This window comes from Lolium rigidum, chromosome 3 (assembly GCF_022539505.1).
Source record: "Lolium rigidum isolate FL_2022 chromosome 3, APGP_CSIRO_Lrig_0.1, whole genome shotgun sequence".
Lineage (NCBI taxonomy): Eukaryota > Viridiplantae > Streptophyta > Magnoliopsida > Poales > Poaceae > Lolium > Lolium rigidum.
Genome location: NC_061510.1, coordinates 101,412,452 through 101,477,154, shown reverse-complemented (window position 1 = coordinate 101,477,154; position 64,703 = coordinate 101,412,452). Strand labels below are relative to the sequence as shown.

General features: G+C 45.7%; 5 protein-coding genes across 5 annotated transcripts; 4 read left to right on the top strand and 1 right to left on the bottom strand.

Annotated features, from left to right (window-relative positions):
- Positions 1 to 13,697: 13,697 nt before the first annotated feature.
- On the top strand, positions 13,698 to 17,206 carry LOC124702052 (sulfoquinovosyl transferase SQD2-like). Its single transcript, XM_047234150.1, has 11 exons — positions 13,698 to 13,840; positions 14,065 to 14,131; positions 14,232 to 14,302; positions 14,599 to 14,716; positions 14,793 to 14,866; positions 14,957 to 15,012; positions 15,120 to 15,203; positions 15,286 to 15,373; positions 15,458 to 15,535; positions 15,859 to 15,915; positions 16,564 to 17,206. Exons 1-11 carry the CDS (start codon positions 13,713 to 13,715, stop codon positions 17,000 to 17,002), a joined length of 1,260 nt encoding a protein of 419 aa, XP_047090106.1. The 5' UTR covers positions 13,698 to 13,712; the 3' UTR covers positions 17,003 to 17,206.
- A 253-nt stretch (positions 17,207 to 17,459) lies between these two features.
- Positions 17,460 to 24,672, top strand: LOC124695265. Its single transcript, XM_047228129.1, has 6 exons — positions 17,460 to 17,502; positions 17,568 to 17,590; positions 18,163 to 18,288; positions 18,389 to 19,291; positions 19,401 to 19,483; positions 24,291 to 24,672. Exons 1-6 carry the CDS (start codon positions 17,460 to 17,462, stop codon positions 24,670 to 24,672), a joined length of 1,560 nt encoding a protein of 519 aa, XP_047084085.1.
- Positions 24,673 to 24,743: 71 nt separating this feature from the next.
- On the bottom strand, positions 24,744 to 30,204 carry LOC124702051 (josephin-like protein). Its single transcript, XM_047234149.1, has 2 exons — positions 29,821 to 30,204; positions 24,744 to 25,653 (listed from the first exon to the last, which is right to left on the bottom strand). Exons 1-2 carry the CDS (start codon positions 29,971 to 29,973, stop codon positions 25,198 to 25,200), a joined length of 609 nt encoding a protein of 202 aa, XP_047090105.1. The 5' UTR covers positions 29,974 to 30,204; the 3' UTR covers positions 24,744 to 25,197.
- A 7,517-nt stretch (positions 30,205 to 37,721) lies between these two features.
- Positions 37,722 to 41,642, top strand: LOC124702050 (peroxisomal nicotinamide adenine dinucleotide carrier-like). Its single transcript, XM_047234148.1, has 11 exons — positions 37,722 to 37,960; positions 38,053 to 38,130; positions 38,237 to 38,311; positions 38,395 to 38,525; positions 38,672 to 38,726; positions 38,830 to 38,940; positions 40,053 to 40,121; positions 40,207 to 40,314; positions 40,780 to 40,848; positions 40,933 to 40,987; positions 41,140 to 41,642. Exons 1-11 carry the CDS (start codon positions 37,880 to 37,882, stop codon positions 41,340 to 41,342), a joined length of 1,035 nt encoding a protein of 344 aa, XP_047090104.1. The 5' UTR covers positions 37,722 to 37,879; the 3' UTR covers positions 41,343 to 41,642.
- A 541-nt stretch (positions 41,643 to 42,183) lies between these two features.
- On the top strand, positions 42,184 to 44,748 carry LOC124702049 (50S ribosomal protein L4, chloroplastic-like). The gene is made up of 2 exons (XM_047234147.1): positions 42,184 to 43,151; positions 44,492 to 44,748. Exons 1-2 carry the CDS (start codon positions 42,239 to 42,241, stop codon positions 44,509 to 44,511), a joined length of 933 nt encoding a protein of 310 aa, XP_047090103.1. The 5' UTR covers positions 42,184 to 42,238; the 3' UTR covers positions 44,512 to 44,748.
- Positions 44,749 to 64,703: the final 19,955 nt, after the last annotated feature.

The window sequence follows — 64,703 nt, the reverse complement described above, 5'->3', positions numbered from 1 at the left end:
TGTAGATGGTGACATTATTAAACTAAAATTGTTCCCTTTCTCATCAAGAGGAAGTAGCTAAAGATTGGTTGCTATTCTCTCGCCTAAGAATAGTATTGATTCATGGATCTAATGCAAGGATGCTTTGTTGTAGATATTATCCTCTCGCTAAAATTATATCTTTTGAGGAGTAGCATAATGAATTTTTAAACAATTAGGATACTGAACACATGTTGCTCAAGCTTGGGAATGCATGAACATCTCTGGTTAAAATTGCCCAACCCATGGATCGACGCCACTTGGATGATCATCCAAACCTTTCTGCGGATGACTGAATTTTTCGCGGAATTTATTGGATTCAGGCCGCCGGAGGTACCTCTATGTCCATCACTTCTTGGTGAAGCAACAAAAGCTTCTGGATAATATGATGATTAACTACTCTCGAATGGCACACGAAGAGCTCCACAAGGTAAGAAGGTAATTCGCCATGAAACCTCTTCCTTGAGTGATAAGATTGATGCTATTATGTCTATGTCAGAATGATAGGACTAATGTTGATCCTAATAATGTCCACAGCTTCATTGGTTGCCCACGAAGAACATGTTGATGTAAACTTCATTAAAAATACACTCTCAACAACAATGCTTACTGCAACACCCTATAAGTAACGACCATACATCCTTATAATAATGGTAATGCTATAGCAATTCTTATGGGAATTCTTACAACAATAATAGGAATACACCTCCCTGACTCTGAAGCTATGCTTAAAGAATTTAATAGTACACAAACTGCTTTTAACAAATCTACAGAGAAAAGCTCGGTAAAATTGATATTCTGCTTCTAAGGTTGATAGTCTTGCCTCGATGTTGATCTTTTGAAATCGAAAGTTACGCCTAACAGGGATATTGAGATAAAATTGTTACTACAGCAAATGCCATCCAAGTTAGAATTAATGAGAATATAAGATCAATACTGAATCATTGGCAAGCAGGGTGGAGATAGAAGAAAAATGAAAAACTAGCTAAAGAGAAAATGTAGCTAAAGTCTGACTACTACCACCACTAGTAATGCTAATGATACACATGTTGCTGCACCTCTACTATAATGGTAAAATAATTGGTGTTAGCAATGTTTCCACCCTAGTGCAAAGCGAGAAAACTGCTCCGAAACTCTAAAACCGTTGAAACTCATTCGTGATAAAACCTCAATGAAATTTTTCTCCAACATTGGGGATGATGATCCATTGCTTTAGATTATAATGGTTTGAATTTTGATGATTGCCACATCTCTGAAGTTAGTAAAGTTCTTGCAAAAACTTGCTAAGAGTCCTAATGCTAGCGCTATAATTTGGCTTTCACTAACATATTACAAATGCTCTCATAAAAGCCAGAGAAGAGAAACTAGAACGCGAAGCTTCTATTCCTAGAAAGCTTAGAGGATGGTTGGGAGCCCATCATTAAGATGAAGGTCAAAGATTTTGATTGTAATGCTTTATGTGATCTTGGTGCAAGTATTTTGCTATGCCTAAGAAAATCTATAATATGCTTGACTTGCCACCATTGAAAATTGTTATTTGGATGTTAATCTTACTGATCATGCTACAAAGAAACCTTTGGGGAAAGTTGATAATGTTCGTATTACTGTTAACAATAACCTTGTCCTCGTTGATTTTGTTGTCTTGGATATTGAATGCAATGCATCTTGTCCCATTATATTGGGAAGACCTTTTCTTCGAACCGTTGGTGCTATCATTGATATGAAGGAAGGTAATATTAAATATCAATTTCTCTCAAGAAAGGTATGGAACACTTCCTCAGAAAGAGAATGAAGTTACCTTTTGATTCTATTATTAGAACAAATTATGATGTTGATGCTTCGTCCTCTTGATGTTACTTGATTACACTTTCTGCGCCTAGCTGAAAGGCGTTAAAGAAAAGCGCTCTATGGGAGACAACCCATGTTTTTACTACATAGTATTTTTGTTTTATATTTGGTGTCTTGGAAGTTGTTTACTACTGTAGCAACCTCTCCTTATCTTAGTTTTATGTTTTGTTGTGCCAAGTAAAGTCTTTGATAGTAAAGTACAGTACTAGATTTGGATTACTGCGCAGTAACAGATTTCTTTGCTGTCACGAATCTGGGTCTATTCTCTGTAGGCAACTCAGAAAATTATGCCAATTTACGTGAATGGATCCTCAGATATGTGTACGCAACTTTCTATTCAATTTGAGCATTTTCATTTGAGCAAGTCTGGTGGCCTAATAAAATCCATCTTTACGGACTGTTCTGTTTTGACAGATTCTGCCTTTATTTCGCATTGCCTCTTTTGCTATGTTGGATGAATTTCTTTGATCCATTAATGTCCAGTAGCTTTATGCAATGTCCAGAAGTGTTAAGAATGATTGTGTCACCTCTGAACATGTTAATTTTTATTGTGCACTAACCCTCTAATGAGTTGTTTCGAGTTTGGTGTGGAGGAAGTTTTCAAGGATCAAGAGAGGAGTATGATGCAATATGATCAAGGAGAGTGAAAGTTCTAAGCTTGGGGATGCCCTTGGTTCACCCCTGCATATATCTAAGAAGACTCAAGTGTCTAAGCTTGGGGATGCCCAAGGCATCCCCTTCTTCATCGACAACATTATCAGGTTCCTCCCCTGAAACTATATTTTTATTCCGTCACATCTTATGTACTTTGCTTGGAGCGTCGGTTTGTTTTTTGTTTTTTTGTTTTGTTTGAATAAAATGGATCCTAGCATTCACTTTATGGAGAGAGACACGCTCCGCTGTCAGCATATGGACAAATATGTCCTTAGGCTTCTACTCATAGTATTCATGGCGAAGTTTCTTCTTCAAGTTAAATTGTTATATGGTTGGAATTGGAAAATGCTACATGTAGTAACTGCTAAAATGTCTTGGATAATTTGATACTTGGCAATTGTTGTGCTCATGTTTAAGCTCTTGCATCATATACTTGCACCCATTAATGAAGAAACACCTAGAGCTTGCTAAATTTGGTTTGCATATTTGGTCTCTCTAAAGTCAGATAATTTCTAGTATTGAGGTTTTTGAACAACAAGGAAGACTGTGTAGAGTCTTATAATGTTTACAATATGACTCTTATGTGAGTTTTGGTCGTACCGTTCATCTCGGCTGTTTCAAATAACCTTAGCCTAAGCCTTTGTATCGAGGGAATACCATGCATCCAAAATCCTTGAGCCAACCACTATGCCATATTGCGCCACCATACCATCAACATGGTATTTCTCCGCATTCCAAGCAAATTGCTTGGAGTGCTACCTTTAAAATTCCATCCCTACCTTGCAATATAGCTCATGGCACAAATAGCTTAAAAACTATTGTGTATTGAATATGTACTTATGCACTTCATCTCTTACTGCTGCTTGTTGTCGACAACCATGCTTTGGGACGCTCATCAACTACTCTTTGTTGGATATCATGTGAGTTGCATGCATGTCCCGCCATCTAACCTAAGGGAGCACCATATGGTTAGAGGAGGGCTTGGTTGTAGAAGCCATGCTTCATGGTGGAATCGTTGGAAGTTCCCAGTCAACATGTACAATCTCATTGACACACACATGCTTATGCATTAAAGAGGAGTCCATTATCTGTTGTCCATGTTGTCCCGTATGGATGTCTTAAGTTGAGAATAATCAAAAGCGAGAAATCCAAAATGCGAGCTTTCTCCTTAGACCTTTGTACAAGGCGGCATGGAGGTACCCCATTGTGACACTTGGTTAAAACATGTGTATTGCAATGATCCGGTAGTCCAAGCTAATTAGGACAAGGTGCGGGCACTATTAGTATACTATGCATGAGGCTTGCAACTTGTAAGATATAATTTTCATAACTCATATGCTTTATTACTACCGTTGACAAAATTGTTTCATTTTTTCAAAATAAAAGCTCTAGCACAAATATAGCAATCGATGCTTTCCTCTTTGAAGGACCATTCTTTTTTACTTTTATGTTGAGTCAGTTCACCTATCTCTCTCCACCTCAAGAAGCAAACACTTGTGTGAACTGTGTATTGATTCCTACATACTTGCATATTGCACTTGTTATATTACTCTATGTTGACAATTATCCATGAGATATACATGTTACAAGTTGAAAGCAACCGCTGAAACTTAATCTTCCTTTGTGTTGCTTCAATACCTTTACTTTGATTTATTGCTTTATGAGTTAACTCTTATGCAAGACTTATTGATGCTTGTCTTGAAGTACTATTCATGAAAAGTCTTTGCTTTATGATTCACTTGTTTACTCATGTCATTACCATTGTTTTGATCGCTGCATTCATTACATATGTTTACAAATAGTATGATCAAGGTTATGATGGCATGTCACTTCGAAATTATCTTTGTTATCATTTTACCTGCTCGGGACGAGCAGTAACTAAGCTTGGGGATGCTGATACGTCTCCGACGTATCGATAATTTCTTATGTTCCATGCCACATTATTGATGATATCTACATGTTTTATGCACACTTTATGTCATATTCGTGCATTTTCTGGAACTAACCTATTAACAAGATGCCGAAGAGCCAGTTGTTGTCTTCTGCTGTTTTTGGTTTCAGAAATCCTAGTAACGAAATATTCTCGGAATTGGACGAAATCAACGCCCAGGGTCCTATTTTGCCACGAAGCTTCCAGAAGACCGAAGAGGAGTCGAAGTGGGGCCACGAGGCGCCGCCACACTAGGGTGGCGCGGCCCATGCCTGGCCGCGCCGACTGTGGTGTGGGGCCCTCGTGTGGCCTCCGCGTTGCCCTTCCGCCTACTTAAAGCCTCCGTCGCGAAACCCCGAGCACGAGAGCCACGATACGGAAAACCTTACGGAGACGCCACCGCTAATCCCATCTCGGGGATTCGGAGACTCCTCGGCACTCCTGCCGGAGAGGGGATTCATCTCCGGAGGACTCTTCACCGCCATGGTCGCCTCCGAAGTGATGAGTGAGTAGTTCACCCTGGACTATGGGTCCATAGCAGATGCTAGATGGTTGTCTTCTCCTCATTGTGCTTCATTGTTGGATCTTGTGAGCTGCCTAACATGATCAAGATCATCTATCTGTAATACTATATGTTGTGTTTGTCGGGATCCGATGGATAGAGAATACTATGTTATGTTAATTATCAAGTTATTATCTATGTGTTGTTTATGATCTTGCATGCTCTCCGTTATTAGTAGAGGCTCGGCCAAGTTTTTGCTCTTAACTCCAAGAGGGAGTATTTATGCTCGATAGTGGGTTCATGCCTCCATTGATATCCGGGACAGTGATGAGAAAGTTCTAAGGTTGTGGATGTGCTGTTTCCACTAGGGATAAAACATTGATGCTATGTCTAAGGATGTAGTTGTTGATTACATTACGCACCATACTTAATGCAATTGTCTGTTGTTTTACAACTTAATACTGGAAGGGGTTCGGATGATAACCTGAAGGTGGACTTTTAGGCATAGATGCAGTGGATGGCGGTCTATGTACTTTGTCGTAATGCCCAATTAAATCTCACTATATTTATCATGACATGTATGTGCATTGTTATGCCCTCTCTATTTGTCAATTGCCCGACTGTAATTTGTTCACCCAACATGCTTTTATCTTATGGGAGAGACACCTCTAGTGAATCTGTGGACCCGGTCCATTCTTTTATACTCGAAATACAAATCTGCTGCAATACTTGTTCTTTACTCGTTTTCGCAAACAATCATCTTCCACACAATACGGTTAATCCTTTGTTACAGCAAGCCGGTGAGATTGACAACCTCACTGTTTCGTTGGGGCAAAGTACTTTGGTTGTGTTGTGCAGGTTCCACGTTGGCGCCGGAATCTCTGGTGTTGCGCCGCACTACATCCCGCCGCCATCAACCTTCAACGTGCTTCTTGGCTCCTCCTGGTTCGATAAACCTTGGTTTCTTTATGAGGGAAAACTTGCTGCTGTGCGCATCATACCTTCCTCTTGGGGTTCCCAACGAACGTGTGAGTTACACGCCATCACCCCCCCCCCTCTCCCCTCTCACACCTCTACAATACCTTGAGAGTCCTTGAGACCTCACCGGCTCCTCTCCCTCTCCTCTCCGGTGGCTCTGCCGGCCGGAGGCGTTGGGGGAGAGGAGGCCGGCCTTCTGTATATAGTAGTTTAGGTTTTCATCGTGTTGGTATGGCAGTTTGCCGGTCTGGCGTCATGCCGTGTGCTGGCGTGTAGTTGACGTGGGAGTTAGAAATCTTTGTGGTGTAGCTTTTCTTCAGGTCCCCGGCAACGGCGCCAGAAAAAGAGCTTGATACGCGTACATCACGCGTCCGTTGGGAACCCCAAGAGGAAGGTGTGATGCGTACGGCGGCAAGTTTTCCCTCAGAAAGAAACCAAGGTTTATCGAACCAGGAGGAGCCAAGAAGCACGTTGAAGGTTGATGGCGGCGGGATGTAGTGCGGCGCAACACCAGGGATTCCGGCGCCAACGTGGAACCCGCACAACACAACCAAAGTACTTTGCCCCAACGAAACAGTGAGGTTGTCAATCTCACCGACTTGCTGTAACAAAGGATTAGATGTATAGTGTGGATGATGATTGTTTGCGGAAAATAGTAGAACAAGTATTGCAATGAGATTGTATTCGATGTAAAAGAATGGACCGGGTCCACGATTCACTAGAGGTGTCTCTCCCATAAGATAAATAGCATGTTGGGTGAACAAATTACGATCGGGCAATTGACAAATAAAGAGAGCATAACAATGCACATACATGATATGATGAATATTGTGAGATTTAATTGGGCATTACGACAAAGTACATCGACCGCTATCCAAGCATGCATCTATGCCTAAAAAGTCCACCTTCGAGGTTATCATCCGAACCCCTTCCAATATTAAGTTGCAAAACAACGGACAATTGCATTAAGTATGGTGCGTAATGTAATCAATAACTACATCCTCGGACATAGCATCAATGTTTTATCCCTAGTGGCAACAAGACATCCACAACCTTAGAACTTTCCGTCACTCGTCCCGCATTTAATGGAGGCATGAACCCACTATCGAGCATAAATACTCCCTCTTGGAGTTAAGAGTAAAAACTTGGCCGAGCCTCTACTAATAACGGAGAGCATGCAAGATCATAAACAACACATAGGTAATAGATTGATAATCAACATAACATAGTATTCTCTATCCATCGGATCCCGACAAACACAACATATAGAATTACGGATAGATGATCTTGATCATGTTAGGCAACTCACAAGATCCGACAATGAAGCACATGAGGAGAAGACAACCATCTAGCTACTGCTATGGACCCATAGTCCAGGGGTGAACTACTCACTCATCACTCCGGAGGCGACCATGGCGGTGAAGAGTCCTCCGGGAGATGATTCCCCTCTCCGGCAGGGTGCCGGAGGTGATCTCCGTAAACCCCCGAGATGGGATTGGCGGCGGCGGCGTCTCGCAAGGTTTTCCGTATCGTGGCTCTCGGTACCGGGGGTTTCGCGACGAAGGCTTTAAGTAGGCGGAAGGGCAACGCGGGGGGCCACACGAGGGCCCCACACACCGGGGCCGCGCGCCAGGGCCCGTGCCGCGCCGCCCTGTTGTGTCGGCGCCTCGTGGCCCCACTTCCTTCCCCTCGGTCTTCCGGAAGCTTCGTGCAAAAATAGGACCCCGGGCGTTGATTTCGTCCAATTCCGAGAATATTTCCTTTGTAGGATTTCTGAAACCAAAAACAGCAGAAAACAAGAACTCGGCTCTTCGGCATCTCGTTAATAGGTTAGTGCCGGAAAATGCATAAATACGACATATAATGTGTATAAAACATGTAGATATCATCAATAATGTGGCATGGAACATAAGAAATTATCGATACGTCGGAGACGTATCACCGTGTATCGGGAGGATCTGGTGGTCGGAGCTAGCGAGCAGCTCGGGCCGGCCAGTGGCGGAGTTTCTCCTCTCTGTGCTGCTCCGGTGGTCGGAGGAAATAGTAGCGGAGGAGATCTCTTCTACGCCTCCATCCAATAAACTCGGTGGAGCTCGACTTCAATCCAATTTTGCCGGATCTGGCCGCCATGGTGGAGGCCAGAGCTCGGCGATGGCTAGATCTCGAGCTCCGGGGATCGTTGAGGCTTCTTCAGGCGAAGGAACTAAGCATCGGCTTCATGGCGCCGCTGCTCCAACTGGCCAAAGGGGCCCCTTCGCACCGCGGAGCTTCTGGCTCCTGCGGCTCTTCTTCCTCTAGGCCAGTGAGCCACGGAGGATCTTCATCAACCTCACCGCGGCGTTCATCGGCGACCTTGCCCCAAGTGGTGTAGTCCCCGGCGGCATGGTCGACGACAGCGGCATCGAGGTTAAGCACCGTCGGTGGAGGAGGACCAGATCGCGTTCTGCTTTTCTCTTCGAGGTCCTCTTAGCAAAAAACAAGGACTATGTTGTAATTTTAGTTTTTCTTCTGTTCCTTGATGTAACTCTATCCCACCGCTATAAATGAAGCTTCTAGAGCCTCCGGGCCCTACCCCTGTTCAAAAAAAAAATTGGTGGGATGAAGGTAGCATCTACTCCACGAAAGCGGCCAAGTAATCGAGATTTCCTCTTGCATGCACGCTCTACGGTAATAGCATGTCGCATCGAATATAATTAACACTCTAGAATGGGAGACGCGGCTAAGCAATCGTGGAAGCTTTGCAAAGCTCTGCCGTAAGTCATAACAGCATCTTCAGATCTTCTGGTATACATTTGCTTCCACGAAATCATGCCGGGTTGGGACCTGGGGGGCGTCCTGATGTTGACAGAGGAGACACGAAGGGCAGGGCAATGGTGACAGCGCCACGTGATCCGCTGTGCTGGGCCAGATAAGATGAGATTAAACACGGTAATTCCCGTGTTGGCCATCTTCACGTGTTGCTGCGAATAGTTCGTTCGCAGGCGCGACGGGTTCTGCTCGTGCACGCGGCAGATGTGAATGGTGCCTTCCTTTTTCTTCTTCTCGACGATGACAGTGATCTCATTTTTGCTCAAATCCGACACAAGGATCACATTCGAATCACATCGCTCTCACCCGGTCACCGCTAGGAATAATTGCTTGCCGTGACCCGCGGCCATCTGCAAGCTGAGATTGCATCGGATATTTTTGTTTTCTTAATGACGAGACTGGTCCTCTCGTGCTCTGGTAGTAATCAAACCAACGTGGCGGTAGATAGATCTAAGGGTGTGTTCGGTTCCAGAACGCGAAGGAATGGAATGGAATGGTTCCGTCCCGAGGTCACGGGACGGTTCCGACCCTGTGTTCGGTTCAGAAAGGAACGAGGAACGGAATGGTTTCATATTGTGTTCGGTTGGAGGAACTGGGACGGAACGGAATAGCCATAATCATGGCCTAAACATGATTTTTTATCCAAATCAAAATTAACACAGCCCTAAACATAATTTTTTGTGCAAACCAAAATTATCAAATAGCAAAGCCCCCGCCGCTCGCGTGTGCTCTGCCGCCGCCGCGTGCGCTGGCCGCCGTCGGGCGTGCCTCGCCGCCGCTCACTTGTGCCGCTCCGCCGGATGAGCTGGCTGCCGCCAGCGTGCCTCGCCGCAGCGTGTGCTGGCCGCCGAGCCTCATCGCTGCCGCGTGCGTGCCTTGCCGGCGCCGGGGTTCCTCGCCGCCGCGCGCATGCTTGCTGCCGCCGCGTGTGCGCTGGTCGCCACCGGGCGTGCCTCGCCGCCACGCGCATGTGCCGCTCCGCTGGGTGAGCTGGCCACCGACGGGCTTGCCTCGCCGCAACGCGTGCTGGCCGCCGAGTCTCATCGCTGTCGCGCGCGTGCCTGGCCGCCGTCGGGCGTTCCTCGCTGCCGCGCGCATGCTGGCCGCCGCCGCACGTGCGCTGGCCGCCGTCGGGCTTGCCTCGCCGCCGCGTGCGTGAGCTGGCCGCCGATGTGAATGCTTGGCCGCCGCGCGCTGAGAGAGTTCTTTTTTTTATTTGTTAGGTGATGAACTGATGATTAACGCCTCGTTCCTCCAGATTCTGCCGAATAGGTGGAATGGGTTCGTTCCGCATCTTTGCGGTATATTCCATTCCGAGGAACGACTTGGTTCCATTCCTTCTACCCAACCGAACACAAGAATGGGTGCTAGGTGCGGAACCGTTCCATTCCATTCCACCTGATTCCGGAACCGAACACACCCAGAGAATGTGCCAGCTATACCTTACACGAACTCCGTAGAATGTTACTCCCCGCTTCAAAATAGATGTATACCATTGCTTAAATGGATGTATCTACACACTGAAACATGTCTTACACATCTATTTCTGAGCAATTATTTTTTACTATAGGGAATAACAAGTTTTTACTCCATCTGATTTATATTACTTGACACAACTATAGGTGTATCTAGATATATTTTAATTATAGATAAATTCATTTTAGTGACAAATAATATGGATCAGAAGGAGTATTTTATTTTGCGAGACAGCCGAGAAATAGTTAATTTGATGCTAACTGTGAAATAACTATATATTTGCAAGTCAATTGAGAAAAAAAGTCATCCTTGAAAACATTACTTAGAAGGTGAGCATATCACTTCTCTGTGAATATGATCATGCAAATACGGAAATACCTGATTTGCACGCTGGAACAAAACTACAAATCACTAACATTTATATTTTTGATCTTCTACTATTGCGAGGTATAGGATTAGACTCTAACGTAAAAGAGATCTTAGTCAGGTAGGCTCCAAAACTGTATATATTAGATCTGTCACATTGAAATGGTCTAGCGATGATGTAACAGAAAACTTATATATATAATAGTTCTGATCATCATCATAACAAGATAACAGTATAAAATAGTAATATTACGGGGAGAGAAAAGTTCAAGGTTTTATTTTACTCAGTTTATTTTGGGAAAAAGTGAAAATTAGAGAATAAATTGGGAAAATACTTTAGAATTTATTTTTGTAAATCTTCAAAAGAAATATTTGCAAATAAATAGAAACTAAATGTAGAAAAATCATTATTATGGAGAAGTTATTGAAGAAAAATGAATTCAAAGATATTTGTGTAGAACCAAAACATTTACAATCTTACTAAATTTCATAGTTTTAAGGAATCCACTTATTTTATGCATTTATAAATTCTTTAAAATATTTAGTATGCTTAATTACTAGAAATATTTACTTGTATCATAATTTTTAAAATTTCCACTTCCCCTGTTTTTTTTTTCAAATCCAACACTTCCTTGTTGCCACATGTACAAAGCACCACTTTGTCATAATCTATAGCATTTTTATTCGAGCAAATAACCAAATCTAGATCGTTTTCACATATGAAAGACCAAAATTTCTGGTATTAAAGTAGAAAGACAAAACTTGGACTTTGTAACTCATGGGGGATAAAAAAAGAATACTTCTTGATTTGTAAACTACCGAATACAATGGGAGCATCATTCCCACCGGTCTAACGTACTCCCTCCTCCTAAAATATAAGGCCGCAACATATTTTGATGTAGAATTTTGACTAGCAATTTAAACAATGAAACATAAGTTATGTGTTACCAAAAGTATATCATTGGATTCATTGTTGAAAGATGTTTAACGGGTGTCATATAATACATATTTTATTAATTAAATTATTGGCTCGAAATATGAAGTGGGCTCACGTATAAAACGGTGGGAGTAACACATGACGTAAAGTCTCTAGAGGACGGGCATTGAGTTTACTGAGTAGTTTAATTGCCTCCATTGCACTCCAAGAAAATGTCGCTCCGACAAAGTCTCAAAGATCCCACAAGTGGCAGTTCTCCATTGGGGTACATTTCCGCTAGGCGCTAGTAGGTACTACGGAGTACATCGGTACATGCGACACGATGAGAATAGAAAAACACAACATACGCTCGGCCGCTCGCTGACAAATTCCGCGCATGTGTGATGCACTGATGCGAGCATCGGCATCGGAGCCAGACAGACCGTTTGGCAGCGTGGGGCACAGCTAGGCTGGACAATCCTATTCGTACCTGGCGGCAACCCTGGCAACTGCCGTCAGCAGCTGAGCACATCAATCATTCCCCATTTGCCTTCTGCTGCTGCCTGCCAGGGCAAGATTCCACGGGCGGGAGGAGGGCAGAAGGCCGAGCTAAATAAAACCAGACACACCCATCCAGCGCGGCCAAAGGATACATTTTCGGCTTTTGTGCTTGTAGTTTCTGCCAGGTGGTTCAACAATTTATTTATAATTTGTTTTATTTTTAGAGCTTTTTTACTACTATTGATGATTATTAATAAAACGGTTGATTTGTGCAAAAATAGGTCTAGAACAGTTGATTTTTCCAAAAATAGGTCTATTTTATATCGCGAACTCGTAAAGATTTGGCAAAATTTATCTTAAACTTTAACAACATCTCGGATCTCACCATCTCATGTCCAAGGGATGAAATTTGGTGGCTAAGGCCATCTCCACCCCCCCCCCCCCATAAAACGGATCGGATCGCATTTCGTACGGCAACCCACATTTTGTCCGCGTCTTAGCAAATAGGTGTTTTAAAAAAAATTGAGATTCCCAGCCAGAAAAAATAGCAAATAATTTGCCGGAAATTATAGGAACTGAAGTTGCAATACAAGAAGTTCAAATGCGACAAGCCAACACACCAGAGTTTCAAAAGCATGATACACAAATCACATATCCCAAGCTAAAATAATAATTTCTCTTCCTTCTCGAGTCATGCCCGGTGAATAGGGTCCACGTCGACGGTCAAGCGTGTTACCATGATTTTGGCCTGATCGATAAGCAAGGCGATCTCCAACTCCCTTTCCTTGTTATCCACCTCCTTGGCGGCCGCACGGGCATTGATCTCTTAATTCTCGAGCTTCTTGGTTTGTATATCGTAGTAGTTCTTGATGGCCTCTTCCTTTTCCCGCCGCTTCCTCTCGCTCGACACCTTTTGTCAGCAAGAAGAGTCTTGATCGCCTCCAACACCGCTAGCGAGAGGCATCTAGCTTGGCCTCCGCCTTGGAGCTGGTCTGCCCCCCTCGGCCTCTTCAGCGATGCACTTGGGGCCTCGCCGTCAACATCGATGATATTGGATTCCCGGGCGCGTTGGCACTTGGGGCAATCCTCCGAGTTCTCATCTGATTCTCAGCTGGTTTGACCATCACCAACGGACGGAACGCAACTGCACGAATCAAAACCCGGGGTCACTGTCGCACCCCGCGGCAGGGGAAAGCATATGCCTCGTGTGCCTCGGCAATTATTCTCTCCCCCTCTCCGGAACCAATCCTGATTAGCGCACACCGGAGGCCAACCAGCCAAGCCGGCCACACCACGCCGCGGCGCAGGGCAGGGGGAGAACCCGGATTCGATTCCTTCCCCCGTCTCCGCTCGCCCGTTGTACTTCTTCACCCACCACACCACCCGATTTTTATTTCCTTCCTCCGCGGCCACTGCCCAAGCCTAGTCCACCTCCACGCCGTCGCCGTCGCCCTCCCCCCACTGCCGCGCGCGCCCCGTCGTCGCTTCGGCGTCGCGCCTCCTCGCTGGTAGTAGTGGCGGTCGCGCCGGCGGCACGCGTCCCCGTGCTTCCAGGCGCCGCCTTCCCCCTGCGTGCGCTCCAAGCCGGCGCGGGCGGGAAGGATAGGCGGCACGGCACGGCTGCGGGCAGTACACGCCACGGGCAGCCGGCGCTGTATAATTCGCGCGGCCGCGGCGGGATCGGTGCAGGTGCTGCCGCGGGCCAGCAGAGCGGGATGGGGGAGGCTCCGGACACGGCGGCGGCGCCGCTGCTCGTGCGGGTGGACGACGGCGCCGACGCCGACGCCGACTGGAGCTCCAGGCCGCATCGCATTGCGCTCTTCGTCGAGCCTTCGCCCTTCGCGTCAGTCCCCTCTCCCTCCTCTCCCCTATCCTCCGCTGTTCTACCAAGTGCTGTTAGCGCAGGCGGCGATGATCGGATCATGCCAGATTAGATCAGATCGAGCTGCTCTGCAACCTGCACGCACAATTCGGGGTCAATGATTTGTTGAATTTGCTCTGTCTTTGATCCACCGAGACCGCCAGAGTCAATGACTGACTTTTCCTTGCTGCCTCTCTCTGTCGCAGCTACATCTCCGGGTACAAGAACCGGTTCCAGAACTTCATCAAGCATCTGCGGGAGATGGGCGACGAGGTACCCGATCCTTCTTAACAACTTGCATTGTTGGCGTGTACGCCCCTGTTTCCAAGATGGTTGCCGTACCTCGGAATTGACGCCTGCTATTTCGGTTCAGGTCTTGGTCGTCACCACCCACAAAGGAGCTCCCGAGGAGTTCCATGGAGCGAAGGTCGTTGGGTCGTGGAGGTAAATCCAACGCAATCTATCTTGAACTTCTACTTTATCGATCGGTCAAACCGAGAAATGACAAGCAAATCCAGGAACTACTACTTCGCTAAAATAAGCATTCCAATGCTTAGGAAAAAAAAAAGCAATGCAGGGAGAGTGTTGTGTCGCCAACTGCAATTGCTATTTTTGGAGCATAGGCTAGAGACACATTTGAAATTGGTGATATATTCGTTTCGAAGTATTTTCCCGGTCAATTTCTGGAAACTATCTCCATCTCGCATGCACTTTGGTTACCTAAACTCCTCTTTTTTCAGCTTTCCATGCCCGCTGTACCAAAATGTTCCGCTCTCGCTGGCCTTGAGCCCCAGAATATATTCCGAGGTCAGAAAGTTCAAGCCGGACATAATCCATGCTACTTCACCGGGAATTATGGTATCCGTCAAAAACCCAACAGGCATACGTTGTCCTTGGCACCATGGTTTCTGACTACCACATATCATGATTCCAGGTCTTCGGCGCTCTTGCCATCGCGAAGATGATTTCAGTCCCAATGGTGATGTCTTATCACACACATCTTCCGGCGTGAGTTTCATTTCCAATTCTTGGTTTCAGTTGGGCTAGGGTTGTTAATAGATTTGCATTGCTGAATTGGTTTCGTGTTATGGCTTTCAGGTATTTACCAGGATATAATTTAAATTGGTTACTTGGGCCCACGTGGTGTCTTATACGTAAGCTCAACTTCTTTTATGCTCTCAACAGAAGTCAGTAGCTGAAGAAAAAATAAAGTTGGCATTTCTCACTTGGTTTGTGCTGACACTTCTATTTTGTTTTGAAGGATGCCTCCACAGGTCTGCAGATCTTACTCTAGTTCCTTCAGTAGCTATTGCCGAGGACTTTGAAACTGCTAAGGTAGTATCAGGTAAAAAAATTACAGTTCATCTGTAATTTATATTGTTCTTCATTTCATCATTCCTTACCATGAACTCCTTTTGCCTCTGCAGCAAGCAGAGTACGGCTTTGGAACAAGGGCGTTGATTCTGAAAGCTTCCATCCTAAATTTCGTAGTCATGTGATGCGCGCCAAGTTGAGGTATCACCTATTGTTTCAAATTCAATGTTGAAAGAGTTAGGAAAACATTGTGCAGGCTAACATTTTTTCTTTTCCTCCTATTAGTGGTGGTGAATCAGAAAAACCATTGGTAATACATGTCGGCCGTTTTGGGCGCGAAAAGAATTTGGATTTTCTGAAGAGGTTAGCTTTTCGTTCTACAAAATATATTATCATTTGTTAGTATGAACTTGACTTTTGAACTAGAAACATTCTGAACTACATTGAAGTTAAAATGGAGAGAACGGTGATTTCTTCAATGATTCAGTAACAATGCGATATTCGTGGAACCAATGTGTATATTTAAATATTATGTGCTGCGTATTGCTGTTAAAACTACAAGTCCATCGAATTTTTCTTTTGTATGGTCAACTTGATCAATCAGCTGTCCTCATGTTAGCAAGTATTTGCTACATGATTCATTTTGCCATGTCGTTAGGGCTTTACTTATTTCACTGATAATACAGGGTCATGGAAAAGCTCCCTGGAGTAAGGATTGCTTTTGTTGGAGATGGACCGTACAGGTGCGTGTGTCATTGTTCAACTATTAACTGGTTTCTGTTTTCAATAATACACAGACCCTATATTGGAGCACTTCATTCTTTGCACATTATTTCATTAACTTGCCAAGTTTTAAGTTGTAAGAAGAACCTGCTCATAAGTTGTGGCTTAGTATTCCTTTTCTTTGTCTCTTTGAGTTAATACATGGTTTAGCCTGAGGATTTATTCTCCAAGTGATCCCAATAATATACCCCACAAAAAATGTCTGGACAATGCAAGCTAATGCAGAAAGTATAAGGTGTCACATGTCCACAAACAGTAACAATACTACATACTCCCTCCTTTCTGAAATAATCTACATTCTAGCCCCAAATTTTGTTCTGAAATAATCTACGATCTAGCTTTTAGTCAACAACAACACTGAAAACAAAGTGAGGTTGCTCTCTTTACTGAAAACAAAGTAGTCCTAATAAATGCAACAATAGTTTGTCGCATTTCTTCTACAATGTAGACTAAAGCAGGAACAGAGGGAGTAACTGCCAAATGAGAACTTGGCCCTTTTTACAATGAGCATATGAGAATGAACTTTATATGCGTTGGGCCATTTGTTTAACCTCTTGTAGTTCATCTTGGGCTCCAGAGATGTTTACCCAGCCTGTTTATCTTAACAGGGCTGAGCTGGAAAAAATGTTCGCAGGCCTGCCTGCAGTTTTTACCGGAATGCTCCAAGGCGAGGAGCTCTCACAAGCGTACGCCAGTGGAGACGTATTTGTAATGCCTTCAGAGTCTGAGACCCTTGGCCAGGTAGTGCTGGAGTCTATGGCTTCTGGAGTCCCGGTTGTCGCTGCTCGCGCGGGAGGCATACCTGATATAATACCCAAGGACAAGGAGGGCAAGACCAGCTTCCTGTTCACACCTGGGGATCTAGACGAGTGTGTGAGGAAGATCCAACAGCTCCTCTCATCAAATGACCTCAGGGAGTCCGTCGGAAGGGCTGCCAGGGAGGAGATGGAGAACTGCGACTGGAGAACGGCCTCAAAGGCGATACGCAACGAGCACTACAGCACGGCGACGTCCTACTGGCGGAAGAAGACAGGCAGAACTAGCTAGGCTGCGCTTGTCCGTCCAGGCATTCCGTTCGCTGCCCTGTCAACATGGTTACTGTTTATACAGCCATAGATTTGTACATTGTAACAAGCAGCTTGCGAGTTTGCGTGGCTAGCTGCATTCATATGTATACAGTGACCGATCGCTTGTATGCAATTCCTGTACATTACAAAGCTCTTTGAAAATAGCAATTTCAGTTTATTGTTATGCTGTTATACTTTTTTAGGGGCTTAGGCTGTTACTACCAACTAATAAGTTCAATTAAATTTAGACATTCAAGCTATAGATATAAAACAATCAGACAATCAATAAACAAACATCATTCATCAAATAAGTTCGGACAAGTAAAACCAGGTAAGGAAGTACAAGGAAACGTAAGTCTCAGTCGTCCCGGGGATTTTGCTTGAGCATACGATCTGCTTAGAAGAAGAGCCCGGCAACAGTACTGACAACACTGGAGATGCAGGTTCATCCTTCTGTTCCTGAACTTGTCATGCCGGATCGTAAAAGGACGATTACGAGTTCCGTTCCGTTCCGTTTCTGATTTCTCCTTTCCCGTGCCGTACAGCTTCCATGTCCAATCAATCGCAGGTAATCCTGACCCTGTTTGATGCAGTATTAGCTATTTTAAGACTCGTGGAATCCTCGATCTCCCAGTGCTTTTGAGCGTTACGTATATCCTTCCTAGCCTCCTCCCAGGACACGCTTTGTATCAAGTCCCTCCACAGGCCGGTCAAGTCCCTCCTCAGGATAGGAACGGGAGTTACTCGATCTCTGCCTAGTTGCGCCGCCCCTCTTTCATAAATATAGAGTGTATCTTGACAAGCAGTAAAATCCTGAAGATATAGACGAGGAGGGGGGATTTGAGTTCAGAGAAGTCGGAGACTGGAGATGAATAACAACCTGGCTGACGCAATTTTCAACATCCATGCTCATGGTCTTTATACAATGCATCACCATGACGATGAAGCATCTGCTTGGTTTGGCCAGCTGCCCGATGTAATTCTACTCTACACCTCACCACTAGTACTGTGTGAGATATATGAGGAGACGAGGAGAAACCCAATGTAAGTTTTTTTAAAAACTTTTACTCTACTATACTGTTTTCAGCATATCGTCGTGTGTGTCCATGATACCTTTTCCTTTACATAAATGTGATGCAGAATGCAGCAGTTCGCCGGAAAGCTAAAGGAGCCGCTCGCAATAGGCTTCCCGAGCTGCCCAATGACATCCTACTCAAAGTCTCACGACGAGCACTGCATGGGATATACCTAAGGACGAGGTATAATGTAAGTAGTACTTTTTATTTCTTTATGCTTAGTTGCTTACTCTACTAGTACTCTTTTGAACATGTCCTCGTGTGTGTCCATGATAACTTTGTTTCTTTAGAGACCGGAAACTGAAGCAGCCGCTCGCGATAGGCTTAGTGAGCTGCCTGATCACATCCTACTCAACATCCTAGAGCGGGTGGACACGATGGATGCCTTGAGAACCTGCATCCTCTCGAAGAGAATGCTGCAGCTCCCCGCCATGCTCTCGCGGTTCGACATAGATGTTGGCTCCCTCACGCAGCACCATGGCAAGGCATCCCAACGCTATTTGAGCATTACTCACGTTGCTCGGTACAACAATGCTCTGGCTGGTGTCACGGAGAAGATCCTGTGTAGGAGGAGTCCAGAGATACCCATCATCCACAAGCTGAGGGTCAGATGCTATTTGAGGCCTGATGAGTGTCTCCCCATCACCAGAGCTTTGGCCAGCACCATGGCGACCCAGGAGGTCGAAAACGCCGAGTTTGTGTCCCTCTTAGAGGACCCCTATATAGGATCCAGACCTGACGAGCGCTATGCGAAGCGATTCAATACCTGTCTTGGTGACTGTCCAGCTGCATTTGCTGGCCTCACACGCCTGTGGCTGTGCAACATGAGGTTTGGCAAACTGGACATCCTCAACATCCTCAGCACCTGCAAGCGGCTGGAGCACCTGCGCCTCTCGTGCTGCGACGCAGGTCTCCATTCGGTGCTGCTAGTAGAACATGATCAACTTGTTGAGCTCATAGTCGAGCGTGGCCATTATGAGACAGTACATCTCTACCGTCTACCAAAACTCAAACGTATGACTTGTGCTGGTTGGTGTTTTCCAGTCCCACTGGCTTTTGGCTATGTCCCGCTGCTTTCAACGCTAAGTCTTGCACAAACGGGTATTAGTTTAACTACGGATCTCCACTTAAGTCAGCTCCTTGCTAATGTCCCCTCGATAAGCGAGCTGCACTTGGATTTTAGAAGTGAAAAGGTACTCACTCATTATATCATACTCTGTGATGCTCACAATGGTATTTCTATCTCTCCAGGATGATTTGTTTGCGGCTCGATTATTAATTAATTTGCTTCTTTTGTGCCAGATCTGGGTTGTACCAGAATGCCCTAAACTGCTTGCGCCTGTGTTTGGCAAACTAGAGTATGTGAATTTAGAACAAGCAAGTGCGTGAGTACTTGCCCTATGCTAGGGAGCTCCACGACACTCACGGAGGAAAAGGCCACCCTGCCCCGTCCGATCTGGGAAAGAGCTCCGCGTCAATCTGAAACGTTCATTTGTTAAGCAAAACCACATACGAAAACCCTAGCCTTCCTGCTCGCTCGGCCGCTCGTCCCTCCCCTTTCCCTCCCGAAAGAGCTCCCGGCGGCGCCTCAGATCCCGTGCTTTCTCCTCTCCCGTGCTTCCTCCTTCTCCTCCCTGCCACTCTTTCTCCTCGCCCTCCTCTGTGATTTCTCCCCTAGGCCGTCCTGCCCCTGCAAGCCTTCCCTAACCCTAGATCGACGGGACCGCCGCCATCTCATCTCCTCTTCCCACAAATGGGAGTAGAAGTGAAGGTCACCATGGGCTGCTACTCTGTTGGCGACCAAGGACGGAGAAAAGAAGGACGCATCAGGTGCGGACGGATTCGGTGAATGGATGTGCGAGCCCGCATCACGGTATGTTTTCTTCTCCTCCCCAGGTCATGGATCATCTGTCTTTTTATCCCCACCAAATTTCATTTATATTTTAGGAGGCCAAAAATATGGTAATATTCTGTGCAGGCTAGATTTTCTTCTAATATTCCGATTGATGAAATTATGAAATCAGGAGGAGTCAGATACGGGTGGGGAAAGCTAGCAACCAGTGACATCTGGGAAGAAAGGAGGAGGCATACACGAGTGTGGAAGAAGAGATGGTGAGGGATGATGCCGTACATGTAAAAGTTGAGCTTGAGACGGATTGAACTGTAGTGTGCGGCTGGCAAATATTTCTGAATAGATAGTACTGGTCGTGCTATATCCCAATTTATGTTTCCTGTTTGTCAAATTAGGCTTATTCTAAATTTATAATGATAGTTGGCTGCATCTCAGGTATATATATGTTTATTAACATAAAACGATTATGTGCACATATGTCCCTTTAAATCTATATATATTTCTGCTTGTAAATGAGCGTAATTTTCATGTTAGCTAATCCACTTAGGTAAATGAGCAAAGTCCTCCTGAGGATTTCTATTTTATCTTGTTTATTCTGACTTGCCTACTAATTAGAAATTCTTGCTTACAATGGGGATTCAAAGAAGCTTGATAGTTCTGTCTTGCATTAGTCAAACTGTCAATAATAGTCCTGTGTGCAGAAAAGAATCGACTTGTATCGTCCGCGTCTTATTTTCTACCATGTTATTCTATATTCGAAGTCTTTGTACCCTTGTGCAGTGCCAAAGAAATTTCATTAAATACAATGTGTGCCAAGAATCTGGAGCTTTAGGCTGAACTGGTCAGGTGTTTATCAACCATCTCATATAGAAAATGGATGATATCTTTGTTTTTAGTTTGTGGGATATATAGTTTTTTATCTCTGCATTTTTGCTTATGACTTGCAACTGGAGATTGCTAAAACAATCTGAATGGTTATCTTTTGCAACCTGAATTAGTTTTTAAGATGAGCATAACTTACTTATCTATCACCAAACTTGAGATTTGGTACAACAAACATAATTTGTGCTGTGTATTTTTGTGGCAGGTCTCGGCACAGTTACTCCTTTTGACCATGCTTGTTTTTTTTTGATATATGCAGGTTTGACCTGATTTGTCTAATCCGAGACAAGGCTGAATACTAAGTGATATATGTCTGACCAAGTATATTATTTCAATGCATTCAACGGATTCAGATGTGTATATGCCAATATATGTTGCCCACCTGGAGCTCCGCGTCGCAGCCGTTCTGGAGCAGACCATATCCATTTTTCAGAGCACTTCCTATTTTGCTTGTTTTTTTTTCGGTATGTGGAATATATTAGTGTAACCTGGCCTAATTTTTCGAGTGTGTTAGATGGTATTTTTGTACACTTTGGTACTTCTGTTGGATGCCCTTTTGTTCATTACCTCTCTCCTTGCTTTTGATGTTAGTTTCAGAATAATATTTTCGGTAGGTAAATATAGGTGTTGGGATGATGGTTGGATACTCATAGGTGTTCGGTAGATTAATTATCCTGTCAGGTACATGGTGGTGCAATAACTCTAGCCAAAGAATGCTCAGGCTAGCATGCATCTGATTGTTTTGCAACTCAGCCTCAATGCCAAAGAAAGTTTCACTTCGAAGCCTATGTTCTGTGTCAATACAAGATAATTAATCTCATGGAATTAATGGTCTCACTTTGTGAAATGAGCACATCTTGTCAATCATTTCTCATACGATTATGAAGAAGCATGGTTCAAATCGATTATGATTTCCATTTGGTGTTTGTTCATGGTTTGTGTTGGCTGAATTTTATCTCTCCTTTTTTAAATGTTTTGTCTTTTATTCTAGATGATATATGGCATTGTGCACAACAGCAAGCTTCCGATATATTATATCTTTCTACGCATGTTCCGAGTAATAAAGCATATGAAATGGATTCCTCAGTTAATTCCAAATGAACAATAGGAGTATTGTTTTTATCATTGAATCCTATCTGCAGGGACTACTTGCCATCGAGATACTTCTGCTATTGATATGTCCACGCCCTATATTGATTCGCTGTGATTCCTTGCCCCTATAGGATGATTTTTTGGCCAGCTGATATGTATGGTTTGATGATGTGTTCTTCTTGTTGCAGGATCGACAACAACATATTCAGTCTTAACTCTTTGATGGTAAATTATGAATTTCGAGACATGTCTGTATTGTTCCTTTAAAACCGAGGTTGTTGTTTATTATCTGGATAATGGTGGTTCAAACATTCATTTCAACAATGAATATTCAGTTTTATTTTAGCAGAACGGTGTTGCAAAATATATACCCAAGGATCTTGAAAAGGTAATTGTTACTTGTATTACTTATTACTCTCTCCGGCTCTAAATACTTGTCGCAAATTTGTCTAGGTATGCATGTATCTAGACAGACACATATTTTGAGCCGGAGGGAATACCATTGTGTATGGTATTTTAGTAATCCTTCTTGATTCTATTTTAGTCAGCAGTCTGTTTTTCCTTACTGCGGCATGCTTTATCTTCGCCCCAAGTCCTATCTTATCTTTGCATAATGCTTACTATCGGATATATATATATATACTCATCACTTTCCATGTGCATTAGCATAATTATGTTGTGAACTAGAAAGATTTAGCGGTCTCTTTATTATCGAGGCGAGGCGTGGATGTGTGTTTCTGAAGCAATTTATATACAGCTCCATAGCTAAATTTTATGTGTTCTAAAAATAAATGTCGTTGAAAAGATAATAGTTTTGTCTGCTTTTTTGTAGTCATTCACTTTTCCCTATTAGAATTGAAGTATACATTTCATGTCACGGTTATTTCTTTCTACTGATTATTATTGAATCTAAATACAAATTTTCCAACTTTACTTTACAAGAGCTTCTTCCTGTACTTCTAGAAAATCCTGCCGATGCTCAAACACTCGGCCCCCTTTGATATGTAACATTTTTCAATGCAAATTCCTTAGAACATTTCCTTCATAAAACGCGTCTGAAGTTTATGGCCTATAAAATATCAGATATATGTATATACTTACTTTTGGTTTGCTCCTTGTCAAGGGATGTTCAAGGTAAAATGAAATCGTTTTCTTACTGTTGAAAAATTGACACTACCAACCATTTAAAGCATCTCCCTTAATTGACCAAAGAAATGTCCAGAACTTTTATGTTGGTTTGAATTTTTTGGACAACATCAAGAAACAGAAAATGTAAGATCTAAATCTTCAAAAGGATTCTACTTTCCACATTTGTTGCAATTAGGCCCAACCAAAGGTGTCGACAATGTACATTGATCTGACGAAATAGACTCTTGTCTCACATATCCATTTGTTTTTGTATGGTATGTAGATGACTGCATTCATTGATTTATAAATGTGAGAATCCTGGAGGAACTTTGGATTCTTTTCTAAATTATATGTTGGTTGTTTCATGCAGGTGCATATTTGTTTTTGTCTTTTTGACGACGGGGATTGGTTCAGGTGATGTGCAAGCTGAGTGGTATCATGCAACTGTGAATTGTATTTTATAACTACCTGTAAGTATCTTGATGTCTTGCTTTTGATCCATGATGATCCCTGTTATTAACACTAAGGTCCTAACTTCTTCTGTGCACTTGACGAGGAAGAGAAAACATTAGCCCTTGTTAGGATTAACTATAGACCTTTTTTTTTTAATCTTTTTGGTGTTAATTTTTGAACTGAAGTTCTACTACTCCACTACACACTACTGTATATTTGTTCCAAGAGAAAAATATTATATTTTTTGCAGTAGTATTCAATGTTGGATAGTCGTAGAAACTTAACTGAAGTCTTGGTGCTTCATCTGGACAGGGAGAGGGAGAGCAATTTGTACCTCATCTTAAAGAGAGTGGGAAGAGGAAGCAGGCAAGCAATTCACCCTTTGGCACAAGCCGAGGGCTTCGTCTCGCTGTGGCCGCAATGGCCGCAATGATCTTACAAAGAATTCCGTGAGAAGCAGCCCGATGTATTTCTTCTTGTGATGTAGTTCTTTCTGACCGATGTGAAGTAAATGTTTAGCACTCCTTATTGAATCAACTTTAGTGAACAACACAATATATTTTAATTTGATTGTTTGAGTCCTTGTGACATTTTACTTGCACTAGCTAGCAGTTAATTTTAGTCTGCTCTTGCTATCCGTTATTGTTAACGTTGTTAACTTATAGTGTTCCTAGCAGTTAATGTAAGAGAGCTTAATCTTACACCAGAGTCGCACATGTCAAGCCGAGCAATTGGGACGCACATTACCGGCTAGGAAGCGCCCCATGGGGCGCTCCAGCTACTAGTCTGGATAATCTCCGTGAAGGATGTGATATTGCTTGGACCAACTTCATTCTTGAAGCTGCGCCCCGCCTACGGGAGCTGTGCATCACGGTCTGGGATCACTGGTGCGAAATGATGACAGACGAGTACGCTCGAAGGCAACTTGGATACTACGAGAAAGCAAACGTGGAGTGGCAACCATCTGTACCTGGTCTCAAGCACAAGAATCTGGTCAAGCTTACCATCCACGGCTTCCAACCCAATGAGAACATGGTGCAATACGTGAAGAACATCATGAAAGTCGCCGTGAACATGAGGGAGATATCGCTGCACGACAGAAAGGCGTGCGAGCACTGCCGGTACTTGTATCACAGCGTCAAGGTTTACCCTTCTCCAACAAATTGAAGTTGTAGACTAGCAAATACTACTAAGACCAGCAAGAGAAACATAGGAAAATTAAATTGCACCAAATAGTCCAAATGTATACTCTGAATCAATGCTCAGAAAATGGTGTTCCACAGGGCATATACACTGCTGCAGCAGATTTTCATTTCCTAAGGTCTGCATACACAATCTCAAGAAAAAGGGAGGGGTTCCTCATACACGATTGACAATGTCCTCAGCGAAGAGAGAAAGTTTTTTCATACACAAGTAACACCCTAATTGCCAAGTATGTGCTATGCCTCTATATACAACTCGTTGACATTTGAGATATACACGTCAATGGATCATGCATAGAGCAAACTGAACATTCCATGTACCTGCACTCCTACAGGCCCTGCCCGTGTTTCTCACCGAGATAGAGAAGCAACTGTTGCTGTGTTGCAGACGCATTTGATCTAATTGTCAATTCAGAAATATGGGCTACATGGCACTTTGCGATGGAGAAGCTATTTGATGTATAGCCTCATGAGATTTGAAGCAGTGCAATCATTCATCCTGCAGCACAATCATGAGTTCTCCGCCTTGACTGAGGACACTGTCCAGAAACACAATTAGTTCTTCTTTGCCCTGAAACTGCTTGGCTGAGGATAAATCACTGTCCAAATTAAACCAGACACCATCAACGCTTCGAATTGCCACCCAATGCCTGCCTGACCAGAGCCCCCTAAACCTCCTGACAGGTACATTGATCATAAGACCTGCCAGCGCTTCTGCATCCAGATCTATCGAAGATGCACCCTTCCGGTGATCATGCCAGACTACCTTCTTCTTTCTTGCTTCTAACGCCGCGATAAGTACATTTACATCGTAGTTCCCGGTTAATGCATTGTGGTGGGGCTTCCAAATCAACGATAGGGGAGTCCATTTGTCCTTGTTTGGGTCGGTAAGAGCAAGATTCTCAGAAATACCATCCAAGTCAGCTCGGGTGAAAGATTCCTTTTCCTGAGTCACAGAAAGAGAATAGAGACATTTAAAACATGGTAAGGCCAGATTAAACAAGGTGGTGTGGAAGAAAAGGAATGAACTATGATGTACCTACTAAGATCATGCTGCTTGCAGACAACATAAAGTGCCAATCATTTCCCTTTGTAACTGTTAGTTTACGACGATAAATATTTTACTGATTGTAGCATATGCTGTATCTACTAAAACCTTATCAATAGTATTTATTCACATTCCTAGTAATACTAACTATTAAGAGGAGGTAGCTACAGCGATGGAAAATTTTAAGCGCCAAAATTGTTTGCCACTTACCGCCAATTTTTTCGACACATCGTACATTCCTACACACCTGATTGACACGACACTGACCCTGCCTCTTCTCAGCTCCTTTAAGCCCAAGCCTACCGAAAAAGTCATCGTTCTCTTGGACGACGATGGCAACCAGGTGAACCAAAACTATAGTCACCACGACCATAATAGGGATCGTCCTAATCTCATCCTACCAGGATGACATATCTCCGGACCACATCAACGGAAACTAAAACAGCAATGGCGCTCCTTCCAACAACAAGGAGATCACCTCTCCCGATGATAACGACGATCATGCCTCCTCCGTCGTCACCGAGAAGCAAAAGAAGACAAGGCACCAACAACCTAGTGCATGTAGACCGATGACGACGACCTCACTCCGATGAAGACGTTCGCATGCAGTAGGTAGGTTGCCAGCCGCTTGCGCCTTTTCTTGCTTGTAGACGACAATAGAGGAGGCACGATCGTCGTCGTCATCGGGAGAAGTAATCTTCTCATAGTCGGAAGGGCACCATCGATGTTGTTGTCGTCACCGCCGATGTTGTTGTCGTTACCGTCTCGTAGAAGATTAGGCAATCGCCCTAATATGATCGTGGTAATGATAGTTGTGGTTCAACTAGTCATCATCGTTGTCCAAGGCCACGATGACTTCCTCGGTAGGCTTGGGCTTGGAAGAGTTGAGAAGAGGAAACCCGGCGCCATAGCGATCAGGTGTGTAGGAATGTACAATGTAGAATAGATCATGCTGCTTGTAGCATATATTGAAAACATAAGGTGCCAATCATTTATAGGGCAATGAAATAAAATATAATATCTAGGACCGGACAAACAGTAAAATCGCAGCACACAAGCACATTCTGTATCGAGTGAATAGTCCTTTTCTATTAAAGTGCATTCAGGATACCGTAGCGTGGATTTTTTCTGCTTCTATTTTCAGTGAGATTCTGCTCGTAGTTTTTTTAGGTTGAAAAATACAGGTGATATGCTAAAAAACAGAAGAGAGAGAGAGAGTGATGACTATGGAACGACCAGATTTCCCCTAAGAATTTGCTAGCATGCAAGTGAGATAATCACAAGTGGATATACACAAGACAATCGAGACAACTTTAATTAATTTATTTTTTGAATATATGCTTCCGTGGCTCACATAACAATTGGATTACTGAAACTATTTTTTTTTGGAATAACTGAGATTTATAAGCTAAAGTTAAAAATAATAATACATAAACTGTCCAGACTGGCTCTCGGTCCTATCATCATCACCACCCTATGTCAATGCATTATTCATAACTTGGAAAGCAACATTGATGTAGGAGTGTATTTTGCTAGGTCTTGCAAAGTTGGTCGCACAAACATCGATGAATAAATTACCATGAGTCACAACATTGATTGTCCCCGCACAAAATAAAAAACTGTCAACATATTCAAAACCATACATGACATTGCTGCTAAAGTATCTCGACTGGAAGGTTTGTGGTTCGAGCAATCTTTCCCCTAGTTAAACAACTGCTCTGACTTGGCGCCATAGGGACCCCAAACCCATGACTATTGTTGCGGGAGAGCCTTCTATTTCATAGGCGTTCTTGTTAATGAGTCCCTTGCTGCGAGAGCTAGATCATCTTCTAGTCAGAACATTAGTCATAAGGGACAAGGTTAACAATTAAGCCCATGAAGTAGAAGTCTCTCGCAGCTCCACGGTCCATACAGTGTGAAGTCAAAGTGGTTGTTCAACTAAGGAGTGAGGTTGCGGCGAACACAAGTCTTCAGGTCCAGAAAATTTGGCATAAGTTCTCCATGTGGATTTAGATATGTTGATTTATTTCGAGGGGACATGTGTTGCAGTCAATGTCATCACTCACGCTAATATATCTGTAGATGTTTGTCTGTCCGGCCAACCTTGCCAGACCTTACACAATATAAGCGCCTACGTCAGTGTTGTTCTCCAAGCTAGGAATAACGAATTGAACTAAGATGACGATGCTAGGAGTGGGAGCCGGTCTGAAGAGGTTACGTATTATTATTTTCTAGTTTAGCGAACAAGCTCAATTACGCCAATTGTTAGTTTTAGTTATCCAATTGTTATTCAAGCAACGGGAGCATAGATTCAATTATCCTTATCTTAATACTAAAAGAATTTAGCATTGTCTCGTTTATATGCTCATGTGTGTTCTCTTGTTCGCATGTATTGAAAGGGAATGACCCGCTTGCGCAAAAAATTGGGTCATTCCACAACATGTCATTATTTTCTGTTTTCAGAGAAAATCACGTGCATATCGATTCTTAAAAAACCACGAGCGGAAACTCAAACTTAAGAATAGCGAAAAAAAAACACGATATGGAATCCTGAACACACTCTTAATAATAAAAAAAAAGGACCCCTCGCTCCATACAGATTCCTAAACGCCCCTACTAGAGACTTAAGTACTTGTGTGTTGTGGTGTTGCTAAAATTGGAGATCACCTTTTCCCTCTGAGATCAAACTTTCATATAATCCAGGTCAACAAGGTAGGATCCGTGGTCACGCAAGGCACCTATAGGTAGCAGGGGAGACAATTGACGCCCTGTCCATACATTGTTGATGGTGCAAACTTCCTACCGCTACAACGCCAAGAGCGGATGTACCATGGCACATTACCGCCCTCCAGTCACTCTCCACAAGGTCACCCCACCTAGATCCAAACTTCCCAACTACATGACAGTCCAGATTCGAGAGTGAATGGCTTTTCTGCCTCTCTAGTCCGGAACCAGAATCCCGAGTTAGAGTGGTGCGAGCTTGGTGGCGATGTTCTGGCAGATTGGGATGTGACCCGGGTTTGATAGCGACATGGTCGACGAACTGGGGCATGGCGCGAGGTGTTCTGCAACAAAGGAGGGGATTAAACTGTCCGCCGGCTTGTGCTGATGGGGGAGGTTGTGCGAATGTGATTCAGCTGGCGAGATGAGAGTGAGGCAGGGATCGATTATTCTGTTCGGTGAGAGGATTGTGTCTCGTGAGGGTGTATTTTTCTTCTTAGAAACTATGCGTGTAGTTTCCCAAAACTCACGTAGGCGGCAATTCAAAACAGCATCAAGCAAGTCACATGATCACACACCTAGCAAGTCTCCGTTACATATGGTTGAGCATGAGCGTGCAAGACAGATGGGGGATACCCTTAAATGCATTGATATGAGCTAATGGCGAGCAGTCCCCACCGGATGGGCCAAGAATTGACAAAGTGACTTGCGTCTCTTTCTGATGAGAAGGATTATGGTTTCCACCTTCTCACTATAAGGTGGATTTAATCTCATGAAAAACGTGCCCACCATCTTCAGATGGACAGAGTAGAGCACAATCTCAACTAATCCAACAATTCATACCGAGTGAGTAACTCGAACGCTTAATTAGGTCCTTCCTACTTCCCATATGTGAGTGCTGTGCCGATGCTACTTGACAGGAATATTTTTTTTTTTTTTTTGAAACGAGGCAAAAGACTTGCCATTTTCATTAATAAAGAAGAAGTACAGAATTTGACCAGTTTATTAGCGGGAAACCGGCCGAAAATCGAAACAAGTGCCCCGACAACCGTCATGGAGCACGACCGCCGCGGGGGCACGGAGCCACCCTGGCAACCCACACAAGATACACAGGGCACCGAAGCGAGAAGTCATCGCGGTTGACCTTCAATGTCATCGTCATCACTTGACAGGAATAATAAGGTGAACAAGAAAGCAAGATAGACCCGATTTACTCTACGGACTCAACTGAAACCTAAGATTACGCAAAGTTCTCAACTGAAGTTACTGTAATCATAACAAAAACATAGTTGAGAGCATGAAGCGATGGTGCAGTAGCAACCAGCGAGAGAGGAGGAGGGTCACCTGCATAAGGTTGTTGAGGGCGTGGAGGAGACAGAACTGCATCCTCTGCCTTTCGTGGTAGACCTTGCTGCCGCCGCCGCTGCCGCTGCTTTCCGCCGAGCCTGGTCCTTCCTCGTCCGGATTTGCTTCTGATCTGGCTAACGGGGACTCCATGATGCCGCGAACTGAAGTGGCGGCGGAGGTTTGGTACTTTATCGCCGCAGATACACACGGGACGGCAGCGGATTGCTTTCCCTCCCTCGGTGCCGCGCTAAACTAGCACACGGATTTTGCGCCGCCGACGCCGCGATGAGTCGATGGGATTTGGAAGCCAAACTGAAGGGGGATTCGCCTAATCGGGACACCGATGCCTTATTTCCTTTCTCTTTTTTTTTTCTAGACTAGAGTTTATTTCCCCCTTTTTTTTAGAGGATTTCCATTTTCTTTTTCAATTAGGGTTTCTACCTGCGCGGATCGATTATGCGCAAACTTTGTGTGATATGACGTCACCCACTAGGTCCAGTTTACTTTATTTTGAGCAAGAAGGAAAACGTACACGAACACACACGAAGACGCGTTTATCGCACGGTGTAATTGACATTTAAAGTATCGGTTTTTGCTAGAAATCGGGCGCCTAATTTTTAGAGCAAGTACAATAGAGTCCAGTCAGCTAACTATAAGACATTAAATAATATATTTTAGATAAGTTGGAGGAGAGAGAAGAGGAGAGAGAAGGGAGGTGGGCTACTATGCATGATAATGACTCTTAGACGCGTCTCCTAGACACCTTGTGAGAGTGAAAGGTGGGCCATATATTAGTAAAGTACTACATTCTTACAGCCAACTATTGTACATGTTAGCTATATGATGACTACAAATGATATGACATCTTGTTATAGCCAACAGTTGGCTATACTATTGGAATTGCTCTTAATATGTCTCAGTCACCTTATTAATCATTATATTAATTGGATTTAGATTCGCGACCATGCAGGCTTCACACTAATTGTTCGTCTGGGACTCGCTCACTTTCCCCTTTCCCTTTTCCTCTCTCTCTCCTCTCCCCTTCCTTGACAGCTCCTAGAGAGAGGCCGGGCCGCTCCCGAGCCTTCTCCGGCGGCTTTGCCGGCCGGAGTTGCCGAAGGAGGGGTGCCGGAGTAGATATTAGGTTTAGTTTTTTAGTTTTCGGCTGTATGCCGGTAGTTTGGAGTAGGGTTTAAGATCTTCTGGATCAGATCTTGAGCATCCTGTGTTCGTGGCTCCGTCTTCTCGAGCTCCGGTGGTCGGAGACCGCGAGATTCGCCACCCCAGGAATCTCCGTCTGGGCTACCAGCTCTGCTACCCCCGGATTCGAGATGCTGGGCTACCAGCTCTGCTACCCCCGGATTCGAGATGCTGGGCTGCCATCTGTTCCTCCTCTGGCCGGCCATGGAGGCGAGGTGAAGAGGAAGGATGGTGCCAGCACCTGCACATCTGGAGGTAGGCAGGGGTCTTCTCCAAGCCTGACGCGCCGACGCTGTGTCAGGCCAGCGCCGCTGAGTGGCTCTGCTGTTCTTCCGTGGTGGAAGACGGTGAGGTCTGCTTCTCCAGCGCGCCCCTGCTTCAATAAGCGTCCTCGCCATCTCTGCTTGGGTGGCCCGGTTCGTCTCCAGCTCCTCTTGGCCGACCTCGGTGGCGAGGGAGAGGAGAGGATGCATGCGGCTGCGATGACCCTGCAGAGGCGGCGACCGAGGTTCCTGGAGCATGCAACCTCGACAGCAGTCTCCAAGCGTCGGCTAGCTCCAGCCGTCGCTATCTTCGGCCATAGGGTTGGCCCTGCTGCGCTCGAACTTGGTTCGAGCTCTCTCCTCCATCGATGGAGGAACTTCTCCGACTACGGCGTGGCGATGAACGTTGCTTCTTCCCCAAGTGGTTTCGTCCCCAGTGAAGGAAGCGGCGGCCGCGCCGGCAAGTCAGCAACTGTCGGCGACAGATTTGGACTTGATCACGTTTTTGCGCATCTATGCGGGATGCTTGTTGCAGAATATAGGGACTCGTTTGTAATTTTTCTTTTCCTTGAGGTCCTCTATGTAACTGTGCTCACAGGACGATATAATGCATGCTCCAGGTCCTACGGGACCTATCTTGTTCAAATTTTTTTTTTGTTCGTCTTGCTTTTTGATGGGCTGTTGCTGACCGCTTCCTTTGCCTCTTGGCCTTTGTAGCATGTGTCATTTTCTTGGATTTTGTTTTTTGTGTGCTCAGTTGTTGTCCTTTGCAAAAAAAAGAAAAACACCACACAGAGGTTGCAACTGTTGAAAAATATTATGGCAGTTAGATTGCTTTTTATTTGTGCTAGCCTAGCAAGTTACACATTGGTTCCAACTAAGATTTTCGCGGTTACATGTAAGTTGCAACTGAGATTTTTATGTGGGTTGCAACTGAGAAAATCTCAGTCGCATGTGAGTTGTAACTTTTCAGTTGCACATGGGTTGCAACTGAGATTTTCCCGATTGCACGTGGGGTGTAACAAAAAAAATTCTAATTGCATGTGGATTATAACTGAGATTTTTCAGTTACACGTGGGTTGCAACTGAGCCTTTTTCCAGTTACACCTTGGTTGCAACTCAGATTTTCTTAGTATCATTCATGGTTGCAATATTTTTCACTTTTCCTATTAAACAGCCATCTGTTTTATAATTGGTGAACAGACACTTTTCAGACCGCCAGATAGATGTGTTCACGAATCTTAGCGTCGGCTGTCTCTCGTTGCGTTTTTGCCCCGTGGACCGAGTCTCCGTGTATCTATTTTGAGTTTTTTCTGTGTGTTTTAGTTTTTGCTCGGGGATGGTGAGGGAAGCCATGGCGGAGACGTCTGCATTGATGCCGCAGCCAGCTCGGCCGGTTTCGGAGGGAGCGCTGGCTCGCGAGCCGGGAGACCGCCGGCGGAGAGAGCAGCGACCCCGCAGCCTGCGCTAGCAGTGATGGAGAGAGCGGCGGCTCACATCCGTACTCGTCCTAGGGAAGGGATCGTCGATTCGCGAGCATTGGAGGCATGCGCGCCGCCGGCGAGATGGGTATTCCTCTGACCTTGTTCCTCTGTATGCCATGTTCTCTGATTTTGTTCTATCTAGCTCGTATGTGATGGATTTGGTTTGGGTGGTACTGTTGTAGTGTTTGTCCCCGCAAGATCTGAGAATTCAGTGTCCTATTGTCCGTGGTTGTGCTAGCTCGTAGTCTGGAGGGAGAGCGGTTGAAGTCGTGGTTGGCGTAGCCAGGGTGTGAGCAGCACTAGCGTTGTTTCTAACGAAGGTGGGCAGCGGCGTTATGATGGTGAATTGGTGATCGTCGGCCAATCGTTTGGTCGCCGGGAGAGATGATGTAGTGGATTCTCCCCGCCCACCTTATTCCTCGTCATATATCATTTTTCTTGGTCTCTCCGTTTCAAGTTGTGTTTTGGCAATACTTGATTTGCTTACTGATGTGTGGTCATTCAAGGCTGTGAGTTCTTTCTTGGTGATTATTTTGGTTGTGCATTATGTGAGGAATAAGCGGGTAGTTTCCATGAAAGCTAGATTACATTTTCATGTATAATCTAATTAGCAATTAAGAACATTTGAAACTGCAGCCTAGTGCCATTGTTGGGTAGTTTTTGTCGTGTAAGCAAATTGCTTGGGATCAGTGGTCTCATGAGCCAAGCTGTTACATACAGGTAGTTGCTCGTTCTCCTCCATGTGTCATGCTTCAGCATTTCAGTTCGCAGTTAATTGTTCATTATCTTGATTCTTCATTCATTTTTTTTTTCATTTCTATTTTGTCAGGTGATTTTCTCTTTCATGAGTTAATGGATTCTTCAGTACCTCAAAATTCATTGTCTCAATCTTTGGCATTTCTTAACTCTTAAGTTTCTAAATCGTCATTGTCTCAATCTTTGGCATTTCGTAAGTCAATCAGTTTGCAGATTTTAGTTCATTGCAGTTCGTCTTCGGTGTATTTATGTGTCGCAGTTCTCGTTTAACTTTTTTCTTCACTGACTCTTTCTTCATTAAACTCTTTTCTTCACTTTTTTTTATTAGTATGTATATTCAATTTCCAAGTTCACCTTATTTTCTTCCTTCAATCGGTATCTTTTTATTTCTTTAGTGTTGAGTTCATGATATTTTTCAATTTTCTTCGGTCACTGTCTACGATATTCGTCGCAGACAGTGACATTCTTTATTGTTCAGTTCATGATATTCATAAATATCTTTAGTATTTTTAGTCTTTCTTCTGTCAATGATTATCAATCTATTTCTCAGTCTTCAGTTCACAATATTCTGTCAGTAATTATCTTTCTATTTCTTCCGTGTTCAGTCAACGATATGTCTTCAGTCCTCTTTTATCCATGCCATAGGTATTCAGTCATCTTTCTCTCTGCCATCAGCGTTTCATTCTTCATTCCTTCCTTCTTTCTATTATTTATTTCTTCAGTCCTTAGTTTCTTCTTCTTCAGTCTTCCATCATTGTTGGAATCCCTACATCTGACCTCAGTCTTTATTTAGTTTTTCTATCTTTCAGTCTTTCCTCAATCATTATTCAATTCTTCTCCAGTTTTCTTTCAGTCCTTCAGTATCTCATTCTGTCATCTATCTTGCAGTCCTATGTTTCTGTCTCCCATCATTTCTCAGTGTTCAGTCAGTCTTTCAGTCCTGAAATTCCTACTTCTGTCCCCAGTCTTTATTTAGTATCTGCACATTCTTCTTCCTAGCCTTGGGTCGCTATTTTCTGTTATGCTCACATGTTCTATTATAATTGCACAAGGGTTTGTTCTTCAGTTTATCTCTGCTACAAGGAACATCAAGGTACCAACATCACTTCAGCAGAATTGTTTTTGTTCTACAAGGGACATGGCAGGACGACTAATCTTTTAAGATAGGAATGGGTGGTGCTGATCTCATTCCATTTCCGTGGCCACATCAGAATTGTTTTTGACCTCCTCCAGTTAACTTGTTTGTGTGTGATCATCTATATAAAATATTTTTAAAAAACCTTTTGAGTTTTTTTTGGTTGAAGAACCCTGTTGAGTACTGGGGGCATTCTCTGTAAGGAAAGTGGCCTTTGATACTTTTAGTTCATTTGAGAATTTTATGGTTGTTTCAATAAAAATGTTTTCTATGTTCTGTGATTCTTTTTGTGTTGGGCTTGCAACTGTTGGTTGTGCGCACCTGCCAGCAGGTAATTCTTTTTCTATGCAAGTGTTGAAGAGCATTGTCTTTCTCTGTCTCATTTCTATTATGTTATATGTTTCATATTTTCGGCAACATAAACATCAGATTAGATGGGAGAAAAGCCCCGCACAACAAGCTAGTGGCATAGCTGCACCAATCCAGGGCACTACTTTTTAGATATAGGTTAGGAAGTTTCCCTGTTCTCGCTGTGAACTTCTTCCATCTATATTTTTTTTGTTATCTGGCTCTTATTTGATCAAGAGCCAAATAGTCTCATTGCCCACAGTAACATAAATCGTTTATTCCGTCCCAACGACAGCTGGCAGGACCTGACTCATACTAGTCTAGTCTAGTAGAGATAATGGAGGACTTGGCTGAGCTTGATGTCACATTATCTAAACATGTTGGGCGATGATGCAGTTTGCTGGTGCGGGTGTCAGAGCTCAGAGTGCTGGAACTGCTCGTCTTAACAATCATGCTATCTATAACTTTCATTTTGTCTCTATGTCTTTATTAGTTACTCATTTGTGGAAAACTTGGCCTGCTTGCATCACTATCATTTCAAGTGGCATTTCTCATGGATAGGGTATTTTCTGGATTGATCCAATACATTTTTTTTAACTTTTATGTTCTTATGATAATGCAAATATGATTGTTAAATACTCTTCTTTCATCAATTTATTGGTTGTTTACTCATGCTAAGACAAATTCATGGTACCCACTTAGGGTGAGGAGGGCGCACTTTCTTTGACAACCAAGGAAAGGTCGACTAATGCATCAAGTTGGCTTCCAGTGAACCATTGTCTATATCCAGATATCTCTCCATCTCATATATTTGTCAGTCTTGGTATGTGTATGCAGGTTTTCAAGGTGGATGGTGGGGGGTGTGGTGAATATTTTTACTCTACTATGGTGATTAGATCACTAGAGCATGTTGCATTGGTGCTAATGCTAGAGGAAGAATATCTGAATATGATATGAGTACTGTTATTTTTTGGGTTGTGAAGAAAAGCTGTAACTTGCAATAAAAAGCAAGTGAAAAAATAGCATTTGTCAGTTTAGCGGGAAATGTGACAACCTTTTGCTGAATCTTCCCACTCTTGTGAAATTCCAAGTTTGTCTTGTGTATTTATGTTAGTTGGTTTGTCTTTTGTTAAACATAATGCTCGCTGTAGCCCAGACAGAAATGGCACAAAAATGACACAAACAAATACGTATTTACAAACGGAAATGGCAAAACTCTGTTGCAAGTGCGGGAGTGAATTTTGAAAAAAAAAGACGATCCATTACACTACGTACAGGTCAGTTAAGAGTACAGGTCAGTTAGCATGCTTGATATTGTGCGGGAGTGAAAGGACTGAGAAAGTAGTGATTTTTCCTAGGACACGCGGCATTGTTTGTATGGCTAAAAATGTGACTGTTTCTCAATTGAGAAACAGCTAGCTGTTTAGTAGGCACTCCCATATTTTTTTTTTTTTTTTTTTGCGAAACACAGTACAATCAAAGGCGCTCATACATACGCGCACACACTACCCCTATGAACGCACGCACGCACACCCTACCCCTATGAGCACCTCCAAGATATCGCATCGAAGAACCGATCCGGCGGGTCTTGAGATTGACGAAGTCACCACATGCGCCTCGCTGTCGACGGGAACGTCGCCTCCCACTGAAGAATATTCCGCCTTTATGAGACACCAAAGTGTCAAATCTGGGATTTGAACTCTGGTGGGTTGGGGGTGCCACTGCCCTCCTAACCATCCAACCACAAGTTGGTTCTCTCCCATATTTTTTTCTAATGAAATATGCAAGTACAAAGTATTTTTTTTCTCTTATACACTGACCAGGTGATCGAAAGAATCACACATTGCGTAGATGTCAGAGTAACACATAAATAATATCTGGTCTGACATAGGCTGGCGCGGCAACTAATTTCAGCAGCTAAGCAAACAATCTACGTGGCTGAATAAAGTGCTGACCTCAGCGATTTAGACTTATTAAGTCTCAGTCAACTGTTTTGTAGACGCTCCCAAACCTTATAATGTGAGTCAATGTTTGGCTAGTTTTGGTCGTGTAAACTCTTGAAGTACATTCTGGCCTCGCTCTGGACAAAATGAAGTTTGTTTAGTTTGTAATCAGGATGGCACTGCTTTGCCTTGATTAATGAATTTTTTCCCCCGCAAAGAAAAAAGAAAGTCCACCCACCAAAGAAGAAGAGACGAAGGACGGAACTACCGATGGATCGAGGGCGACCGGAAGAACTCAACGGCATATTCCGGTCTTCACCAGTAACGCAGATGAAACATCTTTGAGCCCTCGGCGTGGTTAAACTAAACACCAGTACGTCCCTGTCCAGTCTTCTCCTACGAAATGTACCGACTGCGCTTTCCTCGCAACACGCCAAGGCGTGAGATATTCTGCAAAGCTACCCGTCACTCTCGATCAACTCAAACGGATCTAATTTGAGGGAGGGGTGGTTGACCTGATACGGTATTGGTTGGAGAAGTCGCTAGTAATTGATTCGAGTAAGCTTCTTTTTCCAATTAAAAAAAGTGTATTTTCTAGAGAATATTTTGAAAAAACGTGTAGTTTATAGAGAATATTTTTTTAAACGTGTACTGAACAGTATTCTACGTACTACGTAACAAACTGTCTTTAAAAAAAGGTGGTTGGAGACGCGAGCAGTACAGTAAGCAGTAGTCTGAACTTGAAGGAAGGGGAAGCAGGGCCAGCACGGGACCGAAGGAGACCACGCCTCCGTCTCCCCCACGGCAACCAACCCGAGGAGGCCGGCCAAGCAACAGCGGCTGCCGTAAATTTTCCGGTAGCCTACGACGCCGCGGCGGCGATCCCAAGGTGGCGAGGCGGACCCAAGGTAAGCAGTCGCCGCGGAGATGTCGGACGCGCTGATCAACGGCCTCGCCGGCGCCGGCGGCGGGATCGTCGCCCAGCTCCTCACCTACCCCCTCCAGACCGTACGTCTCGCCTCCCCTCATCGTTGCTTCCGGATTGTGCGCTTGCTTGCCTCCTGTTGTTGCTTCCGCGTGCTGAACGGGGAGGGTTTCAGGTGAACGCGCGGCAGCAGACGGAGCGCGACCCCTCCAAGCCGGCGTTCAAGGACGGCGCCGTCCGCCAGATGTGCCTGGTCCTCCTCCTCCCCCTAACCCCCTTCTCCTATTCACCCCAACTGACGAGTAATTTAGCCTGATCCGAGTCTAACGCTGCCGTGATCCCCGATTCTGCTCTAGCAGGTGGTGAAGAACGAGGGGTGGGAGCGCCTCTACGGCGGCCTGGCGCCCTCCCTCGTCGGCACCGCCGCCTCCCAGGTCGGTCGATCCGCCAACCTCCCGCCCGCCTTGGTTCTGAGATGATTTACACGCTACTGAGATTGAAACTGCCGTGCTATCAGGGTGTCTACTACTACTTCTACCAAATATTCCGGAGCAGGGCGGAGGCGGCGTCCCTCCAGCGGTCCATCAGAGGAGTTGGCGATGGATCCGTCGGGATGCTCCAGTCGCTCACCGTCGCTGCACTTTCTGGGTAATGATTCGAATTACCTGACCAATTTCTGTTATGCATCAGTCGTTGACTTCACGTACTGCATTGTCTTTTCCTTGACATGGTTTCTTCTAGGCTCCAAAAGGTTACGGCTTGTGTTGACGATGCTGCTGATTATCAATTTGCAGGTGTGTCAATGTGCTTCTCACAAACCCAATCTGGGTTATTGTTACGCGGATGCAAGTAGGCAAATGCAACTTTCTGGGAACGGTGTCTCCCAGTCAACTGCTTTTAGTGGAAATCATTTGGTAGCGCATCCTGAAGTCTAATTTATTATTTCCTGCAGACCCACAGAAAGGCAAACAAACAGCAAAGCCCCGAGGGTTTGACTTCTGCTCTTGACAAGGCCCTACAAACTGCCCCGGTGGAAAACATCCCTCATAAAACTATCAACGTTGTATGTATCTCCGATCATGTTCCCTGTAGAATAAAATACCCACACGCCCGATTAACATCCTTCCTCACCTGTGTGGGAAAAAGTTACTTTACTTTTAAGCTTACTAATCATTTTGCATCTTGAATGTATCTGTTTGCAGTTTATATGTATATGAATGTTTATCTTGTAACCAATAGTTCATTACAGCCAAGTTTCTTTTGTTCTAACTCAGTAGTATGCCATTTTTCAGCTATTTCACAACTTCTGACATCAGCCAAAAACCGTATAATATTGTTTAGGAATGGAACACATGTATCCTCATAATCACTAAGATCTGAAAATAATAAATTCCCCCCTTGTTTGCCCAGCTGGTTTGAATTGGTAATGCTGTAAATTTAGTTAAGTCTAGGGTTCTTAGATCCAAAGGATGTCATGATTCACTGGCTAAACAAATAGTAAGCACTAAAATGATACATCCAAATTTAGACAAATCTAAGACATCCTTTTATGGATAGAGGCTTACATGATATATTCTTCACGTCATTACTGTGTTGCTGCAAGTATCATACAACAAAAAAATATATGGTTTGTGCTTTTCAATAAAAACCACATGGCTTGAGCTGACTCTTTGAATCTTATTAATTCCGAAACATGATTGATATATAAGGAATGTAATTTCTTGAGCTAAAATATTGGTACATTTTACTTTTACCTCTTTATCAAGCTAGTGAAATGCAAACCTCGCTAACCTTGGGTGTATATATGTTTCACCTTTTTTCATTTAAAAACCTTTACCGCAGCTACAGAATAGACTACTATCATACAGTAAATATGAGAAACAATTGAATTGTAAACAAGGTCTAAGTTTGCATAGGCCCATGATGGAAGGACCTGGGAATCATCTTGTGGTCTACAATCCTCATTAGAGACCAAGAAATAGTGTACTAGAAGAACGGGGCGAGCAGTATTAACTTTATGAGGGAAAATAACAAATTTGTGCTTTTTTGCTCTAGTTATTTTCTGTATTTATCTAAGGCTGCTATTTCATACTCGATCTTAATATAAAGCCGCTTTGAACTGCTACAATTCTGCTTTAGTTTGGAGTATGGTTGTTTTACTTGGTCTGGCTACAGATTCAGGATCTTTACAAGGAAGCTGGAGTCTTGGGCTTCTGGAAAGGGGTTATTCCTGCTCTTATTATGGTAAGTCGTTTTTTTCAAATCTTCTATTTTGCTCAATGATTTTACAAGGGTTGTTCACGATGTTTCACCTGTTACTACTTACTAGGTCAGCAACCCCGCAATCCAGTTCATGTTGTACGAGGCTCTTCTGAAGAAGCTGAAGAATAAACGGGCCACTAATTTGAAGGGGGCTCAGGGACTAACTGCTCTTGAAGTAAGCTTTAGCTTTTCTGGTGAATAGTGTTTACATATTATTAGTGTGTGCACTGCATCACATCAACTTTCTTATGCTGGGGCCTGAAGGCCCTGAACTTATACTTCTGAATACTAAAACGTTGACCAACGGGAGAAGGATCCCTCCCTTGGCTATACGTTTTTAGTTAAATGAAACCTCTCCAATGATTTTTCACGCTGATAAGGCATCAGCCTTTTAGTCCGTAGGCTTCACATGCGATTCAAAAAGGGTGGAGCCACCAAGCCAGCGCTTGGTTCTTATACTTACGAATACTCGAAAGCTTGTTTATGTATGACGTATATTCAGTCTGGAAAATTAGGACATGATTCACTGAAAGCACTTTGGAATTTTGATGTGGTTCCCAAACACTAGTATCTCTTTGTTAGTTAGCAATGTTATGGGAATCCCCAACAGCTAACCTCCTTTGTAAAAACACATGTTCAGATTTTTCTTCTTGGAGCTGTTGCGAAACTGGGCGCAACTCTTGTTACATATCCACTTCTAGTTGTGAAGGTGATTATTTGGTGCACCCAATATAACTGCAGCTAATCCGCTGCATATTTGTGCACATAAAACTGAACCATGTTTATGTTGCAGGCAAGACTTCAGGCAAAGCATATGATCGACGATGACAAGAAGCATCGGTACAAAGGTACATGACCAGCCATCATATATTTTTTCAAATGTTGAGTCGGTACAATTGCTTCAAGTCCTCCTGCTATCAAGTTTTTACTTCTCTTGCAGTTTCATGCTTTTACTGGCTTTCCTATCAAATGTTGATTGCACCATGTCTTCGCTTTTCAGGCACATTTGATGCAATCACAAAAATGATGCATTATGAAGGCCTTTCAGGGATGTATAAAGGAATGGGCACAAAAATTGTTCAAAGTGTTTTTGCTTCCGCTCTCCTTTTCATGATCAAGGAAGAGCTGGTGAAGGGTGCTCGATTATTGGTCACAGGTGACACCAGTCTGGTTAAGAAGTTGCCGTCAAAGCCATCAAGATGATGATCTAGGTCTTTGCAGAAGTATTAGTTGTTGATTATATCATGAACGAAGTGTGAATGGGGTCAGCAAAAAGAGCTCACCTCTGTTAGGAGGTACCAAGTTACAAAAAGTGTAGGATCTAGTGAATAATGGGGAGGTACGAACTCAGACATTACACAGTGAAAACTATGATTCTTGTAGGGACCGGAAACTATATACATTATTGGATAGGATATTAATTTATTAATGTAAAGTGTAATTAGGAATGTTGAACATTCAAAATAAGCTGGTAATATGAAGTGCTAGTATCTACTGTACTCAGATTTCTTGGGCTGTTTTAGCTTGTATGTTTTATGAACGGATGGCTTGTTTGTCTGAAAATCGGCAGTTGCTTCAACTTATCCAACCATACGGTATGCAAAAATACCCATCGATATTTGAAACTATATACTTGCTGTGATGCTGGTATTTTAGGGACGGTAGCTGGCAACTGGCATCCGGTTAGAATTTCGAATGGAATTTGATTGGATCTTTTTGGGGTTGTTCATCTTTAACTTGACCTGGGAACTGAAACTTATCAAACCCTGTATATAAAACAATGGAACCTACGACTTCAGCTCCAAAATAATATGTTCCAGTTATTATTTATAAAACATGTGACTAGTGAGTAAGCATCGAGTATTGAGTACGGAGTATTGACTAGTGTACTGACTTGGCCCGGCCAAGTAGACCGAGGCAGTGAGCGAGCGCGACGCCCTGAGACAGTTTTAGTCAATCGTGCCGTCGTGCGTGTGGCCAAACGGGTGTGGATAAAGGGATAGAAGCGGCAGCTGCAGCGGGCAGAGCCATCTCCCCCTTCTCCGTCCGCCCCCCCAGCGCAGCGCAGCTCACCGCACGCCTCCGTCGCCGCCGCCGCAATGCCGGTCTCCTCCATGGCCTCGTCGCTCCTCCTCTCCCTCTCCGCCTCTTCCTCCTCCTTCCTCGCCTCCTCCTCGCTCTCCTTCCTCCCCGCCTCCTCCTCCCCGCACGCCTCCGCCAGGGGGAGCAGGCCATCCGCCTCCATCCTCCGCGCGCTGCGCGCCGAGGCCACCACCCTCCCGGTGATCTCCTTCACCGGCGAGAAGGTCGGCGAGGTCTCGCTCGACATCAAGTCGGCGTCGCCCGCCACCGCGCGCGCCGTCGTGCACCGCGGCCTCATCACCGACCGACAGAACGCGCGCCGGGGCACGGCCTCCACGCTCACCCGCGGCGAGGTCAGGGGCGGCGGGAGGAAGCCCTACGGCCAGAAGAAGACCGGGAAGGCGCGGCGCGGGTCCACGCGCACCCCGCTCCGCCCCGGCGGCGGCGTCATCTTCGGGCCCAAGCCCCGGGACTGGTCCATCAAGATCAACCGCAAGGAGAAGCGCCTCGCCATCTCCACCGCGCTCGCCAGCGCCGCCGTCGCCAACGACTCCTTCGTCGTGCAGGAGTTCGACGAGGAGTTCGCCACGGGGCCGCGGACCAGGGACTTCGTGGCCGCCCTGCAGCGCTGGGGGCTCGACCCCAGGGAGAAGGCCATGTTCCTCTCCACGGAGCTTGATACCAATGTGCGCCTTAGCGGCAGGAACATTGGTACCCTCAAGATGCTCACCCCCAGGACGCTCAACCTTTACGACATCCTCGACGCACGCAAGCACTTCTTCACCCCCTCTGCCATTGACTACCTCAACTCCAGGTACGGTACCACGGTGTTTGATGAATATGAGGGCGACACCGATGGCGAGGATGACGGTGAAGAGGAAGCCGTCGAGGAGCAAGAGGAAGAAGGAATCACAGAGGAGGCTGCCCAAGGTACATATAGCTAGCTATGCATCAACATTTTGCAGTACGGATTGGACTGTTCTGCTGTTTGATTATTTTTGTGCTAGCATGCGTGAAATGAGCTACTGTAGTAATTCAAACCAAAATCCGTTAGGTGTACATTAGTCAGGAATGAATAGCTTTTTATGGCTACTAAACTCTGAAGATTACCACAACTTCAAATTATCTGGTGATGTAAATTGAATTGCCTGCTCTTGCTTCAAACAGTCTGTGCAGTGTATTGGGTTTGCACTAAATTGTTATTTATGGCGTAAAAGGTGAATGAAATCCGAAAGCTTATATAATGTATTCACTGAAATGCCGGCGTTACAATGTAATCAGTTGTCCGCTGCCCCCTCCAGTTAAGCTTGCAATGAGACTGCAAAACTTACTGAAAGTATTAAAGTAAAATCATATGTTCCCAATCGACACACCATTGATGTTAAAGGTATCATCATGCTTGGGTATCATTCGTCACTCCGCGCTGCATTCCCCCTATGCTCTACTGTGACAAGTTTACAGTTATCCGTAAAAAAAATAAAGTGATATAATTCAAGGTCTAAGTTAGAATCATGCTTAGAGATCCACCAATGCTGGTGCCATCTCTATAGGCCTGGTATCAGGTATGTACTGTGTACGACAATATGTCAATTCTGTACTTCTGTAGTGAGTGCAGTCCTTCCTTTATTAACGCTAAGAAGCATCTGAACAATTTACAACCGAGAATGACCTCGCATAGTGAAATTTAATCTTTTATGACAAAGATGGATTTGAAGTTCAAGCATTGAACTGACAAACATAAAAAGGGATGAAACAATGTGCTATCGATGAATTACATGGAAGTACTCCAAATCCTGATGCATTCGTTGTAGTTGCACATTCTCCTGAATACTATTCATTTATACTTTTGTGTTAGAATTTGGTGAATTATCTAGCTTTCCAATGGAGGATGTCTAGCTTGAGCACATACGAGTAACCAGCAGGCGGCGACGAATGAACTTTTGGTCTTCTAACATAACAAACTTTTTTAAATGCTATTCCTTCTAAATGAAAAGGTAGGCATAGCTCCTGCCATAGTACCTCAAAACAAAATAAAAACAATTTGGAATTAATTTAACGAAGCAACTAGTATTAAATATGCTGGATGTAGTAAAGTAAGAGCTAAACCTGGTTATGACAAATATTTTCTCAAGAGCAGGGGTTACAGTAGATAATTAATTATGTGTTATTCATACAATGTTTTGATATTATTTTAATTGCGGCTGACAGGCTCTACTAGTAGTTCTATTAATTTTTAGTTTCTTAACAAGTTCGTGTTATGTCATTTTCAGATGAGACTGAAGACGCCTAGGCAGACAGTAATTCCTAGGTGATTGTTATGGCGGTCCTTGTTTGTTGGTTTGGGAATTGCCTCTCCAATGAATAAGCCTTTTTGGTTTTCCATTGTTGTAAGTTCACTATGCATGTTTCTCACTGATGCAGTATATTAGATTCTCAAAGTTCACGTATATTTTCAGATTCACTGTCGAATTTCAGTTGCCGCTTACATTATTTGCAATTCTATAGAGTTTCACATCCATATTTCCAATAGGCAGTGTTAATCAGCTGGTTAGTACTACTTATCAACATCCTTGGGATTGATGGGATTCAAATATCTGATTCTTGAATTGTCACAATACGTTATGTTGACCAAATTTTAGTTGGGGTTGCATGGGCCCTGTTCTTCAAACCTTAGGCTGACTCACTGCACACTGTGAACGTGATGGGCTGGGCCTAGCTCAACATGGAATTCCCTAGGAAACTCAAATGCTGAGTTAGCAGCTGTTGTTGAAACTGTAGTACCAGACCAATCATAAACAACTGATCGTTATGCTCAGATATACATGTAGATCCACATAAGCATCATATTAACCGCAGTCAGACTAAGGACGTGCTTTGTAAGAAATAATATACACAGTTGTGCCTCACCAAAATGACGCCAAGTTTTCTCATTCATGCTTGGGCTGTGGGCTGGGCCGAGGAAGAAGAAAATTGCTAAGCTATCCCTCCTTAAAGCTCAAATGAGCACTTTTCCTTATTGTCCATAATATATTCTCCCAATTATCTTGACACTGCAGTGCAGTGGGTCATAGCCAAAGCTGGAATTTCCCTTTTAAAAAGGGTCCAAATTCGGTCTTCTGTTAAATTTCCCCCTTTACCCTGCATTTACATATAGGTTGCTCTTTTACTCTGCTTTTGACACTACTAACGGATTATCTGTAAGATTAGGACTGACACAATAATCCACTATGGTCATTGGGCGAAAAGAGAAGAATCTTATTTAGGTTGAGCCAACATCCTTTGCATCTTTTTTAAGGTTTTGCTGGATATAAAGCATCCTTATTATATTAGTGCACTAAGGATGAAAAGCATGCAATTATGGGAGTATGGACCTGAGCCCGGCGTTTCATTTATTTTTTGCTGCAGACTGTTCATGCATAAAGTTCGTGCAATTGATTGGATCCAATTTGGATCTGCTAGCTTTCTTATCTTCCTACTTTTGTGCTCCCTCTTGAAACCCATTCTTCCCCCAATTGAATAGTTAACTGCTAGTCTGCAACTGAAAAGAGCTCAAGAGTTACGACCGTCCAAAATGATGTTAAGGAATTTGAGATGGCCTGAAAAGTGTCATACATATGTACCTCAGATATAACACTTGTAGATCCTCTCACGGACTGCTGATGTACTACTGAATTTACTGTGTCTTGGAGGAAACATTTCCCAGGCCATCTCAAATTCCTTAACAGTTCACGGAAAATACATACATGTTGTTATGTTTGACATTCCAGTCATTCTACGCAAACAAAATGTTTGGGTGTGTTTATAACAAGAGTAAGGTTCCCAGAAACGTTTTGCAACCTTCTAATATCATGTAGAGTACACCAAATCCATGTTGTTATAAAAGAATCATCATTACACGGTACCGAGGTTGATTACATAGCTTCGCTTCTACGTGTGGTTGTACTCTTTGTGAAGAGTTAGTTCTATTACTATCTTTCCTCCATGCTGGTTCTTTCCTCCATGCTGGCAATAATCGTTCCTGAGGTAGTCAGCTGCGAATCTAGACGAAGAAACCATTGGGGTCAGCTCCATCTATTATGTGTAATCTTTCACTAAATTAACAAATACAAAGACTAGATTAGTGAAGATCTTGGCATTTCCATTGGGTTCACCTGAACCCAGTGGTTGTACACCAGCTCCACCCCACCTTTGTACAATCCTTAGAGCCTAAAATTTGGTAAATTGGTCATCCTTGATGAGTCCTTGCCGCAAGTTGATTTTATTTTATTCTGGAGCTGGCGGCTGACCCGGACTTTTGGCTCTCGGGTGCAGGCGCACCCTATATACTCTAAAAAATGTAGTAATTTCAAATAAAGTCAAAAAATTCGAATCTTTTTGGGAATCAAAGATAATCAAGTATTGTACTCGTATAAATTTGTTTGGCCAAAAAATGTTTCACATTGACTTCAGGCAAAAAAATAACAAATCTATGACGAATATAGCGTGAATAGTACTTTAATATAGGACCTTCAAGTCTGTTTTTTTCACCCAGGAAACAAGAGAAGTTATTCCATGGTGAATCTTTCGTATACGAGTACAATACATGATCATCTTTGATTCCCAAAAACATTTGAATTTTTTTTTGACCTTTTTCTGAATTATTATATTTTTTTTTCATATAGGGTGCGCTTGCTCCCAGATTCACCCATGCAATTTCGAGCTGGCGGCCTGCTAGTATGTTTTCTTCTTGTGCTGTAAAGTTTCTACGTACTTCTACATGTACTTTTATGCGACCAGACAAAGAGAGCAGGACGCGACCCTAACCTAACTCACCCACGCGACCCTGGCGGCGGCGCCGCCGCCCCGCCCAGGGAATCCGACGACGAGCCTCTCCAGCGCCCTCTCCTCCGTCCTCTCCTCCCCCCGCCGCCGCCAAAGGCGTCGCCAGCCAAAGGCTGCTCGGCGTGGCGGCGGCGGGGCGCCCGCTGGGAGCGGCTAGGGGTGAGAGGCGGCGCCCTCCACACCTCTGTATCTGCTGAGATGCGTGGCGTGACGTCGGCCAGAGCTGCTTGCGGTGGCGAGGTCTCGACCTCCTCTTCGACGACGACGACGGCCGGCAGCGCTGCTGCATCTTCTGGGCATCGGGGCGGCGGCCTCGGGCATGGCTGTGGTGCCTTTCTCCTTAGGAGGAGGACGGCCAAGATGTGATCAAGTGTGGTGGATCTTGGGATCCAACACTGATCTCCGGCGGTGAGGATCCTGACAGGGATGAGCTTGGAGTGACGGGGCAGACGGTGAGAACCGCACCTCGACCTCGGTCTTGGTGGATGATGGTGGCGTCGCTTGACGTCGTTACCTTGTGTCGGAGGCATCGTCTTTGCGTGTCTCGTCATTTTTCTTGGCTTGGCATGAATAGTGGTGGCTGTCCTAGGATTCCTCTCGCGCCAAGTGAAGATCGGTCGAATGCTTCTTCCTACCGGGTTGGCTGGATTGTCAAGTTCCGGAAGGTCCTGCCGGCGAAATTCATTGTGCGATCAATGCCTGAAGAATGTTGGATTGGGTGTTTTCGGTCGTGCGCACCCATGTTTTTTTATCTGACCGTTTGATTTCAGAGGGAGCGCTTCGAAGCTCTGCTGGCTGTTAATATCATGGAGTTTTCTTTTCATGGTGCTGTTGGAGAAGGTCATGAAAACCGAGGTCGGTGGAAGAGCAACGGTGATCGGATCTTGGTGGTGAGGTGAAATTGGCTTGGAGCTTCGTGACTTCGAACATCGACTTGTATGTGGGAGCGATTGGATAGGAGAAGTTCAGAGTCCTATCTTTCAGGGTGAAAATTGAAGGTTTGATCTTAACTGGTTATGCCTGATAATGTTCTTGTTGAAGGCATTACTTTGAGAGAGAGGACTTTCTTCAGAATGAAAACCTAAGATTTGTGATCGAGCGACGACAACGTTTGTGTATTGTTTCCTTTTTGGAGGTGTCGCTTATGAAGAAGCTGATCTTCTGGTGTTGTCTTGGTGGTGTCAGAGTTGCTGTTTAGAGTTTTTGATCTCTGTAGCGGAGCTTTTTTTTTATAATTCTTCTATCTCTTTTGCTTGTCTGCATCCTTTATGCTATTAGGGTATGATGTTGTTGGAGAGGCTGAGTGAATATATGCTTTTTATCGAAAATGTACTTTTATGCCCATTTTTTTGGGCTAAAAACTATGCTACAGATAGTTGTTTGGCCGAAGCTTCACCTGAAGCTTAGGTGTTTCTGGAGTTAAGCGAGGCCAATAAGTGGGAGCTTACAGATTGCAATTTTTAATTTTAAACTACGCCCTTTACAGCCTCAGATCTAGCGTTGGTTTCGTTAACTATGTTCGTTCGTCCGCACTAGATTATTTTAACTGACTGCTAAAGCTAACCCCATCATCATGATCATGTACACCCACACCAGCATATGATTCTCGTACTCACTTTTGTTTTGGCAAAATGCCGTAGCATGTATCACTTACATATTCGCATAAGTACCGTTTAGAACATCTCCAAAGCTGCGCCGCATACGGTTCTTAGGTGGCTTAATAAAATATCCGGCGCCCCAATACATTCCAACCCACTTGGGAGCGTCGGGTAGAAGCGGCGATTAGGTAGGTTAGGGCATCTCCAACGCGGCGATCCATTTCGCGTCCGCTCGTTCGGATGATCGGACAAAAACGTGGTCCAGCGCGTGGACTCATCCCAAAAACGGATGGCCGCGGCGTCCGGAACGATCCAAACCCGGTCCAAATCTGGGACGAGTTTGCGTGGTGCTGACGCTGATGGCTGGTTGCTCGCGTCCTCCCCTTGTCCGCCCCTGGCCCGCCTGTCTGTCTCCCAAAACACACCCACTCCGCTCCACTCACAAAACCTAGAGATGGCCGACGAAGCTTCTGCCGCCGCCACCACCACCATCGGAGACGAGGCCCAGCTCGCGGTCGTTGCCACTCCTCCCGTGGAGGCGGCTCCTGAACTGGATGCTCCGGTGGTCACGGACCCCGGGCCGGCGACGAAGAAGGCGAAGCCCGAGCTCACCGCGGAGCGGAGGGCGATGGAGACCAAGAAGCGGGGCGATCGGCATAGGGCGCTCGAGCAACGGAAGAGGGAAGCCGCTGCCGCGGAGGAGCGGCAACGGGCGGCGGAGCAGTGATACGTCTCCAACGTACCTATAATTTCTGATGTTCCATGCTTGTTTTATGACAATACTTACATGTTTTGCTCGCACTTTATAATGTTTTTATGCATTTTCCGGAACTAACCTATTAACAAGATGCCGAAGTGCCAGTTCCTGTTTTCTGTTGTTTTTGGTTCCAGAAAGGTTGTTCGGGCAATATTCTCGGAATCGGACGAAATCAACGCCCAGAACCTTATTTTTCCGGAAGCTTCCAGAGAGATCGAGAGGGACCAGAGGGGAGCCCTAGGGGCCCCACACGTGGTGGCGGCGCGGCCCAAGGGGGGCGCGCCCCCCTAGTGTGAGGAGGCCCCGTGGCCCCTCCGACTCTTCGCCATTTAAGCCCTGGTGACCTAAATCTTCGATACCAATTGACGAAACTCCAGAAAGACTCTAGGGGCGCCGCCACCATCGCGAAACTCCGTTTCGGGGAACAGAAGTCTCTGTTCCGGCACCCTGCCGGGACGGGGAAGTGCCCCCGGAAGCCATCTCCATCGACGCCACCGCCTCCATCATGCTCCGTGAGTAGTTCCCCCATGGACTACGTACGGGTTCTAGCTGTAGCTAGTTGGTACTCTCTCCCCCATGTACTTCAATACAATGATCTCATGAGCTGCCTTACATGATTGAGATTCATCTGATGTAATCGGTGTTGTGTTTGTCGGGATCCGATGGATTGTTACATTATGATTAGTCTATCTATAAAGTTTGTGAAGTTATTGTTGCTGCAATCTTGTTATGTTTAATGCTTGTCACTAGGGCCCGAGTGGCATGATCTTAGATTTAAGCTCTATACTTATTGCTTAGATTGTATCTACAAGTTGTATGCACATGTCTATGTCCGGAACCAAAGGCCCCAAAGTGACAGAAATTGGGACAACTGGAGGGGAAGGCTTAGATATGAGGATCACATGTTTTCACGGAGTGTTAATGCTTTGCTCCGGTGCTCTATTAAAAGGAGTACCTTAATTTCCAGTAGATTCCCTAGAGGCCCGGCTGCCACCGGCTGGTAGGACAAAAGATGTTGTACAAGTTTCTCATTGCGAGCACGTATGACTATATATGGAAAACATGCCTACATGATTAATAATCTTGATGTTCTGTCTTAATGCTATTTCAATCCTATCAATTGCCCAACTATAATTTGTTCACCCAACACTTGTTATTGGATAGTTACCACTAGTGTAGATAGCTGGGAACCCCGGTCCATCTCTCATCATCATATACTCGTTCTACATGACATTGGAAGTAGTATCAACTATTTTATGGTGCCAGTGCTCTCATATTACTCGCTATCGCTGCTGTGTTACTCGTTACTATTGCTCCCATATTACTGCTGCTTTCACATCACCCCTGTTACTAGTGCTTTTCTAGGTGCAGCTGAATTGACAACTCAGTTGTTAATGCTTATAAGTATTCTTTACCTCCCCTTGTGTCGAATCAATAAATTTAGGTTTTACTTCCCTCGAAGACTATTGCGATCCCCTATACTTGTGGGTTATCAAGACTATTTTCTGGCGCCGTTGCCGGGGAGGCATAGCTCTACTCATAAGTTCACCTGGGGAGTACACTCTACCTCTCTCTCTCTATTTTATTTTATTCTGTTTTGCTTAGATTACGTTTGTCTAGTTTGTTTGTGCTTAGTTTATTTCTGTCTAGTATTCTTAGTTTACTTTTGCTTAGTTTCTTTTTGTCTTGTTTTATTTTCCTCATATACCTGAAAATCCATAAAAATTTGAAAACCGAAAAATTAAAAAACTGTTGCTATGGGAGAACCTACAACCTATTTGGAGCTTATGGAATTATATAATAATTATAGAAAATCAAGAGCGGGTGAAGTTATGAGTGCTGTGACAGAAAAATTGAAAACAATTGCTAAAATCTTGCTTAAACGCCATGATATAACTGTTGCTCTCAACAGGATACTAAACATCTTAAATTTCAATGTGGCTTTAGTGAGGAATTTTTTATTAAGAACTATAATCGGAATAGCTATATTCATTTTGGGTTCGAAGAGGTAGAACAATTTGTCATATTTATGGGAGCCTCTGAGATAGAATCCTTCATGACTAAAAATTATGAAACTTGTGTTGTTTGTAAGGACCTTAAAGATTATGTCTCTTCTATCCTTAATTTTTGCATAGAAAGCTACAGTGATAATCCCTATATCTTATCTCTCTCCATGACTACCCTCTAAGTAACTTCACGCAGCCCCCGCGTCGCTCCTCCTGGAGCGGCTCGGGCGGAGCCCCAGATCAGCACCACCGACCCGCCCCCTCCCCCTGGGTCCTCCCCCGCCGCCACTGGTGGATGCCGACGGGCAAAGCCCGTGCGGTGGCCGGTGGCGGCGGGTCTTCTCCCGTGACGCCGGCCGAGCCCAAGCGGGCGTTCGTCGGTGCGGGTGATGCTGGTCGCGCCCAAACGGGCGTCGGTGCGGGGAGGCCGACCGCGGCCAAGCGGCCGTTGGTGCGGCGAGGCCGGCCGCCCTCACGCGGGCGTCGTAGCGGTTGGGCGCCGGGCGGCGGCCCCGGGCTGCGGTGGGCTGTGGTCGGCGATGTGAGCCTGCCGCTCGGCGCGGACGGCGTCGGCCGCGGGTGTGAGCTGCCTCGCCCAAGCGGGCGTCGGCGAGGATTTGGGGCGGGACGCGGCGGTCCAGGCGGGGCGTTGGAGGCCGGCAGGTGCGGCGATCTGTCGTGCTGCTCTGCGCCTGGCCGTGCGGGCCCGATTAGGCCGGATCTGGGCAGCCCGTGCCGCGGCCTTTCCGTGGTGGCGCGATGCACTGCTCCGGCTGCTTCCAGTCACGGTGGGGCGGCGTTGTTTCCTTGCTGGCTAGGGCGGAGTGCGGGCTCCTTTTCGAGCAGATGGCCAAACGGTCCTTGCTCCAGATCTGGGGCCCTGGCGGCGGAGGCAGTTGCAGGCTGCCTGGTTGACGGCTGGAAGTAGGTGCGGTGCACACATGCTCTTGGTTGCCAGCGGAGGTGCTGGCTATGAAGGCGTCTTTTGATGGTGCTCCGGCGAGGTATGTGGAACGGACGGGTGTGACTGAGGTGTGCCAGGAACTCAGGTTCCGGTGAGGTGCGCAATTCTCCGGATGAAAATCTTGCTCGACTTCCGTCGGTGCTGGTGACGACGTCATCGTTGGGTGTCGTTCGCCTTGTTGAAGGCGTCACTGAGGAGATCGTGCACCTCTCCCACTCTTGGTTCTTGTCTTTGGGTGAAAACCTAAATCCGCTTGTCGGATTGGCGATGGCGGCATCCTCCATGTCGCGACTTCGTTGGAAGCATCGTTTAGGAGACTTAGTGCCGATGGGAGCACCGGACTGCGGTCAAGCGGTTGGCCGGGCACTATCAAATGGCGGACGTTCTTGGAGTCCGTGGTGATCGTGGGGTTGCCCCGTGGTGGCGATAGCAAGAGCACTCTCGACATGTAGACAGCGTCGGACGAGTCCCGTTTTCCGCCCTCTCAACACCGGAGCGGCACATGCCGCCTCCCTTCGGTTATGTCTTCTCTCTCTGGTGTTGTTGAAGTCGGCAAACAAGCTCGTGGCAAATGTGATCGATGCGACATGATTGGAGTGACCTTGGTGCTGTTGCAACGAAGTCGAAGCTGTCCCATCGTAAGCACGATGGATGATGTTCGATGACGCTGCTTGCCCCGATGGTGTGCTTTTTTGTTTGTTTCGCTCCTAGCCTTCCTGACGCTCTTTATGTCTAGCGGTGCTTTTGTTGATGTAAAGGTTTTCGCTCGGTTTTCCTTCAATAAACTGAGCAGTTTTTGGTCTCTGTACCTTTTTCTTCTAATGCAATGAACACAGCAGCTCTCCTGCTGTTATTCAAAAAAAAAAATATCTTTGATTATAAAGAGAGACACATTAATGCACAAGAATACACTCACAATTTGCAGGAACCAGTGGAAGAGGAGGAAATTGATGAACCTGAAAGCTCATTGCACTACTAGGGAAAAGCTTATAGGTGGAGGCAAAACGTGCCGGCGCACCACCTAGGACGTGCGCCGGTGGAAAGTGTTGCCGGCGCACCAGGAAGTCGCCGGCCGGCGAAGCAGGAATACTGCCGGCGCACCTGCGGAGAAGACGCGCCGGGGAAATTGCTGGCATGGGCTCGGCCGATTCGGGCCAGGCCCAGGAAACGCTGCCGGCGCACCAGCCCAGGAGCGCGCCGGCGGTAATTTGTCGCTGCCGGCGCGCTCCCCGGGCTGGTGCGCCGGCGGTGTTTCCCGGGCCCGGCCCGGAGCAACTATAGCCGGATGGGGTATATGTTGCCGGCGCACCATGGTCCGAGTGCGCCGGCAATAACACCGGGAGTTATTTCAGCCACCAACCAGCACACTCACTCACAAACTCACTACACTCCACTTCTCCACACAACCCGAGCCTTCTCCCAACCCGAGCTCATTTTTGCCTATTCCTATCCCCAATTTAGCTAATTTGACCAAACAAAATCATATTTTTTGAGCAAATCTTCCCTTCCTACATGCATCTCCCACATCCCCCTATGTAGATCTGGATCTACTATCCCGCGTTGACCGCTCAATCTAGATCTAGATCTAGAAAGTCGGCTTCTATACGCCATTGTCGCGGCGCGTCGTCTCGATCTCGTCGACAATTATATCAAACAAATAGGTGATTAATGAACAAATTGAGGAATGAAATCGATGTATGTTGGACATTTGAAGCAAAGCTCTCGTGTGTGGCATATATATATATGTTGTGTTTGTGTTTGTGCTTGGCGTTGAAAATGAGTTGCCAACGTTGCGCCGAAATGTTGATTCTTTAAGTTTCCGTTTCGGCACATTTCTGGCGCTCCTATGTCCTACCGTGTAGGAAGGTCATGCCGAAATTTTCCGTGAAAACTACCGATGGATGCATGGTTCTAATCAATTATGTAATCTTACCATGCAGGCGATAATGGTTATCGAGATGAGTGAAAGCATCGTGATGAGATATCTGAAACACGCGATCATCGACATGTATGAAAATAACCGCACGGAGGTATTGTGTCCGTGCCGGAGATGCAAACGAGGGAAATGGTTTGACCCGTATTCGGGCAAATTGCGGGGGCACCTGCTCACTAATGGTTTCATGCATGGACACACTCAATGGATGAGTGATGATGGCGCGGAGGTCAATGGGGCGACGGCGGCAGGTGGTAATAATGGCCGGCAAGAAGGAGGGCATCATGATATTGATGACGATAAAGAGTTTGTCGCACAGGACGATAACCTTGACGACGAAAATAACCTTGACGACGACAATAACCTTGACGACGACGAAGAGGTGCCGCTAGCTTCAGTCGTGCAGGACCCTCATCTTCAAGATCTGCTTCTCGAAAAGACGAAAGGCGCCAAGCGGAAATCAAAGCTTGAGCAACTCGAGATAGACTCGAATACTCCGTTGTACGACTCGAGGTCGCGGGTTGGGGAGTCTCGCTTGAGAGTAGCTCTCGATGTGCTGCATATGAAGGCGAAACACGGATGGACGGACACAAGCATCGACGACATCCCGGAATACGTGAAAGATCTCCTTCCTGTCGGGAACACGTGTCCCGGTAGTCTAGCCGAGGCCAAGAGAATCACGTGCCCTCTCGACTTACCCCACGAAAAGTATCACGCCCGCATCAACGATCGTATCATGTATCGCAAGGAGCACATGGAAAAGACCAAATGTCCTGTGTGTGAAGCTGAACGGTACAAGAAAGGGAAGAAGAAAGCTCCTCGGAAAGTTGTGTGGTACTTCCCGCTCGCCCCCCGGCTTCAACGGTTCTACGCGGACCGCAAGGAAGCAAAGCTCATGCGCTGGCACGCAGAAAGAAAGGAGGCAGTGTTGAATGATAAAGAGCGGATTGAGCACCCGGTGCTGACGCACCCTTCGGATGCAAGCCAGTGGAAAGCATTAGACAATGAATTCGGAAGTTTTGGGGCAGATCCCAGAAACATCGGGTTGGGTGCGAGCACGGACGGATTCAATCCGTTCGGAAACCGGAGCAACACACATAGCACATGGCCCGTGTTTGTATGGATCTACAACCTCCCACCCCGGCCGTGCATGAAGAGGAAGTACATACGGATGAGTATGCTAATTCAAGGGCCGACACGGCCAGGAAACGATATCAACATGTATCTCGAACTATTAAAGGAGGAGCTTGAAACGTTGTGGGCGGAGGAAGGGGTAGATACATGGGACGCCGTCGCGGAAGAATATTTCCCTTTGAGAGCCGCGTTGATCACGACGGTGCGGGACTACCTCGGATACGGTTACATTTCGTGCCGGGTGTGTCATGGACACAAGGCATGTGTCGTGTGCATGGAAGAGACGATGTTTTTGCAGCTTGGTAAGGATCCCGGCTCTTCGAAAACAGTTTACATGGGGCATCGAAGGTGGCTACGGAAGACCGACCCGTGGAGAAAGCGTGGAGATCCGTTCGATGGTACAAATGAACCCCGAGGACCTCCACGTAAGAAGAGCGAGCGAAGAGATCGATACATTACCGAAAGGTTGGAAGGAGTGCCCTGCGCCGGAAAGATTCGTCAAAAGCTCTGGAGAGAAGAAGAAGAAAAAGGAAACGACGCCGCTCATTGGTGTATGGAAAAGGAGGTCCGTGTTTTGGGACTTGCCGTCATCGGAAAATTCTCGATACACCTCATCGCCTTGATGTCATGCATATTACAAAGAACGTGTGCGAGAGCTTGCTTGGCACTCTTCTCAACATGCCGGACCGGACCAAAGATGGGCCGAAAGCAAGACACGACCTGAAAGTTTTGGGCATCGGGGAAGAGCTTCAGATCCCGGCGGCCCAAGAGGGACATTCGGAGGAGGAGGCGGACGGCGGTCAGAAGCGCAAAAGGATTAAGCAGCCAGACTATTAATGTCCCCCCTCCTGCTTCACTTTTAGTCCGGCCGAGGTCGATCAATTTTTCAATTGCCTTCTAGGAGTCATAGTGCCCTTCGGTTACTCCGGGCTAATAAGCAAATACATGGACCCAAGAAACGAAACTTCAGCGGCATGAAGTCTCATGACTGTCACGTGATGATGAAGCAGATTCTTCCGGTTGCAATCCGAGGTATAATGGATGACCATGTCCGTGCAACGCTGACTGGGCTCCGTAACTTCTTCGACGTCATAACTCGGAAGTCGATAAGCGTGAAGAAACTCGCAAGGCTCCAGGAAGAGATCGTGGTGACCCTATGTCAGCTTGAGACGTACTTCCCGCCTGCATTCTTTGACGTGATGGTCCATCTGTTGGTCCATATCATGGATGATATCGTCGGTCTAGGGCCGGCATTCTTACACAACATGATGCCGTTTGAAAGAATGAATGGGGTCATTAAAGGATACGTTCGTAACGAGTCACATCCGGATGGAAGCATCGTACGAGGGCTGGCTCACCGAAGAGTGCATCTCTTTCTGCACGAATTATCTAGACATCGAGGACCCTGTTGGTTTGCCTCAAAACAAGCACCTCCGCAGGTTCGAGGGAGTAGGCCACAAAAATGGAAGGAAGGAACGGCACGTGCACATGTCTGGTCGGACTTCCGACTTTGACAGGGCCAACTTAGTAGCGCTACAACACATTGACTTGATCGATCCTTGGTTGAAAGAGCACAAAACCATGATAGAGAACAGTGGCAAGCCGATGATGACGGAAGCGGAAATATACAGAGAGCACAACTCCTCTTTCGCGCGCTGGTTCAAAGACCACATTGATGCTAATCCCCCACCAATGGATTCGACAAGGATAAACTAGTATTGGCCTTGTCACATGGCCCCGCGCCCAACATCATGACTTACCAAGCGTACGATATCAACGGGTACACATTCTACACGGAAGAAAAAGACAAGAACGAGTGTTTACCGGAACTCGGGGGTAACGATGGATTCCTGGACGGGTGACGTAAAGACTAGATACTACGGAAGAATCGAGGAAATCCGGGAGCTTAGCTACGCTGGGGAGAAAGTGCCGATGTTCCGTATCGGATGGGCTAAGAGCGTCGAAAAGAAGACCGGTATTTCACCACCATGTTTCTACCCGAAGCCAACAAATCAAAGTCCACGAACGCCACCGCGCGGAATGAGCCATGGGTACTGGCGAGAACACGTGCACCAATGCTTCTTCATAACCGACCCATCCAGGCCTAGCCGTGTTATCGTGAGGAGAGGCAAGAGGACCATCGTCGGAATGGATGGAGTCGCCAACGAGGAAGACTTCGAAGGACAAGTCGGAGACCCAATGATGGAAGAATCCGAGGACGAAGAGACAACATACACCACAAGAAGAAGCGAGGACCACGCTACCGAGGTCAGGTCGACCCTTCAAAAGAAGAAGTCACGACACGGGGCTAAATTATTCAACGACGAGCAAGAAAAGCAAGAAGAAAGCGAAACACTCTTCTCAATCGATGATGTAAAACTTTATTTGCAATCTATAACTTATATTTTGTGTAATTCATAACTACTCATATGGTCATGGCCAATATTTTATGTATGACTAATTAATATTGTGTTGGTCAATATTTTGTGTGTATGTAACTCACATATATCTTTTTGTTTTTGCATAATTAATAACACCGATGCATATTTGCTTTGTTTTCCTATAACTCAATTTTTTTTTGTAATGCCTAATTAACTCATATTGCTTGGTTATCTTGAAAAGAGAAGGAAATAAAATAGTATAGGATTTGTGGGAAAAGAAAAGAAACATAAAAGAAAGTGAAAGAAATAAATAAAAGAAGAAAAATAAATTAAAATAGAAAAGGAAATGGCCAGCCAGGGCTGGGGGACAAGTCCCAGGTTATAGCCGGACTCACCTTATTGCCGGCGCACCACCTGTTTGGTTCGCCGGGGGTTTAATTATCCCCGGCGAACCAAACATGTGGTGCGCCGGCAATAAGGTGGATCCGGCTATACTCCGGACTTAACCGTTTTCTCTCTTCCTCTCCCCAGCCAAATCCCCCTCTGCCTAGATCGAGCGCCGCCGTCGTTGGAGAAGAAGGAGCCGTGCGCGCCACCCCAACTCCCCCCTCTCGAGCGCCGCCATTCTGCACCGCCACCGTCCTCCACCATCCCCTCCACCAGCCCCCACCACCTTCCCTGTACGCCGCCGCGGAGGACCCGAGAAGGAGGCCGCCGCACATCGAGGAGGAGGAGGCCGGCGCACCTCGAGGAGGAAGAGGAGAGGCCACCGTCGTCGCTACCGTCACCATCGGTGAGCTTCCCTCTCTCCTTCCCTCCACCTTCCCCCTCCCCTCTTCCCTCCCCTCTCCCCTTCCCTCCACCTTCCCCCTCCCGGCTAGGGTTCCCGCTAGTTAGGGTTCATTGGAGTTCATAGTCTCTGTTTGCAAATTGAAATGCTTTAGGGTTCCTCGCTAGTTAGGGCGAATTCTCATGCTCATGCTCATGCTCACTAGAGATTTTGAAATGCTACTCGGTTGCAAATAAAGATTTTGAAATAAAGATTCTGCAATATTGTGGTCAAATGGAACGAAACAAGGGACAAAGCAACATGATTGATCCATCTATCAAATGCCTAATGCAAATGCAAATGAAAATGCCTAATGCAAATGCTTGCCATAAATTGCTACTGGTTCAAATTGCTTGTGATAGCAGCTTTTGTTTTCTTTATTCATTGCTTGCTGTTTGATTTTTGGGTGAGCTGGATGCTGCTTTATGAGTGACTAGTAATAAGTAAATGACTTATGTTGCTCATGTTGCTCTCTCGGTTAATAAAATGAAATTGCATCATTGCTTTGCTCTCCGGTTTGAAACTAATTTTTTGGTTGAAAATGAATGCAGCAGGAAATGCAAAATGAAATGGTAAGCAATTTATATAGTTGGTTTAGATGAAATGCAAAATGCAGTAGCTAGCTAGGTTCATTTAGTTGATTTATGTTGGTTTAGATGAAATGGAAAATGCAGTAGCTTGGTTCATATATAGTTGCTGCTATATAGCAGAGACTAATGTGGTTCATATATAGTTGCTGCTATATTAACTTTACTTCGCTTCCTTTTGGTCAAATGCATGCTACTGATCCAGGGTACATAAAAAATAGGAATGCAATGCTGCTGCTACTAAAAATTATTTTTCGGCTCTGAATTCGAAATTTAGTTCAGATGCTTTTATGCTATGGTTCATCATGTGGGCTGGCTGAAATTCTGTAAATTCTGTACAAATTCTGTAAATGCCAAGATATAGCAACATCTGGTTTAGTTAAATTCTGTAAATTCTGTACAAATTCTGTAAATTCTGTAAATTCTGTACAAATTCTGGTTAAGAAAATGAAATTAAGCTCATGTTGCTCTCTTGCTGCTGGTTTAGTTAATAGTGGATAAATTGGCAGAGACTAATAGTGGATAAATTGACAGAGACTAAATGCTACTACTGGTTTAGCTACTGGTTTAAAATTAAAATGTTGCTTAGTTCAACCAGGTGATATCGACGGAGTTCCGGTGATGCATTCGAGGTTGCCTAATTATTGTACTACACGAGGTTCTCGGTAGGTGCCGAGGATTTAAAATGCTATAGAAGTAGAGGTTGCGGTATGTGCTATTCTCTCGGTTTGAAAAAAGAACAAGTGCTATTCGCTGGTTTGAAAAAATGTGCTATATCAATTGATGTTGTCAAGTGTTCACAAATGCTATATCAATTGAAATTTTGCTATGTATCATATATGTGAATTGCATTTCTGTTACGGGGATTGAGTTGCTATTGAGTGCCGAATGTCGATTCATTTCCGTTCCAAGCAATTCTAGCACTCGGCATGACCAATTTTTAGCAAAGGTCATGCCGAATTTTTCCATGAATTCTAACTCTTTTTCATCTTCTATTAGTGCAAGCCACCATGGCGTCTGAAGAACAATTAGAGGAGCACTACAATAGGCACTTCTTTAGGACGGAGGAGGATGCCGAGGCCGCTGGTGTTGGCGGCGACGAGGACCATGAGATGGAGGATGCCGCTGGGGGTAGTGGCGACGAGCCAAGCGGCAACGAGGCAAGCGACGCCGCCGGGGGTAGTACCTACGCGCCAAGCGGCGACGAGGCAACCGGCGCCGCCGGGGGTGGCGGCGAGACAAGCGGCGACGATCCTAGCGGCGCCGCCGGGAGTAGTGGCACCGGGACAAGTGGTTCCAAGAGGCCGCGGAAGGCAAGGCGCCAAAACACGGTCGGCACCGGCAGAGACACGATCAAAGAGGTGGACCCCGCCGGTGGTTTGCCGGTGGAGCCTAAGGATGTTGCCAAGGGGTACGACAACCAACTGGCATGTATCCTCCGAGAGGTCGTCAATCTCAACGAGACGGACCTCCGAGCCGAGAGCAAAGCGCCTTTGCGAGCCCAGCTCATTGCGAGGTTGCACTCACGATACAAGTTCCTAGGCGACTACGCCTCCGAGTCATCAAACCAACAACATTGTGAACTCACAAGCCCTCCTGAAGTTCACCAAACACCTCAGCAGCTATAAGTACATGGTGCGGAAGCTGATTGCTGAGGGCAAAGGTTTCGAAGAGGTCCACTCCGCCTTTCCGCATGTCACCCAGGCGGACTTTGATGCTTTCCTGGCCAATGAAGAGCTACAAGCGACCAAGAATCGCAAGTTGTGGAGGAAGGAAATGCGGGAGCTTAACATCGGCAACCACAACCTTGGGAGCCGTGGGTACGAGGGAAAGGAGCCCTATTGGGCGAAGGAGGACGAGGCGTATGTAAATGCCGGCATTGAGAACCCCTGCTCAAGTACAAGGACCCGCTTGAAAGAAGATTCATCAGGTCCCGGTACCATAAGAAGAAACTAACCGGGGAACTTGTCACGGACCCGAAGGTCGTAACCGACATAATTTGGTTCACGAACGACAATAAGGTCCTGGCGTTGGAGAAAAAACTGGTAAGCAATTTACCGGTTTAATTAGATCAAGTATCGTTCATATAATAGTAGCAACATTTCTAAATGGTTCGCGTTTCTTCCGCGGGAAGAAGAAAGACAAAGACTTTCTCAATGTGACGAAGGCTCCTCCTCCCAGGCGTCGACGGGCAGGGTAGCCTGGGACAAGCCTCTCGTACGGGCGCTAAACATCGTTAATGAGCATTCACCGACGAGAAGGCCGCATAGAGGCCGTGTGGCTGGCGCCGGTACGAGGCTACAAGCATGGTCACTATGGCTTGTCGTCTGCGGCCGATAAAAATGCGCGCAAGTGAGAGGAAGCGAGCGGGAGGCGGAGGAAATGAGGGAGTCAATCCTAGCCCAAGTCCAAGCTGGTTTGGTACCGCAACTGGTACCGCAACTCAAAGCTACGCTCGTACCTGAAGTCAAAGCTGAAGTCACCGCTTCAGTCCAAGCAGATTTCAATGCTCTACACGCGTGGTATGAGGGTGGCAAACAAGCCCCCCCCCCCCGAAAATGGAAGTGGTTAGCTTCGACGGCAGCAACTCGATGGCGCCGCCGTCCGCCGGCAATGACAATGTTATAATGGAGACTCCTCCGGCCGCCGGCAATGTCGCTGGTGCTAGGGATTCACCGTCCATGCCGGGTAGCAGCCCCTCCGTCACTTGCACGCCCGCCGCCGCATGTGCCGGCCCGTCGACATTAGTCGAGCTCAACGCCCTCACGGTAATTAACCCATGTGTACATCAAGTTAATATATTAGTTTCGTCATCCTTGCCCTCTCTCTAACGCCATACACATGTTCTCGCATGCGCTCTCAACGCCATGCACCTTCCTGATGAGAGTAAACGGCGAACTCAAAGACGTCGCGAGGGGTCCATCCTTCGGCCCCTGGATAAGAAGTGGCACACACGAGATATGGAGGATGACGTTTACCGGGTTGAAGTGGATCGGGCGTTACCGGGCTATGAGGATTTGTTTCCTCCTAATCAACCGCATGGTGCCGATGACGATAGCCCGTTGAATCTGGCCTCACTGAAGGGTTGGGTACTGCTATGGCCGAAGACCCTAATTAGGATCAACACCTACTCGGGGTCGACGACAAGCAAAGACAAGCACCCTGCGGCGCCACAGGTCAGCGTCCCTCCACGACAGCCCGGCGGCGCCGGTGGTCATCGCCCCACCACAACGGCCGGCTGCGCCAGAGGTCAGCGCCCCACCACAACGGCCAGCTGCGCCGGTGGTCAGCGCCCCACCACAACAGCCAGCGGCGCCAGAGGCCGAGGAATACGAACGTGACGACTTCCAATGGGATATTCCTACGTCTTCACAAGTTGTCCATGAGGATGCGCCGGCCTCGAAATATGGGTGCTCCAAGAAGTTGTTCGATTCTCAAGAAACGGCTGAGGAGGAAAATCCTGATGAGGTCGCCGCCGCCACCGTCAAAAAGATGCTGAGCCCAAACACACTCCGTGCTACGGCCACTACGGCGATGGATGGTCCAGCACTACAACCCAAGAAGAGGAAGAGGCCAGCTAAGAAGGACGCCAAAGACAAGGCGGCGGCCAAAGACAAGGACAAGGTGGCACTCCTTGACAAGTTGCCAAACAATTGGCGACCTCTCGCATCACTTGGGTGAACCGATGTCTGCCGGAGCATGTCCTCCGGTTACTCACCGGGGATATGGCGAGCTTGCATAACCAAGTCCGAGTATTTGGAGAAGCGAGCTTCTCAAATCAAAAGATCCTAGTTACCCTCTCTTCGTGGCGAAGGTGCCAACTGGCATGAACTTCGTCGAGAAGTACCCCGCGGACTTGTGCTTCATCCGGTACAATGACATCTTCAGCATCTTTCGCATGCAAATGCTCCACTTTAGTGTGGTTCGCCTAGTTGCTCTTAGCTTGTCTTCCCAGATCGTTAAGGAGGGGACGCCGACCATCGCGATAATGGACCCCTTCTATATGCGGGAGAGCATCATCTGCAACCCTGGGGATCGGGCGATTGCCACCAAGCAGGTCGAGGATTTCATGTCTGGCGAACATTAAGAAGGGCGCCATTCTCATCCCTTACTTCCCCGAGTAAGTAATCACTCGCTACTCCCCATCACCATTCTATCGTATATCTCCATTTGCATTTCCAAAGGTTAATCCGTGTGTTTTCCGCAGAGACAAGTTCTGCACTCTCATCGTCGTGCACCCGCAACACTCGCATGCAGTCTATCTCGACTTGGGTAGGGACAAGAAGAAAGACTACTCCCACATCAGGGCCCTTCTCAATGATGCTCTCACCGGCTTCGCCAACAAGGCGAGCCCCCTCAAAGTAGAGAGGAAATCCCGAGGAGGCTTGGTCTTAACCCACACAACCAACTTCCCCTGCCTCGGGCGGTCGAAGGAAGACAATGGGATGGACGCGTGGTACGCCATCCTTCGGATGCGGGAGTACATAAAGTACGCAGATGACATGTTGCTGCCAGAGAGTCTCGGAAACGGGTTTGCAAACATGGCGGATGCCCATGATAGAGAGATTAGTAAGAACTGGGGTCGCATCCAGCGAGTTCATTTGCACGGTAATCGTGCGGGATGTCAACACTAGGTCCGGCGAGTTCTTCTACGGCTACGGTCTACCACCTAATGACGAGATAGAACTCCGCTTGGAGATGTCGCGTGATGAGAGGCCGTTCAACACGCTTGAGGGCTGCCGTCCATTCCCCCTAGGCGTACAACCCGATCCTACGACGGGAACACTACCGCTAAAGCTTGAACGATATGTCTTTGAACTTCCGTATCTGTAATAATTGCTACATATTCCCATAGAATCGACTTGTTGCTTTTATTTAGTTGTATGGATGTGCATGTGAACATGTGTCTATAGTTTCATTTACTTTGCTATATATTTCAAGATTATGGCGTAGATACCTTAATAATTATTTGCATTTACTCGACCCCTACTTGCCTCGTATTTGGAGTTCGCCAATGATTAGAATGTTCGGTCACGCGTACACTCGGGGGTGGAGCCAGTGAGCCTTGGTGCGATGGCCACAAGTATCAATCTATTGTGCATCCTACCTAGCCTCACTGACTCCATCCCTGGATGTTAATATGTGTTTCGACCGACAAAGTATGAGGCACGCTATTTAATTCGTACTACTTGTCTTTTATTTGAGTTCGCACTTCTTAATTGCATTGGCCAATGATTAAAATGTTTGGTCACTTGTACACTCCGGGGTGGGGCCAGTGAGGCTTGGTGTGATGGCCACAAATATCAATCTATTGTGCATCCTACCTAGCCTCGCTGACCCCATCCATGTATGTTATTATTTATTTCGACCAACAAAGTATGAGGCACATGCTATTTAGTTTATACTACTTGTCTCTTATTTGAGTTGGCACTTGTTCATTGCATTGGTACTAACGTTTTACTTGTCTTGTGC

Excerpts from the sequence above, each read along its gene's own strand:
- LOC124695265 (XM_047228129.1), top strand. The coding sequence starts at position 17,460 with ATGCAGGTTCATCCTTCTGTTCCTGAACTTGTCATGCCGGATC. Across the intron at positions 18,289-18,388 it reads ACCTAAGGACGAGGTATAAT|AGACCGGAAACTGAAGCAGC; the intron begins GTAAGTAGTACT and ends TTGTTTCTTTAG. Across the intron at positions 19,484-24,290 it reads AATTTAGAACAAGCAAGTGC|TCTGGATAATCTCCGTGAAG; the intron begins GTGAGTACTTGC and ends TCCAGCTACTAG.
- LOC124702049 (XM_047234147.1), top strand. The coding sequence starts at position 42,239 with ATGCCGGTCTCCTCCATGGCCTCGTCGCTCCTCCTCTCCCTCTCCGCC. Across the intron at positions 43,152-44,491 it reads CACAGAGGAGGCTGCCCAAG|ATGAGACTGAAGACGCCTAG; the intron begins GTACATATAGCT and ends TGTCATTTTCAG.
- LOC124702051 (XM_047234149.1), bottom strand. The coding sequence starts at position 29,973 with ATGGAGTCCCCGTTAGCCAGATCAGAAGCAAATCCGGACGAGGAAGGA. Across the intron at positions 25,654-29,820 it reads CCCTCAACAACCTTATGCAG|GAAAAGGAATCTTTCACCCG; the intron begins GTGACCCTCCTC and ends TCTGTGACTCAG.
- LOC124702050 (XM_047234148.1), top strand. The coding sequence starts at position 37,880 with ATGTCGGACGCGCTGATCAACGGCCTCGCCGGCGCCGGCGGCGGGATC. Across the intron at positions 37,961-38,052 it reads TCACCTACCCCCTCCAGACC|GTGAACGCGCGGCAGCAGAC; the intron begins GTACGTCTCGCC and ends GGAGGGTTTCAG. Across the intron at positions 40,315-40,779 it reads AGGGACTAACTGCTCTTGAA|ATTTTTCTTCTTGGAGCTGT; the intron begins GTAAGCTTTAGC and ends ACACATGTTCAG.
- LOC124702052 (XM_047234150.1), top strand. The coding sequence starts at position 13,713 with ATGGGGGAGGCTCCGGACACGGCGGCGGCGCCGCTGCTCGTGCGGGTG. Across the intron at positions 14,717-14,792 it reads CTACTTCACCGGGAATTATG|GTCTTCGGCGCTCTTGCCAT; the intron begins GTATCCGTCAAA and ends TCATGATTCCAG. Across the intron at positions 15,204-15,285 it reads AACTGCTAAGGTAGTATCAG|CAAGCAGAGTACGGCTTTGG; the intron begins GTAAAAAAATTA and ends TTGCCTCTGCAG.